Genomic DNA, 55,488 nt, shown 5'->3' with positions numbered 1-55,488 from the left:
GATTAGAAATTGGACCAACAAAATGATTTTGTAGTCCACTATGTTACAACCCTTAATGTCATCGACATCAATTTTAAATTAATTTTAAAATATTTATTAATTAATATTATAAAAACATCACTTTAAAAAAATACCACTGGTTTTAAAATTACTCTTTATTTAAATTATATACATTTCCTTTTCAATTTAGGTTAGATAGATATGCACAAAGTCAACTAGGTTAAATGTAACATGCTCTATTTTTCTACCTGTTTAGGTACAGTGGTTAGGACTAATACAATATACATATATATATATATATATATATATATATATATATTCAAAAATAGGAAATATTTCACTGAAATTTCAAAAACAATTAAAATAAAAAAATATGACTAACATTTTCGGGCTTGAGAGTTAAGCGGTTTGATATTTCTTTTAAATATTAAATGTAAATTTAATGAATATTATTATTAGAAGTTTATTTTCTATTTAAGAAGTTGATTCGATTTAACTTGATCTTAAATAAAATCGAGTTATATATAACTATCAAACACCGAAAACATTTGACAAAATATAGCATGTAGTTGGAGTGAAACATTAACTAGTAGTTAGGTTGTTGTCTAAAATAATCTAAATTATAACCAAAACATGAATCAATCAAATAAACTTTTTTGTAATCTATATATATTTATTCGAGTTATCTTATATTTTGGATTATGACTTTAAAGATAAGATGATACTATATTTTCTCTCTCTTCCACGAAAAGAGAATATTTCTCGAGTTTTTTTAAATACAGTATAAATTTTTTATGTATTTAAGGTTCAAGTTCGAGTTTGAGTTTAATGAAGTTAAGTTTAAGGTTTTTTTCTTTTCGAGGTTTTACGAGCTTCAGTTCATGATTTCGAGTACAAGTCGAACTTGAAAATTTTAGATTACAATCCTACCTAAAAAGCATAAAAAGATGGTTCCCAATAACCCAAAAAAATTAAGTTTTGATAGCATTAACACACCAAACAAATAGGATCTAACAATAAGCTGTAAGAAAATAATTTGTCCAGACATGACATGGATCGTTTACAGAAGGAATTAACAGCTGACTTTTGCTCTGTCCACTTTCCTACAGCAAAAGCATCCAGGGATTAATTAATTTTTAATTTAATCCTAAGTAATTTAGTCATCTAATTAAAGTCTTTAATTATAATATGAACACACAATCTGACATTCAGAGATAGACTTCCAACACTTTTGCTTATTTCTAGGTTCCAAAGATACATATGCACAAGGACTAATGCACATTGGTATTGAAATTATTAATTATATATTTTATTAAATTATTATTAGTTTACTAAATTGATTGTACGGTTTAATAGTATATTCGTCGTTTACATACAATTTTGAATTTATTTTATAGAGTGTGTTGATTAAAATTTGTTAAAAAATAAACATATTTAATTTACTTAAAGTTTCAAATATTTTTATATATTATATACTCCCTCTTTTTAATTTCAGTCTAGGTTCTTTACAATTAATGTACAAATCTTTTATCATTTCACCTATAATTATAATTAATTTTTAAAAAAAAATTATAGAAAATGTTTTTATTTATTTTTATGATGAAATATAGCATTATTTTTGGTAAAGTACATAAATAGTCTCCGAACTTTTAGGGCACTTACATTTTGGTCACCTAACTTTTGAAACTTGCAATACAATCATCAAACTTTTAGTTCGTTTTCATTTTGGTCCCTACTGTTATCTCCCGTTAGTTTTTGCTGACGTGAAACTTAACCCCGTTAACTTTTTTGATGTGCCATCTTTCTTCTTCTTATTTCTTTCTTTCTTTCTTTCTTTCTTCTTCTTCTTCAAAGCAATCATCTTCAACTTCAAACCCGATTCCAAAATCGACCCAACATGCAGGAGGGATGGGAAATAGCAATTACCAAGCTGCAAAGACGTCGAGGTTGGGTTTGAATCATGCCAGGGGCGAGATTGTTGAGGTTGAAAGAGATCGCATTGTTCGGTCAACTGCAAGGAAAGTTTGCCACAGCAAAGCTTGCACCGCTAAAGGTTCTCAAGACCATCATGTTCGTCTCTCGATGCACACCCACATCCAGTTCTACGATGTCCAAAACCAAATCAGCTACGATCGTCCTTGTAAAGCTATGGATTAGCTTTAAAAAACCCAAATTTGTAATTGACAAACTCGTTGAACTACCTCCTTAGAACCCAGAAACTTTGAAAATAACTACTTCAACCACAAAATTACCAAATAACCAAGAAGATCACACCAGGACCCTCTTATTCGAAATAAAATCAACACGGTCCAAAAAAGTGACCAGAACATAAATATGCAGCTAAAGTGGATGGATCTTAAGATAATTTACCCCTAAACTTTAACTATTTAAATGGTCCTTTTTGGCTCATTGTTAACCCTAACCAGGAAAAAAACTTTCCCTTCCCTCTACCTTATCTAGAAAGCAGTGGAGAGCACCACCGCCGACTACCTCTTTGGCCCCCATTGGTCGTCACACCACCACCGTCTCTAGCGGCTAAAGCTGAGTATACGGGCTACCCGCCCGTTTAGCCCGCGGGTTTTGACCGTGCGGGCTTAAACGGAGAAAAAGCCCGCAATCATAAACGATATTGAATTCTAAGGCCCGCGACCCGTACCATTTAACCCGTGGGCTAACGGGCTTACTTGCAACCCATTAAATAACAACAGTTTTAAATGCTTTAAATGCAATAAAAAATAATGTTCTAACTTGCTACACCTTTAAAAATGATCCAACAATAAGTCTCAAGATAAACAAGTAAATAAATAACACCATAGCACAATTAAGTCTCAATAAGTCTAAAATAAATAACATCATAACACCATTAAGTCTCAATAAGTCTAAAATAAATAACACCATAATACTAATAAGTCTCAATAAGTCTAAATAAAATTAACATCAATAATATTCAATGTTTTATGAATCCTTGGATGTAGTTGAATCTTCCATTTTTCCAATCACCGGAGACTTGTCCACTTCATCTACAATATAAGAAAAATCAAATTAAAACGTGAATTGGACTTCAGATTTCAATGCACATAAAACGTGAATTGGGCTATGGCTAAAATGCACATAAAACATGAATTGGCTAAACGTGAATTATCTTCCGTAAAACAAAAAATAAATTGAAAAAAATAATTAAATTAAGTGGGCTACCCGCGGAGCCCGCGGGTATACCCATTAAACTCACGGGTTTAACGATCTGGGCTAATAAGCCCGCAATTTAAACGCGTTTTATTTTTTGAGGCTCGAAGCCCGAACAGGCAGCGGGTTATACGGGTATCCCGCGGGCTTTAGCCCATATACCCGACTCTATTAGCAACCGTTCGGGCCCGAAACTTCCAGGCTGGTTCTCCTCAACGCTTTGATCATGAATCTATGAATCCATAAACTTTTTGGCTTCAACCTCACTGATATGTCTTCTCCACCATTGGATCGAGCCGAGGTTGGAGTATGTCGCTCTAGGGTGTACAACACGCCTCCTCGCCATTGGGATTCGCCAAGGGACATCACCACCACCAGCGAGGAGCTCCGGAAGAGGGGTAAGGTTTCATTTTTTTTCTCTCTTCTTTTTTGTTTTCTTTTTCTTTTTGTTCTTCTATATTTTCTTTTTTCTTTTTTGACTGATTTTGCTCCCTTTTTGTTGTGGTTGATGTCGTTTGGCGGGGGTTAGTGGTAGAGAGGTATGGCTCCCCGAAAAATTCGGGATTGATTGAAATTGCTTCGGATTTTTTATTTGATTTGATTGATTTTTTATGATTGATTAATTTCTCTCTATTTTTTTGTTTGGTGAAACAGGAGATTCGGTTAGGCTTAGGTGATCGACGACGTGGCTTCTCGGCTCGGCTCCTCAATGGTGAGCAGTGGTGAAGACGACAGGTTTTGCCGACAACGGCGGGAGCAGATCTTATAGAAAACCTAGTATTCTAAAAAACTTGGACTAGGGTTTTGTAAAGTCGGGCATGTTGTTGGGTCACTTGTTGGGCTTGTTTGTAATTGTAATAATAATAAATATATAATAATAATAATAATAAAATGTGTGATGAAAATGGTGATTACATTAGTACAAGCACTACAGCAAAACCGGCTTTTTGCGGCGTTTTTTTACATATAGCGGCGTTTTTAAGCGCCGCTAAAAACACATGCAGCGTTATGACAAACGTCGCAAAAAGCGCCGCTGAAAATAGCGTCGCTAAAGTTCGCGGCGTTTGTTAACAAAAAACGCCGCAATAGGTGACGATATATAGCGGCGTTTGTTGAAAAAACGCCGCCATAGGTGTTGCTATTTAGCGGCGTTTGTCTTAAAAACGCCGCAATAGGTGTTGTCATTTAGCGGCGTTTTTCCCCCAAACGCCGCAGTAGGTATCGTTGTTTAGCGGCGTTTTTCCCAAAAATGTCGCAATAGGTGTTGTTGTTTAGCGGCGTTTTTCAAACAAGCGCCGTAATAAGCGTTGAGATTTAGCGGCGTTTTTATCGAAAACGCCGCTACATGTTATGATATTTAGCGGCGTTTGTGGTAAAAAACGCCGCTAATAACTATGTATATAGTGGCGTTTTCTTCACAAAACGCCGCAAAAGAACCTAACTTCTGGTGATTTTTATTTACAAACGCCGCTATGGTTATCTGATTTCGCATATATCATTTTCTATTTTATATTACGTAAATTTAATATTCTATAGCATTATCTAATAACAATAAACTTAAAATTTAATTACGACACAAATTATGTAGAAAAATAAATCAAAATTTATAAAATAAAATTAAAATGTAACATGGTTCAACATTGGTCACTAGAATATCATTGAAAGCTCAACTGACAAAAAAAGAAGGAAAAGATGCATGTTCTGTTCTTGGAACTACCGCAAAATAGTCTCTGCCTCAGTCCGAACTTTTGTATCCACTGATTGGGCAGCCAGCAGAAATTTAGTGATCTCCATAGCCATTTTAACTAACCTGCAATTGGAAACAAAAAACACTATTCAACATTGATGAATAGGACACAAATACATCATTAGAGATTGCAGCCAGTTATAACTGAACAATATCAAACAGTCATATATAGTAATAATCATGGTTGGAGCCTTGGAGCAGAAGTTGAAGGAACGAACTTATCAAAACCACACAAGTTATCCGGAAAACATAAATCAACATTTACCAAGCTTAATATAGAGTAGAATATCATTGCCAATGATAGGTCAACAGTGACAAATATGCTAAAATAGTGAAATCATACTTAAATCCCTATACTTAAATAAGAATATTAAAATTTCACGTGCATGCAGTAACTTCTTTGTTCAATTTCTTAATCGATGTCCCTCTCAATGATATTGTCATATTATTTGATTTTGAAGTTCAACCTAAACGAATAAATAAAAGCATTACAATTTAATGTTTCTAGGGTCTATCTTACAATTACATAAACCCAAAAGTTCTTCAAATCCCCTTCGCACAATCACAGAAATCAAACACAACGGTTACTGAAAAGAATAAGAGAGAGAGGGACTCACATTAAGGGGGCCAATAATAGTCCCAGTCCATGACTGCATGTATATATCATCAGTATCATCCATTCCATAGCTAAAAGTTCCATCCCCAATTCCCTTTTCGCCCATCTCAAGCTCTTCCAGCAATCTAAAATTCCTGGGCACTGCACAAAACCATACATTTTAGTCCCGATGTCATAATTGTAACAAAGTCATGTATGAAGATTTTATGAAGACCGTCCTTAAAAAATTCAGTTCTAAAAAATATTTAAAACAAAAGTTTCTTCAATAGCAAAAAGTAAAATCCAAGACTAAATGAAATGGTTGGATGGTATGTCAAAGAATCCAAAACAGTCAACAAGATACCAGAAATAACTGAAGTAATCCCGATAGAATACAAGCTAAACCGCAAACATTTATTTCCAAATGTTCAGTTAAGACGGCTAGCACTCTGTAAACAGATGCATATGAATCCCACATCACAAGTACCGTTGATTAATCTCATCAAATTCCTTGAGAAGTGGATCAATGGTTTTGATGTATGAAACGACTAAAAGGAAAAAGTTACTTCAAAGCTTGTACAGTCCACGCATCATAGTCAATTGGCTATCTTAGCAAAGTTTCGAGCATTTTAACTATTATTTCTTCTTCGTTTTGAATATACTCGATCAGTATCAATATTCTTTACTTGAAACAAGGTACATAGACAAATGTTGTTAGATCTAATTAGTTTAAATATATTGCAATGGCTTTACAAAAAGTAAACATTCAAGGATCAAGAAGTAAACATTCAAGGATCAAGAAGGCTTTACAAAATCAGGGGAGAGTGGAAGTTTCTCAGTTTCACGTTGCAACATAGAAAAATGATGCTTCTGTATTAAAAGGAAATGATCATAGCAAAACCGCATAAAGGCTACAAGCCAACAAGTATTCGTAATATAATCATATAATGGTACTGTGAAAATTTAATTAAGAATACATGAGTCAGAAATAAAGAGAACAATTACAAGCATTTATACTGAAAAATACATTTATATGAGAGAAAGTGAACAAAACAAAACCAACAATTAAAGAACAATAAACATGGAAAAAGCATGAACTAACTCCGCATTGCAATAAAGACAATCATATTTAAAATGAAGAAAGCAGTAATTCTGGTTTCACCAGTACAGACCAAAATAACATCATAACATAATAACAACAAATGAGTGAAACATTCCAGTGAAGCACAAGAAGTTATATTTTGATCAAGATGGAAATGACCAAATCAAATAATACATACAAGGATGAATATGTTTAAGCATTTTTTATATCAATGAAGTTGTGAATCACCAACGAAAGTTAAATATACAGTGAACTCTGCTATGAAACTAGCACATAACAAAAATCTCTTCTTTCTCCTTTGCAACTTGCTTTTTTTAATTAAACATATAGATTAGTACCTGGGAACTTTTTACTTCCGATTTAAACTTTTTACAACAAAAAATTACACCGTAAAAGCAAACAACCTCGAAACTAGCTAGATCTAACCATTACCTCTCATCCCAACAAGAAACTTTGGCATAACAGTAGGAAACGACCCTGGGACAATTGAGTTAAGAACTAACAGGAACTAAAACGGACATGCACTACACCGCACCCCTAACAGACAGTACCAGTTATATCCCGAAAATGCAACAATAAACTAACAAAAGTGTAAAGATCACACAAATTGTGATTACCTGAAGAGGTCCCGCAGCTGCCAGACTGAACGAATTCTTGTTAAACTGAATCATGAACCCATCAAGAGCGATCTGTGTGTTATTCTCAAACAGCAAGCTGTAAAATATTTGATCATCCTGTCGTGTTAACTGTGCACTGATTTGCAAACCTTGTCCAGTTGATGCTGGTGACAAAATAGGCAAAGGGGGCTGCAATCATAAAGGTAAAGAAAATACAGTAAGTGCAACAATATAGGCATGCATGTTATCTATAAGATACATAACTAATAACATAAAAAGAAACCTAGACTGTTTTGGTGTAAGAAACTTGTTTTTTAAAATATTTATAACATTTGCAGCAAAATAAGACTTCTATCTGGAAAACGAATGCATTCCAGCATACTTACCCAGCAGATGTAGCATGCTGATCGGCGGGGACAATTTGATTGTTATCAAGACCAATCAGATCACCTAATAGATCAGGCACCTGAGGGGCAGGGGCAGGAGCTGGCTGGCTAGCAGCAGCATATGGGACGCTACTTGAACTGGTTGGTGGTGATGCACCACCATTGGCAGCATTTGAAAGTGTTTTAGAATACTTGGTATCACTTCCATCAGGGTAGTCATCATCTTCAGTTCTTGGAGTTACAGTCTTTGTTCGGGTTACAAAAGCATCAGGAGGTTTGTGATAGACAGAAGATAGCGTAGCTATGTTGGCAAGAAGCTCATCAAGAAGGGATGAATCTAATTGATTTGAATCATCACTGATCACAGGTTTCTCAGCTAACACAACATCCTTAGCAGCCTGACAGAACAAATAGAAAATCAAAAACATCCTCCATGCAATCTAGATGTAGTGTACCTTTAAATAAAGACGCATTCATGTCAGCAAAGACATCTACATTCAAATATCTATCGCGACCCAACTATTGAGACTAGCTACATTCCAAGAGAAGACGACCATACATGGACAGGAAAAACTGTTATATAAAAGACGCATGCTAATAATACCAACATGGTGAAAGGCATTCTAAACCTCAGCTTAATCATATAGTATGCCAATCCTCAGAGCAGTCCTTAGAACGGAGATGAAGGTAATTCGAGAAAAATAGTAATCTAGCCCTTCCCCTCCAAGGTAAGAAAGGAAATAAAGATCAAAATGATTCCTCGGACTTTTTAAACTAAAATCATTGAATAGTGAACTGCAATTGGTTAGAATAAAAACATACCTCAGGATCAGTTGATAGAAGACGCCAATAAATGTATGCACGGTCCTGTAAATCAGGATTGTCAGTTTCCACTGTAGCATTATTCAATACAACCTATAAAAAGTCCATAATAGAAGTTAGATAGGATATGGTGTCTCCAATATATTTACTTTATTTTCCTTAAACAATCAATCTTTCAGCAGTAGACAGACATAGATGCACAATCAAAAACACATACAATAATTTTCCAGATACATTACATCAACAATAAGCAGTTAGCATAACTTGTATAACCAGATAGTTATGGCATAACAGTCATATATCCAGTAGTTATTGCTCTTGGAAAAGTAAGATAAATACTATGCCTGAATTCCTTATGAAAATGATACAATTTGGCATTCCTCTAGATCTGTTTTCTCATATTTCAAAAAAATGATTCTTTTATTTTCTTTCTTCAGGACATATTTGTAGTTTTGTACACATTGTTGGAGCCTCGAGGATAATAAGAAAAAGAATAATAAATCAAGGCACAAAACGGAGTAAAAGAGAGAACAAATTGAACATGCACTACAAGAGGTAGGAAGATCTTTATGGAGACCCTTGAGCTCCTTCAAGACCCGCTTTACATAAATAACCTAAACCCTAAAACATCACAAAAATAATTTGGAAAAAATAAGGAAAATGAAATCCAAGGTAGAACGCCTTTGAAGATTTTAAAGCAAGCCCATAAATTTTTAAATTTAAAGAGAAACAAAACAAAGAAGTGAATGAGAAATTAGAGAGGGGAAAAAGAAGTATCCGATAGAAATCCCCCTTTCGTAGCTATTGTTGGGTAAACGGGGAAACCTTTGATGATAAAATATCCAAAACTAGCAGCGTTTGTATTTAAAACGCCACTACTTCACTAACTTATTGCGGCGTTTGTTTAAAAACGCCGCTAATGGACCGATTTCTTGCGGCGTTTTTTTAAAAACGCCGCTAATGTTACTATTTTGTGGCGTTTGTATTTAAAAACGCTGCTAATTCACTGATTTATTACGGCATTTGTAGAAAAACGCCGCTAAAGTACTACATCGTCGCGATATTTTTGCATAAACGCCGATAAAGAACCCTATTGCGGCGTTTATATAAAAACGCTACTAAAGTACTCTTTATTGCGACGTTTGTATAAAAACACTGCTAAAGTACTAATCTATCGCGGCGTTTGTTAGAAAAACGCCACTATAAACGATCCCTATTGCGGCGTTTGTATAAAAACGCCGCTAAAGTACTAATCTATAGCGGCGTTTGTTTAAGAAACACCGCTAAAGTATCGTTTTGTGGCGTTTGGATTATAAACACCGCTATATGCTTAAATTTTGTGGCATTTACTGTCCAATCGCCGCTAAAAACGCTGCTACATAACAGTTTTGCTGTAGTAAAGTTACAGTTTATTGATTTATTTCTAAAAATTAGTGATATATTGTCTCGGTTGTTGATGTGTCACGTGCTAAAAGCAGGCATGGAAGAGTCGACACAATGATTTTGGCATGGAGTTTGATAGCAAGGAATTCTGGGTGAATTGGGAAAGAATATCATTATTGCTGTAATTTTAGATCTTACTTTAAATTTAATTAACATATTATTTGTAATGAAATATTTATTAAATAAACAATTTGTTTTTTCAGTACATTAATTCTTTAAATAAACATAATCATTATTTATTTTCAAAAAAATACAATCAATATATTAGTAATTTTTTAAGGGAAGATAGTGTATGGACTTTATGCTACGACGGATGTATGTACTTTTTAGAGTAGATACATATTTATCTTAAAATTTAAATTTTTTATATTAATTACCTATTTTATTGATATTGTATTATTGTTCATCGTAAAATTTTATTTATATATATTTTATATTTTTAAATTCACATTGCTTTTATGAGTGCATAGACCAGGGTTAGGATTAAGTACCCTAGTGAAGGTCACCCCTTTCCCCATCCCCGAGGCCATTCCAGTCCAATAATGCCTCTACAAAAGCTTTGGAAAAGTACCTAAAAAGGGTTGACTTGGATGAAAATGAGAAATAGGAAATTATTTTGTCCTAAACTTTGACTTTTAACTATTGTATTGTATCATTATTGATGAAGTTTTGATTTAATAGTAATTTTAAGGAAGAGTTTGAAACTCTAAGTTGAAATTTTATTATATATAAATCAAATACGGATATTTTATTTAAACTTGTTCTGATTTAGATTTTATCATATGTACATTAAATTTAAATATATTAATATTTTAATCCAATTATATTCCGACTACAGTTTTGTTTGTGCATGATAATGATTGATTTTGAAAATGTTTATTTAAAGGTGTTATTATTTATAATTAAAACCGAAATTATATTTATAATAGTTAAAACACTTAAATGGGTGAGTAGAGTACGAACCAAGCGACCTCGGTAATAAAGGAAATGTTCTTATTCCTTGAGGTATTGGATTTTAGCATCATGAACGCTAGGAGTGTGAGCGTTCAATATTAAATGATTGAGAGTTATCTTTGAACAGATACTAACTTGCATTTATCCCAAATTAATAAAAAAACTTAATTATAAAAATAAGTGCTCAAACTATATCGCTTCTCCTAAATGTGTGGCCATTTTTTTAAATTATCAAGTTGCCTAACGTTACAAACATTATCATTTTAGGTGCCCGGAAAGTAATGAGTGTTAAAAATCTCGTTAAGTGACACGTATCATACTCTGATAATTTTTATTTTTTAAACAAAAAAATAAAAATTATTACATTTATAAAAAAACTATTTTTTCTAAAATTATAAAAAAAAGTCCCAAACCCCTAAAAATCCTAAAAGCCCTAGCCTTAAACTTACCTTCTCCCTAACCCTAACTTTAAAAAAAATCGAACACCTATTAAAAAAAAAAAGCAATATAATTTGACACTTGTTTTATAATTAAACCTAAAAAAGGTAGATGGAAACCATACACGTGTCATGATGGGTAGATTTCTTGATGTGAAACTCCAAACCCTAAAATAATGGGATTTTGAAACATAATTTGATGAAGATGTGAATGCTCAACCAACCTTATAATATGTTGTGGTTGATGTTTCCTAGTAAACAAATGCATGACTTTATGGATTTGGTTTGGTTGATTTATATAATAACTTTTAGAAATTTAGTTGTGGGTTTTAATGTGTTTTCTCTTTTATTATATTAAAAATATATTATTTTGGTGAATAGTGTTTAAAATTACTTGTTGAGATAAATTAAATTATTACTTATAGTGGTATTTGTATATGAGCACAATGGCTAATGGTTAATTTGATGACTTTTAGTATGTTAAAAAATAATTTAAAATGATGCTTCAAGTAACAACATTAGCAAAATCACATGCAAAAACTATACTTAAAGTTAATTTTTAGTGACTAAACTATGCTTAAAGTTAATTTTTAGTGTCTAAAGAATTTTTCGTTAAAAATAAGAAGCTAACATTTTATCCGTTATACTTTTAGGTGTTTACCGTTAAAAAAACCCATTAAGTGACATGTGTCACATTTAGATTTTAAAAAAATATTTTATTTTAAAATTTCAGAAAAATAGAAACGTGACACTTGTTACTTGACAGTTTTTTTAACGTTAGACACCTAAAAGTGAAACGGAGAAAAAGTTAAACACCTGTACTAACAAAAAATTCTTTAGGCACCAAAAATTAACTTTGAGTATAATTTGGACATTTAGTTTTGTATTAAGCATTTATTTTAGGCATAATACCAAAATTAACCCCCAACGTTGATCAAAATTGTCATTTTACCCCATATTATACTTTTGGAGCATTTTAGCTCCATCGTTTCATTTTAGGGTAACATTTGATATAATAATCACTTTGTCCCTTATTTTTTTTATATTTTAGCCTCTACGTTTCATTTTAGGTTAAAAAGACTCCTATTTAATAGTGTTAATAATGTGTTAACTAATTGTTTTCATCTATAGAGGGAGTTTTTTGCCCCAAAGTGAAACGTTGGGGCCAAAATGCTAAAAAAAATAGGGACCAAAATGGCCAGTTTAGTAAACCTTGGGGGCTATTTTATATTAAGCCTTTATTTTATAGGTTTCTTAGAAGGTATCTAGCTGATAGTACTATATTTGACATTTGTGGTAAATTGTGGCCACGTGGATAGTGGTGGGTCGAAACTCTACCCCCCAATGAATAACATAAACCAACCATTTTTCAAACTTTTGGGCGCCAATTTTCTTTGTTTGCTATTTGCCTTCGTTTTCACCATTATGTCTTTGCCTCTTTGGACCATATGCCACATTAATATCAATACAAACACTCGAGGACGAATCCGAGATTTAACCCAATAATTAACATGGTTATTTTTTATATAAAAAAAAACTTAATATTAAATTATATGATTTTTAAGAAAATGTTATTTATATTTTGGCTTAAAAAGGGTAAAACTTTAGTGATAAAATAAGTAAATAATTATAATTTATTTTCTTCATTATGGACTCACGGGGATGCCATGTTCTCTCTAAGTAAATGGTGTCAATTTAATACACACACAATATATATATATATATATATATATATATGAACTGACTTACCTCAACGGTTAAAAGAATCGTTGTTGTTTCTAGAGGTTACGGGTTTCAACACCAAGGGTTGTAATAGGGTGATTGAGTTGTCAAATGATTAAAAGTATTTAGAAATATATATATATATATATATTGAGTAGTCTAGGTGATTACAATGTATTATCTATTCAAAACTTTCTATAATGTATATGTATTATACGAAGAGTTGATTGCATTATGCATCCCAAACTGTGATTCTTGTTTTATATTAATCCCCAAACTTTTGCATGCCTTTGGGAGATATCATTAAAAAGTCCAAAAGATCATAGCCAAATTAGAACGAGAATCATAGTTGGAGGATGAATTTGGAATGTTTAAAATTTTGAGGACTAATTTTGAACGAGAGACGTAATTTAAAGATAAAATTAAAAATACTCAATCATTCATAGATCAATCTAAAACGAGGAGATAGAAAGGAGGGGAGTGCTCCCAATGGATCTAGAACTCATGACATAAAAAAATATAAAGAAAAAAAGATGAACAACTTGACTAACTGACCAAATATATTTATTCCTCATCTAATATTAATTAAATTGAGCTTAATCGAAGGCTTAATATAAATCATTTATCACTCTACTTGTGATTTGATAAATTCAGAAAATATATTCATATAAATGGTTTATCATTCCACTTATGATTTGATAAACTCTTAAATATACTCTCAATTTTAATAAACAAAAAGTATTTAATAAACAAAATTAAATTTCATTCTAATTATTTCTTTAGGTTACAATTTAATCAGATGTAATTAATTTTATAGGTTATCACAATTAAGAACTCATTGATTTTGAGACGTTGTCAGTCATTCTTTGTCTCATTCCAATAAATACAAAATTATTTTAGTTAAACAATTTTATCGACATTCAATTCTTAATATTTTTCGTATTTGTTATGAAATTAAGATAATAATAATAATAATAATAATAATAATAAATTACATATTTTGAACATGTAAATTTTATATTAAAAAATTTATACGAAAAATATCACAATCAAAAAGAGAAAATTCATGCCAACGAGTTTTGGTCCAAGTGGTTGAGATTAAGGAATTTAGTATTATAAGGTTAATTTCAAATCGTATTATCGTTACCCTTGGTGGACAATTTGTAAATTTTTACGTAAATTCCAATTGAGTCTTAAGTATACTCTAACCCTGGACTGGGAGAGTCATTCACGACCTAAACTTTTTTATATCAGGGAAAAAGGGAAAATTCATTATAAATCACAAAAAAAAATTCTTTCCAATTTTTCTTTCAGAATAATTCATCGTTAAACATATAACATCTTGAATTTTTCAAATCAAATGAGACAAAATTATAGCTACAGTCTAAATAGATTGTTCTTATTTTTTCTTGAAAAAAGTATTTTTTTTATAAATAATAATTATAAATTTATAAAAAAAATACTATTCAAGAAAAAGTTGGGAAATTATGTTTTTATGTAAATAATTAATTTTTTTATTAGGACTATGTATGGATGATTAACCGTTCATTTAGTCTAAATGGTTGGTTAACTGTTACAATATTATAAAAATTATATTAAGTTGTTTGTGTAAAAATATAATAAATTAAAAATATAATTATAAATTTAATTTATTAACGATTAACTGTTGGTTAATCATTTATCAAAATTCGTAATTGTAACCTTAAGCATTAACTATCATTTTTAGTGGTTTGTAAACTGAAATTGTTTAGTATTAATTAACTTGTTAAATGTAATGGTTATACCAATTAATGATTATGATTAACGGTTACGAGTTTTTTCAGTAACAGATTCGTAAGTTTAAGAATGGGGTCGACAAATTTAATTTTCTGTTTTTTTAAATAACAAGTATGCAAAATTTTTTATTTTATCATTTTTTCTAATTAATGCATTAAATTAAATTTAATCATTTTTCCAAAATAATGGGGATGCACTTTATCCCTACGAGGCTTAGTGCATCCGTCCCTAATTTTTTTTGAACACCCCTAATTTTTATTGAGCTTTCTATTCATCTACTATTATTAGAAAATAGTATTTAGTACTAATAAAACATAATAAATTGTAATTATTGGTCAATTAATATATACGTATGAGTACGCTAGGAAATAATTACCATGACACGTAACATACGTTAACATAGATATTGTATTAATGTCTAAGATTTTAATATAATTAATTATCATTGTGGTTAAGATTAATATAATTATTATTAATTATTCATTTGTGAAGTCTCGAATTTAATTACACAATAATCTTTATTTTTCTCTTATTAGAATAATATTTGTTTAATATTAATGTTTACACCAATAATATATAAAAATTACAAAACTGGTACACATAATTGATAGTCTATCTTTTTAGTCATTGTGAGTTTAGGGTTTTGATAATCATCAAATATGATGTTCAGTGCTCGCATCCATATCTGATATATGAAGACGGTTCGATGTAAGTTATGATATCCATAATTTTACGTTTATTTTTTTAATAAAAATAATAATGTATTATATCGAGTAAATAATTTATTGTTAAATAATTAACAAATTAAAAAATATACCCTCAATAAAATCAAAAGGAAAAAAAATTACGTTCAAGGAAAATGAGTTTCAAGATTTCGATGTGCACGAATTTGACTTGCAATTTCTACCGGAAAAAGAAAGTACCATCAAAGTTAGCAATCTACTATAATTGACTAGGTCCGATAGAAAATAATTTCATATAAGGTATTCATCGTATTATTTCTTGAATTAGGATTTTTTATTGATCTGAAGACACCGTGTATTCTTAGGGTATTCTCAATTTGCCTTAATATGTCAGACAGTCGTGGAGTTTTTTTCATTTACTTGAAGACGCTATGCAGTCGTAGAGTCTTCATATTTAGCTTGAAGACACGTGGAGAACCTGACGTCTTTAGGGTGGTACTGTTCAATTCACCCTAGATAGGAAAATAATCACCCTAAAATATTTAAAATTAATTCATTGTTTATTGATTTTGGTAGTATTTATTTAAATTAGTTGAAATTGCAATTTTTTTTTTAAATTTGATGCATATGTATTAAGGTGCATTTGGTTCATATTTATTAGAGTGCGTTTGGTTTACGGAATGTAAAATTATTTCTGGGAATAAGATTATCGAAATGTAACATCACTCTGGGAATGTTGTATTACCCTGTTTGCTTTACATAGCAGAAATATACGATTATAGTGTTTGGTTAAAGGAATATTAGATTACTTTGATGCATATTTTACCAAATTACCTTTAGATATAACATTCTAAATATGAACTTATTGAGTGATTCGAGATAATATGTGTAATTATGCAAATATGTGTACTTTTACACGTGCTATGTACGTTAATATTTTTGAATAAAATTTGTATATATTTTTTTCATTTTTTACTAATTATTCTTATTTTTTTTATTTTGATTTAGATCACATAAATTTTTAAATAAAATTATTTTAGTGTGATTTATTTAAATAAATATAAATTTGATATTATTGTAAAATATTATTACAAGATTATTAATTAGAATAATAAATGAATTTAGAATAAAACAAATTTAGATAAAATAAAAAAACATATAAAACTTAAATTATAATAAAATTTCCAACCTTAAAATCTCAAATTTACAATACGTCAACCTTACGCATTAAATCAAAACCCATATTTTTTCAAGTTCACGGGTAAAGTTCACATTTTTCTTTTATCATTCGTTTTCCCTCCAAAACAAATAGAAATAGGATATACGTTAAGAAATGGAAAGAGTAAAGAGAAAGGTTATAACTAGTAGAAAATTCAGTAAAAATCTAAAAAGAAGGAAGAGTGGAAGGAAGGAAGGAAGATGAAACCATTGTAGCATATTCTTTTTACTTTATAGTGTTAAAGTGAAAAATCTCAGTGTGTTTAGCAATGGAATTGTTAGGACGACTGTGGACAAAGTGGGTCTCCTCTCTTTGCCTTTAGCTCCCTCTCTCTCTCTCTCTCTCTCTCGATCTCTCTTTCGCTTTGCCCTGTAAATTCTAAATCTTGACAAATCTAAATTTTGGGTCTTTTTTTTCCTCCTTTGTTTTTATTATATTCCAAAATCACTGTCTCTATCCACGAGAAAATCCCTCTCCCGCCTTCCCCCCTTCTTCTTCTTTGTTCTGTTGCTTCTTCTCTCTTATTATCATCTGTTTGCTATCTTGGAAGTTAAAGCAGATCGAAAGAGAATAGGGAGGGAAAATTTTCAACAGTAGAGAGACAGAGAGAGTGAGGAGTTTCTTTCTTACTCTGGAAATGATGGATACCCCAGAAAAGACCCAGATCAGCTCTTCACTCTCTAAGTTTGAGGTACCAATTTTCTTCAACTATTTGATCTTTTTTATGGGGAGGCCCTCTTTCTAATTTTTATTTTTGGTTGCTTTCTTATGCACTGCATGCGTTTGGTTTTTGGTCTTAGTGAGAGAGTTGATCTTCATCTTGTTGGGTTTTGTTTCCTAAAAGTCCATTCTTTTAGTCCTTGGCCTCATTGGGGGTGTGAATTTGTTTACTTTTATGTGAATTAGATCTCTGGGTAGAATTCATTTTTCCCTGAAACTTGTTTTGCCTTATGATTTCTGGGTTTTGTTTCCTAAAGGTCCATTCTTTTAGTTCTTAGCCTCTTTGGTGCTGTGAATTTGTTTACTCTTATGTGAATTAGATCTCTGGGTAGAATTAATTTTTTTTCTCAAACTTGTTTTGCCTTCTGATTTCTGTCCCCCCCTCCTGGTTGTGGTGTTTCTTTGATAGGGGTTACAACATAGATATGTCACTTCCCCTGCTTTTGAATTCATCTTTGTTGTTCTTTTGGATGTTGGATAAGCATTTGATTTGGATCAAAAGATGTATTGAAAGAAATTTTTGGCCTTTTAACATTGTGTTTTCCCCAGGATTCTCCGGTCTTTAACTATATCAACAGCCTCTCCCCCATCAAGCCAGTCAAATCCGTGCATGTAACTCAGACATTCAACCCGCTTAGTTTCGCATCACTGCCCTCTATTTTCACTTCGCCTCATGTCAGCTCTCACAAGGAATCTAGGTTCCTGAAATGGTAATGACCTAGTATTATACATTCTTGATTTTGTTTAGTTTCATGCTTTATAATCTCTTTTTCTTTTTTTATTTGCATGTTGGTGTAGCTCTACAGATCCATCGAAACCCGAGTTGTTGTCTGCGGATGGGACTAAAGCTAGTAGGATCGAGGAGACGGGTGTGGATGTCCAAGAGAATTTCGATCCAGGAGTTCCCCTGGGTGAGGCTTCTTTTGAGTTGCCTAATGAACCATCAAGTATTGCAATTGAGCTGCCACAGACGTTAAAGTATGATTGTGGTAGCCCTGGCTGTGATCCAACACCTTGTATAATCGAGATGAATTGCGTCTCTCAATCAACCTGCACATCTCTCGCGATTGTTCCGTTCATTCAAGAGGCCTCTCAAAAAGGCTTATCAGATGTTGTGGATGTTCAAGAGTCCTCTGAAAAAGGTTTATCTGATGGCATGGGAGTAGCGGCCACTTTGCAGATCGAGCGAAAAAGGGAAACTATTGGATCTGAGTGGGAGAGTTTGATTCTTGAGACATCTGACCTATTGATTTTTAGTTCCCCCAATGATTCCGAGGCTTTTAGGGGTGTAATTCAGAAATCATTGGACCCCGGTGCTACATTTTGTTCTACTCTTATTTCACAGTTCCCACAACATGACATCAGTGATTATAAAGATCAAACCGAAGGAATCGGTGGGCTCTTTGAGGATAATAATGTGACAAACTTCGCGTCCGGTAGTTTGACCATGGAAAATCGCATGTCCGCCCCATATTCTATTGAGGTAAAAGATGCTGTATATTCGAAAGAGTTGCAGAAAAGTATAAAACTTTAAAATTGTTTGTTCTTTTATGAGTTTCAGTATGAAGAGTTTTTTTCATTCATGTTTAAGAGCCATGTAGACACATATGCACAGAAAATTATCATGAAAGTCAGCTCTTGATCTACTTTTACTGATGATGCTTTTATATGTTTGTGCGCAGCCTGGTTCTAATTTGCATCGCGGGTTCAGAAGGCGCTGTTTAGACTTTGAGATGCTGGCAGCACGGAGGAAGAGCTTAGATGGCGGTTCAAATACCAACTCTTCTGTAGATAACAAATTGGAGCCCAGTAAGGCTGGCGGTGATTCCTCAAGGTGCATTGTACCCGGAATTGGTTTGCACCTAAATGCTCTAGCGATAGTTTCAAGAGATAACAATAATTCGAAGCTTGAAACTTCATCGTCTGAGACACAAAAGCTAATTCTCCCTTGCACCACTACATCCAATCCACCTGCAGCAGATCACGAAACTGCTCATGAATCTATATTGGCTTCTGCCTCAACTGAAAGAGAAACCGATGATGTCGAAAATGGGATTCAACTTGCAGAAGATGCTTCTCAGGCATCTGCCTATTTAGTTAATGAAGAGTTCAATCAAAATAGTCCGAAAAAGAAGAGGTATGATAACTTGACAGAGTTGTTGATTGGTTTATTAGTTATTTCTATCTATTGTACATGTCTTAACGTTTGTTTTTCCATCATCGTCTTACGGATTTTCAGGCGGAGATTGGAACAAGCCGGAGAAAGTGAGGCCTGTAAACGATGCAACTGCAAGAAATCAAAGTGTCTGAAACTGTAAGTTCTTCTAGTTTTGCTTTAAATTACAGGACATGCTTCCTCATATTCCTGCTTACCACTGTGATCTACTAGGGTGTTATGATTTTTTTTTTGTTTATGTGCTCATTGGATATCGGAACCTTCTTTCTCAGCTACTGCGAATGCTTTGCCGCTGGTGTATACTGCATCGAGCCATGTTCTTGTCAAGACTGCTTTAATAAGCCTATTCATGAAGACACTGTACTTGCAACTCGCAAGCAGATCGAGTCTCGAAACCCACTTGCATTTGCTCCCAAAGTGATCAGAACTTCTGATCCAATACCCGAAGTTGGGGTACGGAATAACTATTCTCTATCAAGTTGGTCAACTGCAAACTGTTACATAGCCTAACACCCATTTATTCTCGCAGGATGACTTGATCACAACACCGGCTTCAGCTCGACATAAACGAGGATGCAACTGCAAGAAATCAAATTGCCTGAAGAAATATTGTGAATGCTTTCAGGTTTTTCCTCTCAGAAGAAAAAAAAACCTGTGTTGATGTTTTTCTTCATAAACTGATTTAGAAGTCGTTTTCTTGTCTTAAAGGGTGGCGTCGGATGTTCCATCAACTGCAGATGTGAAGGCTGTAAGAATGCATTTGGTCGGAAAGAAGGTAAGAATCTATCTGATGTTTCGTTCTCGACCGGTCTATGTTATTCAAGTTCTTATTCACTTGATTGCTTCTAAACACAGGATCTGATATTTTGGAAGCCGAAGAAGAAGAAACAGATCCTCCCAACAATAATGCAACGAACAAAAATTTCGAAGAAACCAACATCTTGAATAACGAAGAGCAAAATCCAGCTGCTCTCCCGACAACGCCATTACAGCTTTGCAGGTTTCTTCATTGAACTGTTTGAAGTTTTTTCCATGATGAAATCAATATATATTGTTGCTATAAAGTCGAAACATTATTTTTCTTCACAGACCTTTGGTTCAACTGCCATTTTCATCGAAGGGTAAACCACCACGGTCCTTTATCTCCATTGGATCGTCTTCCGCACTGTATACCGGGCACAGATACGGACAGTCTAATATTATCCGACCACCAAACATTATCGAAAAGCATTTCCAATCCGTTGCGGAAGACGAAACACTCGAGATTCTACGAGGCAATTCTTCTCCGGGGACCGGCATTAAAACTTCATCCCCCAACAGTAAGAGGATCTCTCCTCCTCAAAGTGAGTTCGGGTCGACCCCTGGTGGTGGTTGGAGTGGCCGGAAGTTGATATTGCAGTCAATACCCTCGTTTCCTTCTCTTACTCCCAAGCATTAAAATGGAAACCTTCCCGTTTCCATAAAATTAAAGATGAAAATTCTTTAAAATCTTTGTCATGTTCTCTTTCAGTCTGTATCTGTGTAATAAACTTGTTATCTCGCTTTCATAATGTTCAACTTTTCCTGTAAAATATGGTATCTTTGTATCTTCACTTCAATTTCCAAGCTCAGTTTTGTAAATTTCATTATTATTCTCAAGTTATCTAGCTTTTATCATCATCATCATCGTCGTAGCCATCATCGTCATAAGGGAAAGGGGTTGAGATTATTTAGAGATCGAATTCGATGTCAATTTGATTTTTGTTCGACCTTCGACTCTGAGAGCCATTTTTGCTTCACCCTACAACTTCAGAGTGATAACCCTCTTTTTAGAGCCTGAATCAATGGAGAAGCCATGCCATTTTCTCCAAGAAAAATCACATTAAAGTCTTGAGAATCTGATTATAATATCAAATTTAAACTTAATATTTGATTGAATAGTCATTTTGATGTATATTTTGCTTAAAATATTTTATCCTTGACGTTTCAGTTTTTGATCTAAATAACCCTTTTAGATAACAACCATCTGTTGGCTAATAGCCCGCAGAAAGCTGACATGGCAGAGTTAGGAGGGATGAAAGGCTGAAATGACAGAGTTAAAGGGGATGAAATGCTGAAATTTTGGTAGAATCATGTGGGCATGGAAATTAGGGACGTGCATGGAATCCGAATCTTAAGTGTTTCGAGTCGGCTTGATTGAGTCAGTTTTTTTTAAAAAAATTTCAGTTTCGGGTCAATTTTTTTAAAGGTAATATTCGGGTCAGGTCGCCTTCTGGTTTAGGGTTATAAATACCCGACCCGATCCAACCGAAATAATAATTTTTTTTCTTATATATGTAAGTATAATAAAAATAATACCCCTATATATTTTATTTTTTCCAATTAAATTCTTATTTTTATTGAATAAAAATAATAAATTTCCTATTAAACCCTAAAACCCTCAATATGCAGAGTGAAATATTTTTGATTAAAAATTAAAATATTAAAAAAGTTTAAATAATTATTTAATTAATTATTAGAGGTTAAATTTGACACTATACATTATACCTAAAAATCAAACCAACACATGTTTTAAACCTAAAACAACCTGGAATAATTCGCACGGAAATGTGTTTCTTAAGCTTCAAGAAATAAAGCATTTTTTAAGGGTTTCTTGAACTACTTATATAAACCTAAAATCCTAATTGTCATCCAATAATCATTAAACCCTATCTCGTCAGAAAGTTATTGCCATGCAGAAGATGAAAGCAATTGCCGATACGCAAGCTTCCGACTTCAAGAATTCCAAGCGAAGACTGGAGGCGGTGGATCGAGTCGGTGGTTCATCGAAGAAGAAACCCAAGGTGGTGGCGCACACTGCTTCGACTCCACGGTGTTCCACGGTGCGAAAAGAACAGACGAGAACCGAAGGTACGTAATTGTTTCAATAACGTTAATCGCCGATTTTAGACGTAATAATAATGTATTAATATATTTTTAACATTTTTTGTAAAACACTATCTAAAACATTATTTTTTTTTATCAAAAATATTAATTTCGCTATTTAATTTCTGTTAGAAAAAAAATAATATTTTAGGTAGTGCCTAATATTAATATTTTCAGTAGAAAAAAATAATATTTTAGACAATATTTTATCGAAAATATTAATATTTTTTGTATCACATTTCTTTAATAGTATATTAAGTTGGAGAGTTAACGGTCCCCGCAACTTGCAGATACATTCAAATTTCACCGATATTTCGATGTATAAAGATCTGAATTGAGATTTAATAAAATTGTCGTACTAAATGCTTAACTTGATCGCTTTAAATAAATAATTAAAATTAGCTTTAGCCTGAATTGTAAAAAAAATTAAAATAAAAAGCATAATAGGTCTCTATATTTTTTAAAAAAATTATTATGATATTCGTATTAATTTTTCTCTCAATATAGTCCTCTAATTCAAAAAATAAACTCAATGTGACCCTTTAACTAATTTTTTCACCGTTGACCGTTACAGTTTTGACATAACAATTCACAATAATGATGTGATAGTTCACTGTGCAGACATGACAGTTTAAGTTATAGATTAATGTGACACTTGATATGAAAAATGAGTTAAATTGATAATTATAACATAACAGATGGACTGTCACATCCACATCAGCACTTTAAATTGACATATCAATACTGTAACTGTTAAAGACGAAAAACATTAATCAAAATGTCACATTATGTTAATTTTCTGAGTTGAAATGCCACATTAATTTTTTTAAAAATACAAATATTTCCGATATAATTTTCTAAATAAAAAAACTGAATGTACCAAAATTTCTAGGCATGTCGTTTTAAGAACCGCTTCAAACAATCTGTATAGCCCCTCCATTCCAAAACCTACCCATTATCCATACTTGTCCTGTACACTGTACACACATATGCAGCCCCAAAGACATATATAGTACACCCCATCCTTTTGCTTTGTACACTACACCACAGGATTAGGGTATTCTCATATTCATCTTTGTGGCCACCAAATAACTAGGGATAGCAGCATGACCCGAACTCGATAGGAAAACCTGAAACTCGGCAGATATCAGGAATTTTTTTTTAGGATTTTTTCGGGTCGGGTTTGGGAACGGGGCAAGGTATCCCCGCCCCGCCCCGATTATATATATATATATATATATATATAATATTTTATATATTTTATATTAATTATATATATAATATTTTATATTTTTTATATTAATTATATATATATAATATTTTCGGGTTCGGGTTTGAGTATAATATTTTGGGTAGGATTCGGGGACGGGAAAAAAAATCCCCGACGGGGATCGGGTCGGAGATGGAGATTCATTTTGAGTTCGGGGACGAGGCGAGCAAAACCCACCCCGAACCCGCCCCGTTGCTATTCCTACAAATAACCACCCAAATTGTCAACAAGAAGTCTTCTTTTCTACCATTTTTGCTTATCCACCCTCAAAATTTACTTGTATTCTTAACTCAAAATAATAAAAAAGGATTACATTTTATCTGACACTTCTCATTGGTAAGGGTAATCAAAACTTGACTCAATTCAACTCGAAAGATTGGTTTAGTTTTCAATTTTGAGTTATTTGGGTCGAGTTATTTGAGTCAACTCAAATTATCAATGTGGTTTTCGAGTTCGAGTCGAGCTGAAATTTAGATATTTTGAGTTAGTATAAAAATCAAAAAATTGACCAAGTATTTTGACATTTTTACGATTTAGTCCATGGCTTCATTATTTCTTCAATTCCTCATTCTTTTTAAGTTTATTTTTTACCAAATTTGAAACACATGCTCCTAAACCATCTTAGAATACATATTTTCTTTTAATTACTCTTTTTGATAATAAGTTTACTATTTCTCAATTTAATCCCTCAATTTTTCATAATTTTCTTATTTATTTAATTCATCATTTATTTTAAATTCGTTTTTTTTTCAAAATTTGAACTGCGTGCTCACATACCACTATAAAATACCTATGGAATTTCAATTCTTATTTTTTTTCTCTAAAAAAGTACTCTATTCTTATTTTTTTCTAAAAAAGTACTCTATTCTTATTTAGTCTCTTAACCCCTTTATACCCTCATCAATATATTGCCCTCAAAAATACTTTCTTTAAAATATAATAATGTGAATATATTTTATAATTTTATATTGTATTTGATGTATTAAATAAGATTATAATGTAAAAGGAATATGAAATATATATCCTATAGGTTTAGAGAAAATCTAAAAATTAGAATCAATCATTACCAAATATTATAAATAATTATATTAAAATTAGTATAAAAACTCAAATAAATCGACCAAATCGAAAAAATTTCAAATTAAGTTCAAGTTGTAAAATATAACTTAAATTTTTTTTGACTCGACTCGACTTGATTAAATGCTTACCTAATGGTTTCTTTTTCATTTTAAGAAAACAAAAATAAGAATATTATCTCAAAGTAATTTTCTTATATTTTAATAAAAATATCTTAGAATAAAAAAAGAAAAGTTTGACTTTGACCATCTGAAAAGCGCAAGCTATATGCCATGATAACTCCGCCCTTTCCATTTTTAAAGGGGGAAATGACAACTCATTTTTTTTATATTATATGGATAAATTATATAGTTTTTCGCTGAATTTTATATTTTATTTTATTTTATTTATTATATTGTTTATTTTTTTTAAAAAAAAATCATTTACCTATACAGATCATTTTATTTATTTTGTCAATAATTCTTTAATGTTTAGATGAAGTGTCATTTTTTTATCTTTATTAATATAAAATAATTTAAAATATAAAAGTTAAATTATATCATTCCTAACTAAACTTTGCTCTCTCTTAATTTACTCACCTAATTATAAATAAGATGATTCGTTTGAGTGTATATTTAGTTTTTTTCAAAACGATGTTGTTTTGATGTTTGTGTTATGTTATAACAATGTTAAAAAATTAACGCTATAATGAACAAAATAATTTAATCTATACACTTTAATAAAATAAATTAGAAAAATTTAAAATACGATAAATAATATAAGAGAAATAATATAGTTTAGTAAAAATGGTGTAATTTACTCATATTATATTTGTTATTTTTATTAAAAATGGAGTATTATATGCTTGTAATTTCATGAGTAATTATTTAGACTGCGTCTAAACATTCAAGAAAGGGAAAGGGTTTGGTTGGTATAATCACAACGTTTGCTCAGTATATGCCACACGAAAGAAGGCAAAGACACCAAAAAAACCTCCATCAATGATTGCTTGCTTTTTATTACACAACAAAACCCTACTCCTTACCTCCAGACACGTGAACGTACCACGTATGTCCTAAGAAAAATCTGGAGCCTCCAATGAGAGGACGCCATCTCAGCAAATAAGAACTCTTTTATAGGTGACTTACTATACACTATCTTATTTAGTCTTAATTAATAATAATTTTTTAAATTTTTTAAGATAAATTTTTATTTCTTTTTTATGTATAAATAAATAGTGAATAATTATTATGCAAATCAATTTATTTTAATAATCAAAAGAATCATTATTATTTTTAAAAATTACTGATTCAAATATCAATTATTATACAAGATAATTTAATGTTAATTGACAAATAATGGAAGGCATCTATCCAAGGCTAAAGGGTTAAAGAAAAGGTTGCTGGATTTCTCCACCTCATCCTTTTGCTTTGTACACTACACCACAGGTTAAGGGTATTCTCAGATGTAACTTCGTGGCCATCAAATAACCACCCAAATCATCAACAAATTTGTTTCTTTTCTATCATACAATATTAGACATTTGGTAAGTCCCAACACAAGAGGCGGAGGCGGAGGCCGGCCTGTATATTAATATCATCACACCGGCGAATCTTCCTTTATATCCTTTGCTCTGTGCTCTTTTTAGATATTTCAGTCGTCGGTTCAAACTCCACTTGTTCCCCCAGCTGGTGTTTAGCATTTTTGGCGTTTTATAATCCAGCAGCTTTTTCTACTTGTTTGTCTCACAATCAGGGTTTAGGGTTTTGCACTTGCTCTGGGCTTTTTCTACTTGTTTAACCAAATTGCTGATACAAATTCTGGGAGTGTGGCAGGTACGGTGTTTTGGGGGTGTAGAATTAGATGAGTTCGTGTTTGAGCAGAGGGGGGAGGGCCTATGGCTTAGAGCTTGAGATAATAAAACCCACTTCCTCAGCTTCAAGCAGCAGTTGTCAGTCTTCGCCTTCTTGGAGCAGTGGCAATTCCCCGCTCGCAATCTCCACCAGAAAACCCCGAACTCCCCGCAAACGCCCCAACCAGACCTACAACGAGGCCGCCGCCCTCCTCTCCACCGCCTATCCGTGCCTCTTCTCCCCACGAAACTTCACCAAACCCCCTAAATTCACCAAGCCTCACCACCACTCTTTCTTCCATGATTCGTCCGAGCTGCTGTTGTTTCCTTTCCGGGCTATTCACGACTCCGGTTTCTTGCTCCACGATCACCCGAAACCCCTGGAGTCGAAAGTGGAGAGCGTTTGCAACAAGTTGTCATGGAGCAGCGATACCAGCAGTGGAGAAGTGAATTCCCATGGAGGAGGAGGAGGAGATTCCATGGAAAGGGAAATGGAATTCCGAGACGATTTCGATGCGGAATCGATTCTGGAAGAAGGCAGGGGCATCGATAGCATAATGGGGAAGCTTAGTGTGAAGCAGGATGAGGAATCGATGAGTAGAAGCAACCTAGTTGGTCGTTCATGGTATACGGCGTATACGGGGTTGAGGAAGGGAGTGAGGGCATTGAAGCATGTGGAGCAGCAAGCCAATTGGTGGAATTTCTCGACCGTGGATTTGCACCAAATCTCACCCAAAACCAACAACAACAACAGAGTCGAGAAGAAGAAGAAAAACAACCCAAATCCAGGGCTGAAGCTGAAATTGAATTACGAGGAGGTGGTGAATGCCTGGTCCGAGTCCGACGGTGGCTCCCCTTTTTCACACCAACCTCCCGGAAATGATGTCTATATGGATTTATTAAGTGAAGCGGAAGGAGGAGTGAGGGAGGCAAGCGTGCTCCGGTACAAGCAGAAACGGCACACGCGCCTCTTCTCTACCAAAATTAGGTACCAAGTCCGTAAACTTAATGCTGATCGACGCCCCAGAATCAAGGTCCCCTTTTTTACTCTTTCCCCCCCTTTATTACTAAAACATGATGCTAGTCTTCTTGTTGATATCATCATTTTTGCAGGGCCGGTTTGTAAGAAGGACAAATTCTTGTACCACGAGTGATGAAACGTGACAATTACGTACATGAAGAAGAAGAACACAGGTTTTTGCCTTGTAATGCTTCCACATTATTTCCAGTTCTTCTATTCCCCCAAAGAGCAAGGTTTTGTTGGATTGAATAGTATCCGGTTTTATGAATAAACATCATCATTTCCATTATTATTTATTAATGTTCAGTCATTGATTATATAAACTTCTCTCTATAGAGACAGTGTCTCTAGATCTTCAGAACAAATACCAATGCAGCTAACTCCAGATTATGGGTGGGATAATTACGCTCATACGATTTTAACTGGCGTGACGCATAAACTACGACCTTCCCATCCTGCATCAGAACACATCTCAGTCCCGAGTGAGAAGCATCGCTGCATACAAAAAAATTCTTTCTCCAGATAAATATAACATCCTTCCTTAACAACTTTGTCAGAGAAGTTGCAATGATGAAGAAACCTTTCACGAAACGACAATAATAATCAGTTAAGCCTAAGAAGCTACGAATCTCAGAGACGTTCTTGGATTGCTTCCAGTTCAAAACAATCTCTACTTTATGTATAGAGCTTTTATCACTACGACTACAAGATGACTAATTATGTGATATTTATAATTATTTATTTTATTAAATTAACAAAATAACTTTGAAATGGTCAAATAAAACGAGGGTAACGGAAAACAAACTCATGTTTTGAACAAACAACAAAATGGAAAACGATCAACATAACTTCCAAAAAGACCAAAAAGGATGAATTCATGTAGTCTTCATTGAAGCACCGACGACCTCTGGGGTAGGCTCGGCCATGGTGTCATCAGCCGGCCTCTCTAGTTTCACACCGACATCTTCCGAGTAATCACCGTGAACCTAAATGAAAACAACACATGCCCATGGGAATATTTCAATGGAAAAAGTTTGATATTTATCATGGAAAACATGCAAAATCAGATGAACATACCTCCATCAACTTCCCAAGATCAAACTTGGGAGCCTTCAAGATCTTGACTTTTCGAATGAACACATTTTGCAAAGGATAGATGCTTGATGTCGCCTTTTCGATTTCTTTTCCAATCATCTCGGGGATGAACTTCTGCACTAATGCCTTCAAATCACGCGATGTTGCCTGAGTGGTCATTATCTCAATCATCTTTCGGCGAATCTGAAAAACAAGAGCAACATCATCAAGGGATTTGGTCGACTCCGGAATCATTGAAGTTCCACCATCTCTAAGGCGTGTAAAAAGAGCAAACATTTGACATAATTTCAGGGTATTATTACCTGTCTAATCTGCCTGGATTGTGCATAGCATGTCCTTTTAACCTGGTTAGGACGTCTCTTGGTGAATCCAATGCAGAACATTCTCAGAGTATAATTATCGGTCGTCTTCACATCCACATGAGCTTCGATCAGTGTTTGCCATTTCCGCACCAAGGACCTCAGTTTATCGGTTGTAAAATTCATTCCCTGCGTATTTGTTAATTCATTACAACAAGCAACAATGAAGTTGGTCAAAACATTCTTTCCTTGAACATCTTCGGCTCTCAAACGAATCTTTCTGTATGAGTGATCTTCGTCACCACCTTGAAGATCAGCAAGTGAAATCTCAAACACACGGTGTTTGAGTCCTGAAGCAATCTGTCGACAAAATAGAAAGCTTCAAACCATGTAGAATTGTGGAAACCTAATTGTAAAACCGCACATTAAGCAAATGTACTAAGCATGTCTAAGTTCATCACGCTGTACATACAAGAACAATAAATATCATGAGGATCTTCCCACACCTATATGGCATCTCATAAGTAGAAACAACCCATGAAATTACATACACGCAAAATGACCAAAGTCGACTAAGGATGCAAGACAGAAAAACAAGAAGGAAACAATAAGTTTAAGCTTTTCAACAAAGGAATTCATCCGAAGATAATCGAAGATTAAGGAGTTTCCAGAAATACTAACAGCAGCAATTGTCGCATCCTCCCCGAAAATTAAAATTCGATACCAGACACAAGATTTCCCCACTCAATTAAGAATATATCATCGAGATTAAACAAAAATGCAACAATATAACCATGACTAGATCAAAAAAGAAATGCACCACTTTTACAGAGAGTAAAACAAACAACATTGAACTCCATTACCATCATTCTTATAAAGCTAAAACGAAGAGTATAAGCACTTGGCTAGAAGTTCACTGTAATCTGAATGAAACCCAGATTACCACAGGATTAGAACATAAAAAAAAACCATTTTCACATTGATAAAGAAATGAAATTTTTGAACAAAGAGAGACAAACCTTGGTACCCTGGGTACGGGTAACAAGAGTCTTGCCAACATTTCTGGAAGTGAAAACTGATGGAGCCTTGATATCATACCAATCATTCTTAGCAAATGGATCAGTTCTAAAGCAAAAAAAAAAAAACAACAATAACAACAAAAAGAAAACAAACAACATTAGAACTGGCAAATCATTTTCTAAAATGCCCAATCATTTTCTAAAATACCCTTATTTGGTTCGTCCATTTCCCATTTTCTTTTCTTTTTTAGATCTTTGAGTCTTTTATAAACTTGGGTTTTCTTGTAGCAGATGATGTGTGCAAAGAAGTGGAATGTGGAAGAGGAAAATGCCAGCCTCCTTTAAATGGAACACTTCCCTTTTATATCTGTGAATGTGATCCTGGTTGGAAGCAAACCTTTTTTGATAAAGATGATCATCAGCAGCTCAAGTTCCTCCCTTGCATTGATCTCAATTGTAAACAATTTAAATGATTTCGGATTCGGTTTTAGGGTTTAGGGTTAGTGTTCGATTTGATTTAGGATTCGGATTTTCATTTTCAGGTGCTGTGAATAGCGCTTGTTCAGATGCTCCCTCCCCGGTGCAAGAAAGGGAAACCAAAGGGAATCACTCCGTCTCTGATAGTAAGATGTGTACACCGTTTACATTTTGTGCTTGGTCGTTTGATGTCGTATTTGCTTAATGCTCAATGCGGCACTCTGTCACACAGTCTGCAGTTGGACCGATTGCGGAGGCAGATCGTGCGACAAGGCGTCGACCTTAACATACGACTGTCGATGTTCGGAGGGTTACTTCAATCTTCTTAACGTCTCGGCCTTCCCGTGTTACAAAGAATGTAAAGACATATTGGTTCTGATGTAGCCCTGATTGTTGCAGGCGTTGAGTTTGAACTTGGCCTGTTTTTTTCCAGGTGCAATGGGATTGGATTGTGCCGATCTCGGGATATCGATTACGAACATGTCGACTTACACACCGCCGACGCCGTCGATGTCTAGAAACGATGTCAACCAAGGTAAACTCGAAATACATACATCTATTGTCGAAACTTCCCATGGTGCATATTGTGCCAATATTAATGAATGAAATATTTTTTATTTTTTCCCCTCAGCTGGCTTGAAGCTGCTGGGAACTTGGCATTGGGTCATAATGTCGGTATTGTTTCTGGCCGTGGTTGCTTGATTTGGATAGATTCATTTGAAGAGAACATTTGAGAGTTACTATTCAATTTGTTTATGGATGTTAGAGTTAGATGTTATCTTTTCATATTTAAGTTAATTTAATGAGTATATTTTCATGTAAATTTAATAAATTTAATATAATATTAATATATTTTAATTTAGTTTAAAATGTTATTAGTATTAGAATTCTGCAGTAAAATGTGACGAAAATAGTATTAGAATAGATGATCCCTTGGAAATTCCTCGTGTTGCATCCTTCATTTTAAAAATTCTTTTGATAATATGGCTCACGAATCCTTATTTTACATCTAATGTAATTCTTAAATTGAAAAAAAAAATCAAATGTGACATTTTGATCAATAAAAAATATTGTTAAATGTTAATCAAGACTTTCTGTTCATGAAAGATAAAGCAAATTCTAGCTGGTGTTTCAGGCGCTTATTGAAACTCAAGACAATTGCCATTCATGTTTTATCTACAGGAGCTACTAAGACAATAGATTTCTGGAAATAACTACGGGTAAAAGGAGATAAAGTTTCATGGCACAAATTGTTATGGTTTCCTCTACACGTTCCCAAACATAGCATGATTACATGGATGTCGCTTCTAGATAGACTCCCAACTAAAGAGAGGCTTCTTAGAAAGAGAATCGTTACTGATGGCTCATGTATAATCTGCAAGGAGACTACGGAGACTAGGGACTACCTGTTCAGTGACTGTACTCTGGCAGGTTCCTTATGGAATAATATTCTGAATCTCTCCGGCTTAAGCACTCCTCCTTTACCATGGGTGAGCATGTTAGACTGGGTCTGTAGTGCTTGGAAAGGTAAGTCCCTTCTCACTACTATCTTGAAACTTGCTTGGTGCGCTTTAATCTATTCCATGTGGGAGGAAAGAAATAGAAGACTGTACCAAGAAAGCACAAGAAGTGTGAAAAGAAATTCTGAACTCTATTAAGGAGATTGTAGGTATTCAATTAAGAGGAAGGAATATAAATAGATTCGATAGTAATGTTACAACATCTATGTGACACTCTACAATAGAAAAAAAGTAATTGATTCTTTTAAATAAACTAAAATTTAATTATTATTATTTTTTAAAAATTAAATTAAAGTCTTTGATTTATCAAACCGACAATAATTAAATTAAATTGAATCAATCAATTTATTTTTATTTTGCATATTAACTGGAAATTGCTCTTCCCTATAAAAAATCATAAAAAAGATTGTTGATAGAACTTACAATTATTGTTCATCCATAATCATTGAAGCATTCTTCCCCCTCCCCCCCCCCCCCCCCCACCCAAAAACAACCATTGGGTTCACTTTTATAATAAAATAATTTAGTGCACTAATTCCACTATTTGACCACAACACACTTTACCCTAAAACAAATTGAATCTTTCTCATAATGTGACAATGATTTTATGATCACTGCAAAAATATCAAACTATGTCATGCAATATATCTACCAAGTTGTCTTATAAATATGAAGATTTGTTTTTGGTTGGTTATGTGTAATGTTCAAATTGGAAGACTATACTTTAATGAGAAAAATACATACTTGATGGTGGGGGGATGGGGATGGCCTATCTTAGCTACCATCCATTTCTTTAAGGGATCCTCTGAATTTGGATAAGAAAATGACTAATGGTTTATACTTTTATCCACAAATAAGCTCCAAACCCCATTTGGCCCCCATCATCTTCAATTAGGGATTTCATTTCTCTTTTTCCACCCTTCAATGTGGCCCAAAAGTAATTAATTGGATTGCTTAGTAAACTAAGTGCATAATCCGGACATTTTTCTATAACATTGAAACAATAAACTAATCACTTTAGATCGTATAAGTATCATAAATGGAAAATATTAAAAATCCAATCAAAAGACTTAAGCGATAAATAAATACGAACACATCTAACTGCATCGATAAAAGGACCACAAAAGGGGAGTAAGCTATTGAAAGACTACGAAGAATCGCAAATCAAGACCAAGTGTTATGAGAAACTATCCACGAACGTAAAATCTTCTATCCAAATTCAATCTGAAGGTCTAGAACAGAGAAGATCAATATGATTATGAATAAACGTCATTTTGATCAGTCGTAACGTCGTCAAATCTAACCTTGAAACAAACATGATATGAAAAGAAAAGTCAAAAGATCGAGAAAAAAGACAAAAAAAAAAGACGTGACACAAAGGCATAGAAAAATGTGCGGAAATGTATAATTATCGGTATATGTTTTTTATAATTATTCAGTATTTAATTTATTGATCGATTACTATTGATATTGTATTGTAAATATCTATTATGAGAATGACCCTCTTAATTTTACTCTCTTAATTTACAATAATCCATAATCTTACTTAAAAGACCTAGTATCTCATCTCGGTAAGACTAAATAATATTCAACAAATAATAAAATAATAAAATTGATAATGAATTTTTTAAAAAAATTCAATGATATGTGCTTGTAAGAGATATACATGAAATTAATATATTGTTTTATTTTTTGAAAAATGGAATTAATACTCTCTTGTGTAAATGTTAGATAAGATGTCTGAGAATGTGATGTTTGTTGTCCACTCACCAGCATTCAAATACAATCCCCTTGACCTTGATGTTATGTTGGGCCATAAAAAATTAAAAATTGGACCAACCTTTGCTGGCTGAAAATTTTCATTCTACATATCTTCAATTTACCCATGTCATCACTTTTTCTTAAAAAAATAATTAATTAGTTTTTTTTGAATTAATCATTGGTATCTTATATATTGGCTGACTAATCTAGATCGGGTATTGCAGAGGCGAGGGCGACCCTCCCAACCCAGTTTGCTCTATTCACAAACGCCAAGATTCGAACCTCTAACCTTACTTAAGAGATCTAGTGTCTCATCCCACTAGACCAACTGGTTCTTGGTAATTAATTAATTTTTAAATATAAATGATTAAATAGTAAAATATATATATATAAATTATTATATTTTTTATATTTTTATTACACTCATAAATATTTTATCTTTGTTATTACACGCAAAAAAATCACAAATAAATAATTAAAGACATGTGACGATAGATATTGGGAGAAAATAATTTCATCATTAATATATTAAATTATTACACATATTTTAAAAGCTGTAACTTTACATTAATCAAAACCCTTAATTGAGCATAGTTGGTGACCAAGGAAAGAGAGAGAATGGTGCCCTTAATCAAAGATTCCTTTGATATTGAAATGGAAATTAAGGGGAGCATATGGCATTTAGGCAAGTGGGGATCTTATTTAGGATAGAGCAATTGTATTGGTTTTTATTTGGGTATAGCACAGTAGTGGCCACTTGATTATGTTAAAATAATATTTTTGGTACATCAAACTTGTAAGTTTTATAAAATGGTCATTAAACTTATTAAACTATTATAGATGGTCTTTTTTATGGGTTAGCAAAACTTGACTCAACTCGAAAAATTAATTTTTTTTACTCGGAAAAACTCGACTCGGAATGAGTTCGAGTTGTAATTTCATAAACTCGACTCGATTCGAAAAAAATTCAAGTTCAAATCGAGTTGTAAAATACAACTCGAATTCAAATAACTCAAATTTTTTTTGTAACTAGTGGATGAATTTCCAGGTTTGTCCCTCAATTCTGTATGATACATGTATATCACATGATATATATATATATATATATATATATATATATATATATAAATACACAAGAATGATTATTACATATATGTATTGTATATGGTCATAAAAAACCATTTAAATTGAAATCAAATAATATCATAATATTATAACTATTTATAATCAAATTTAAACAGAAACTTGAAAACTCGACTCAACTCGAATTTTATAAACTCTACTTGACTAAAAAAATCTAAGTTAACTCCGAGTTATAAAATATGACTTGTCAACTCGAATAACTCGAAATTTTTTGACTCGATCGAACGTTCACCCTTAGTCCTTATAACACTATAAATAGTAATAAATTTTGATAAGTTTAATAATCATTTTGTAATAGTCCATTTAATGATCATTTTGTAACATTTTGTATAAATTTAATGACTATTTTATAATATTTAAAAGTTTGATGACAAAAAAATTATTTTAACATGGTTCAGTGAGCCTTTAGTATACTTTAGACTTTTTGTTTTCATAAGTTCCAAGAAAAATAGTAGGGTTTCTTGTCATCCACAAACAAAAGTGTTTTTTGGTACAAAAATCATGTAATTTTGTGAAGTAATTTTGAATTTTTTTTAAAAATAGGGGTTTAATATTTTTTTCAGTTATATTTTTAGGTGTCCATCGTTATATTTTTAATTTTTTAATAATAAAAATATTATCTTTAAAAAACTATAAAAAACTTAATTTATTTATAAAAAACCTAATTTTTTTACTGAAATTATAAAAAAACCCGTAAAAATTAAAATTTCTAATTTCAACCCATTACCAGCCATCGCTGGCCATCTCTTACCATCTCCGACCGTCATCGTCAAACGGTTGAGTTTTGATAGGAATTGCACGGTAGTTCGAATGATGCTGGCAATGTGACTTATGGACGTTGGGATTAGCTATAATCAATAAGAAAACGGTTGTGGCTTAAAATCTGACGAACCTTTGAACGTTTCTCCATGGAAAACGATGGAAAATTACAATCAAAGGCCAACGAGGTTTGATCGGGGGTCGACGATGATGCTATGAAAGTGACGGTGACTATCACAAGTGGTCGACGACTATGGAAGGAGAAGGGTGACATGGGAGGAGAGGAGGTAGGGAAGTAGGGCTATTTGGGTTTTTTTTTAATTAAAAAATATTTTTAATAATTTAAATAAATTCTCAAAATTACTAAAATGTGACACGTGTCATTTAACGAAGATTTTAAACACTGTTAATGAGCGAATATCTAAAAATGTAACGTTGAAAATATTAAACCCTATTTTTAACCAAAAAAAAATTCTTTGAACACTAAATTATTTTTCTTGACATAAATTGCGCACTTATTTTTATATTTACTCATATCTCAATGATCAAGGTCTATAAAGGACCACGTAGGAGTAGCAACATGAGTCTTAAATGATGAAAACGAGATACCTTTGCCCTACCCTCTCATTCATTCTTCCACTTTCATCTACCTTTTTTTTTAGAGAAAATCGCCTCAGTGACCAAAAAAAAGTTATAATATACGATTTTAACCAACTTTTTTTGGATTTGCCAAAATGACCAACAAAATCGCAACGCGAAATAAAAATCGCAACGCGATCCCCAGAATCGCAAATCAGTTTCCAAAATCGCAACGCGATTCTTGAAAATCGCGATGCGATAGTACAAATTCGCATTGCGATTTTCAATAATCGCAACGCGAATATGAAAATCGCAACGCGAACACATAAATCGCAACGCGTATCCGTAAATCGCAACGTGTATCCGTAAATCGCAACGCGTATGGGTAAATCGCAATGCGTATCCGTATATCGCAACGCGTATCCGTAAATCGCAACGATAATACATAAAATCGCAACGCGTATCCGTAAATCGCAACGTGTATCCGTAAATCGCAACGCGTATCCGTAAATCGCAATGCGTATCCGTAAATCGCAACGCGTATCCGTAAATCGCAACGATAATCCGTAAATCGCAACGCGTATCCGTAAATCGCAACGATAATCCGTAAATCGCAACGAGAATCTGTAAATCGCAACGATAATCCGTAAATCGCAACGAGAATCTGTAAATCACAACACTGAAATTTTGGGTATATAACACTGAAATCAAACTAAATCCCTAAATCGCAACTCATTCCATCTCCATCTATCACTCTCTCCGGCGACATCCGTTCCTATATCCAACGACATCCTTCCCAATCCGGCAACAGGTTTTAGTTTCGCAGCTCGTCTGTTTAGTAAATTAATTTACAACCATGAAATCATCTGATCATGTTTGGATAGATTTGTGTTTTGGAGGGTCATGGGATAATGTTCATGGTGTTTTACATATATGCCTTTACCCATGAATCTTCAACTAAAATTGTCTTTACAAAAGTTAACTTATGAAACTCTAATGCTACGTGTTTCAAATAAATTGAATTTAGAGCCCCTAAGTGGATTTAGGCTATCTTATCAGAGAAATGGTAAAGTTTATTTGTTAACCGACAATGAAGATGTTGAACGATTCATTGCTTACATTAGTGTTTCACAAGATGATGTTACATTGTATGTTGTTGAACCTAGAAGTAGTATTGTTGGGTCAGTAGCGGGTAGTAATCAACTAAGTTTTTCTCAAAACCCACAACCTTTCTCTAATCCAAATCCCAATCAACTTTCAGCACCAAATTCCGGTTTTCGTATTGACCAGTTAGACGATGATGAGCCAACAGAAAAAATTGTGAGTACTAGTCAGTATTCGAAATTTGGTCTTGGTCAATATCCGGACTTTGATATGGTCAATACACGGATTTTGATGATGTTTCAGAAGAAGAAACAGACCATGTGTGTAATGATTTTAATATTGGTCAATACCCGAATTTTGATGATGAAACACCCGTTGCCGAGGAAGATGTTGTTGATGATAATGAGGAGGAAGTTACGACTGTGAATGAACATGTTGAACATCCATTCTGTAATTCATATAATCCTGAAGAAGAAAGAAGAAGAAAAGTCCCCGAAGAAAAGAAAATGCCACGGGAGTATAACTGGAATATGCCAGAATTACTTCAGTTACCGGAAGAAGAGTTGGCAAAGAAAGCAGTTGATTGTTACACAAAAGTTATTCGTGTCAAGAAAGATGATTGTTTTGATACAAAGGAAGACTTGAAGATAGCTTTGTATACAAAATGTGTGGAAGATGGCTATCAACTAAAAGTTAACAAATCAAGCAAAGATCGTTTCGAACAAGGTGTATGATTGACAAAAACTGTACGTGGCGTATGATTGCAAAGAGAATAAAAGATTGCAAAATGTTTCAAGTTAGGACTTTTATTGATAAACATACATGTTCAAGAACCCTCGTTTTTCCTCACCATAGACAGGCAAACAAAAAGGTGTTGGGTGGTTTTCTGGCTGAGTTAATGTTTTTGAATGGCAGGGTATATCGGGGACATGAAATTATGACTGACATGAATGCTCGGTTCAAGATTAGTATATCATATTCTCAAGCTTGGAGAGCCAAATGTTATGCCTTGGAATTGTTGAGGGGGTCGCCAGAAGCATCGTTTGCCCAACTGCCGGCTTATTGTCACAATTTAAAGCTGAAAAATCCTGGGTCGGTAACTCATATCAAAACAGATAGAGATGGACGCTTTGAGTTGCTGTTTATCGCCATTGGTGCTACGGTTAGTAAATCATATAATTTTGTTGACTCATTTTTGTTAGTTACATGCATTTCACATTTAAATGATATATTTCTTGTGTATATATTTTGTAGATTCGTTCGTTTATTACTTGCATGCCCAGTTATTATAGTTGACGGAGCACATTTGAAAGGTCGATACCTGGAGTAAACTTATTAGCAGTAGCCATGGATGCTAACAATGGGATATTGCCAATAGCTTACGGGGTTGGCAAATCTGAAACCTCTGATTCATGGACATGGTTTATGGGGCATCTTAGGGATTGCATAGGTCCTATTAGCAATCTGACAATCATATCCGATAGGGCAAACTCAATTGACAACGCTGTTAGAAGGTGTTTCCCAGATGCTTTTCATGGACTTTGTGGTGTTCATTTGTATAGAAATCTAAAATCAAGGTCTGCTGGTATAAAAAAGCACAAATGGACATACTGGAAGGCTGTAAAAGCTTATCGGGAAGTGGATTTCAATAAGCATATAAATTGTTTAAGACGTGTTTTGCCTCAGTGTGCTCAAACACTAGAAGATGTCGGGTTTGAAAGATGGTCAAGAGTACATCAACTTGGAGCAAGATATGGTTTCATGACGTCTAATAGTGCAGAATCAATCAACGCTCTAAGTCGTCATTCCCGGAAATTACCCATTACTATGTTAATGGAGTTTTTTCGAGCCTCTATTCAACAGTGGTACTACAGAAAAGAAACCATGCAGGTATTATTTCTTTGAATTCGTAACTTATCATATTTATATATTTTACTAAGTATTGTTTATTTAAATTTACAGGAACATTGGAACATCGTGTTACACCATGGACTGAAAAAAAGATAACGAAACGTGTTGTGAAGTCAACGTCATGGAGAGTTGAACCATGTTCAAACACTTTGTTTCAAGTACTGGATAATAACTTAAATGGGCCAGTCGATCTAAATGCAAAGACGTGTAGTTGTATGAAATGGCAAACATCTGGTTATCCGTGTGGCCATGTTATAAAAGTTGCTCTTCATTTAAACCAAGATGATTCAAGCGCATACGCTATGGATTGCTACACTACAGAAGTTTATCGACAGACTTATGCCGAGATTGTCTACCCTATTCCACATCCTTCTGAGTGGGACATACCAGATGACTTACAAACAGTTTTGCCACCAGCCATGGACAGAAGGCTACCTGGCCGACCAAAAAGTCACGATCGTATACCGTCTAAGGGTGAAGAGAAGAAGAGATCGACATGTAGTCGGTGCAAGGAAAGTGGTCATACAAGGTTGACATGTGGATCACCAGTGCCATCAAAATCATCTTTTCCTCTACCAAAATATGGATCCTCATCAAAATCCAAAGCTCATATGGTGTCAAGCAAAAGGCAATCATCTTTAAAATCCCAATCACGATTGGCTTCACCTTTTGAGACTGTTAACTTAGGTGATTTTAAATGCAAACGTTGTATTATGTGGATTTTATGTGTGAACTTTTAACATTTTCAGTTGAATTAATGACTCAGGCCAACCATTTTGACTTAACCAACTCTTGTTATTCAGTTGTTATCACTATTAGGCATGCATTTGACTATCGCAACACGGAAAATACAATCGCAACGCGAAATGAAAATCCCAACATGAAAATCGCAATGCGGAAATGAAAATCGCAACGAGAGAATCGCAATGCGAAATGAAAATCGCAATGCGAAATGAAAATCGCAACGAGAGAATCGCAATGCGAAATGAAAATCGCAATGCGAAATGAAAATCGCAATGCGAAATGGAAATCGCAATGCGAAATGAAAATCGCAATGCGAAATGAAAATCGCAACGAAAGAATCGCAATGCGAAATGAAAATCGCAATGCGAAATGAAAATCGCAACGAGATAATCGCAATGCGAAATTATAAACGCATTGCGATTTTCATTTCCGCATTGCGATTTTCATTTCGCATTGCGATTCTCTCGTTGCGATTTTCATTTCGCATTGCGATAGTCATTTTTGCCTTCAACATAATGCAGATTGAAATCAACAAAATCAACCATTACATTTCAATCAATTAAACAAGCACAAATAAGAATTATGTTCGCATCAATTACACAAATCAACTTTTACAAATCATCTTTTACAAATCAATTAAACAATCAAAAAATAAGCAATAATTCTTATTTCCGATCATCTACTATTGAATCAACTTTTACAAATCAATTAAACAATCAAAAAACAATCAATTAAACTATTGAATCAACTTTTGCAGCTCGACATCATTTTCACGCAGTTCACTTCTGAGATTAACCTGCAGAAACCAAACATTTGTTCAGACAACACTTTCTACAAATTATTGAATTCTAGTTACTTAACCAAACATTTTCAAACCAAAAGTATATAAACTTACCAATTGTTTATGGACATTTTTATAACGCGGATGCAGGTAGGCAGCGTCTCGTATATATCGATTTAGCCATATAATGCCGAAACCACAAGCCTACTGCAGCTTTATCTCTATCGGTGGGAGGTAGATACTTGATGCTTCCCGTCGTCAAACGCTCCAACGCCAAGCATACGAGAGGACCACAATCTCCTCTGGCTCCGCTCGTTTGTTGTGGCGCGGTCTCGTCTCTAATAACTGTAATATTGAGCTTCTTTGGCTTCTTGTTTCCAGAACGAGTCCAATAATTGATCGCATCCAAGAATTTAGCCAAATGAGAGCTCCATCCCTTAATAACATCTCTTAAATCAGCCAATGATATGTAATTTATCATGCTGTCATACACTATTGTCTTAAGGGATGGGAGCTGAAGCTCGACGAGAATCCAATGTTTACGTTCCAAAACAGGGATAACACCTGCAATCATAAGTAATAATTCATTCATTTGCGCACTTATTTCATAAAACCTTTAAACTCAATCTAAAATAAATACTAACCTTATCGACCTCCCACCATGCAGGATAAAGTTTAGCTTGTCCATTGCCCAAATCAAATGATTCATCTCGTGCATTCTTCAAGTGAACGGCGTGAAAAGACGTCGGCATTATTGTATATCGTATATTTTTATTTTTCTTAAGTTTTCTTATTATTAGAAGACGTGTCACCCACGCATCGATATGCTGTTTTACAAAAAAAGACATATTAGTGACTTACATAAATTTAAAAAAAAATTAATCAAATTGAAATATAAGAAAAATATAAGACTTACCCCCCATCGAAATAGCCATTGTCTTCGACCCCTAATAATACGCCCCACCAAGGCCGTTCAAGCAACAAAAAGATATCATCGGTGAGCTTGCATATGTCAGTGAAACACCCCTTGCTCCGCTCATGTAGATAAAAATCAACTGCGGTCTTAGCCCAAAGGGTGTTATCCAAATTGTGTCCGGTAGTTGTTCCCTCTCCTCTTCAGATACCGGTATGGTACTGGCCGGTAACTCATACGAGAGCCAACTTGAATCCATCATGTCCGGCACGACAGAGGGTTTCTCAAGAAGCCTACATATGACGCCATGTGAATCGGGCTCTTGAATGGTGGGAGGGACCTCTTCAATGATGACAGTGGCCTCTTGAACGGTGGGAGGGGACTCTCGAGGAATGATATGGGGGGCCTCTTCAACGATAGGAGTGGACTCTTGAGGGATGACAGGCGAGTCGGGCTTCTTCTTGCGGTGTCTTCGCACTATTGGGTGTACGGAGACTTAATAGCACGTGCACGCTGTCTGATGCGTGAACTCCGTCGTGCAAGCATAACCCGACGTAAAGCATCCACTCTATCGGGCCGCTAAATAATTAAATACAAAAATCAGTAAATAAACAGACATGATATTTAAACAGTGAAAACAAAGACAAATATGTTTCAAACTTGCATTGTATTCACCCAAGTCATTATTCTATCATAGTTCACAAAATGCATCAGATAACAAAGAAAAATATGTTTCAAACTAATACCCTGAAGTTAGTATTTGTTTTGTCTATTGGTTGAAGTAAATTTATCCATTCAAGTTTCAATTTGCAGAAGAAGAAATAGTTTACTTTCGCAACACGAAACTTAAAATCGCAACGCGAAACCAAAATCGCAACGCGAAATGAAAATCGCAACGACAGAATCGCAATGCGAAATGAAAATCGCAACGAAAGAATCGCAACGCGAAATGAAAATCGCAATGCGATTTTGGTTTCGCGTTGCGATCTTGTCGTTGCGATTTTGGTTTCGCGTTGCGATTCTGTCGTTGCGATTTTCATTTCGCGTTGCGATTTTGGTTTCGCGTTGCGATTTTAAGTTTCGTGTTGCGAAAGTAAACTATTTCTTCTTCTGCAAATTGAAACTTGAATGGATAAATTTACTTTCAACCAAAAGACAAAACAAAGACAAATACTATTTCACAGTGTTAAAGAATACACAGTTTAGCAGAATTGGCAGCAACCGAACAAATTTACTTTCAACCAAAAGACAAAACAAAGACAAATATATTTCACAGTGTTAAAGAATACACAGTTTAGCAGAATTGGCAGCAACCGAACAAATTTACTTTCAACCAAAAGACAAAACAAAGACAAATATATTTCACAGTGTTAAAGAATACACAGTTTAGCAGAATTGGCAGCAACCGAACAAATTTACTTTCAACCAAAAGACAAAACAAAGACAAATACTATTTCACAGTGTTAAAGAATACACAGTTTAGCAGAATTGGCAGCAACCGAATAAATTTACTAAGCAATCTAAGTGAAATGGCTAATCTAAGTGAAATTACGAGTAAATTTATCATTAAGTTAAATATGGAAAATCTTAAACTTACCTCGTTGCGTAGAGTATGAACCTCATTCTGCAACGATACTATCATCTCACGTAGAGCGGCAACCTCACCACGTAAAGTTGACACCTCCACACGCCATGCACCATCGTTATCGCGTAGAGTACCGATCTCCTCACGCAAGGCATTGACCTCATCACGTAACTCCCTTGACTCATCCCGTTGAGGTGGAGGTGGAGAACAGGAGATAGGAGTCGTGGCATCTTTGCCGGTCGCCTATCATGAGGTGATGGTGGAGAAGAGGCTCGATGATGTGACGGGATAGGTGATGGCTCTCGTTCTAGAGGTGTATAGTTGTCACGATCGGGTGATGGCTCTAGGTGAGGTGATGGCTCTCGAATTGGAGGAAGTGGATGCTGCTCATCATCCGTGCCATCAAAAAAACTCTGACTAGCTTGCCACCAATCAGTGGCAAGCTCTTCCTCCGTGGGTGACAGTCTTTGTAATGGAATGTTGGCCTCCTAAAATATAAAAACTCAAACAAAGTTAAACGTCTACTATTAATAACTTGTTTATATTATATGAAAGTATTTGTGTTAACTTACATTATTTATTGTGGCATATGGTATTAAGTCTTCCCAATCCAACAGAGTTTTCCTCTTCCAGGAAATAGCCCTGGGAATATCATTTGACGTTTTTATTGCATATGTACGCATGCTGGGGAAAGCCTCGAATATCCAAATCTACAAACAATATAATAACAAAATTAGTAATTGTTAAATAATTAATTATAATTTTAGAAACATTATATAGAAATTCTTACCTTAAAGGCCCAAACAAAGCCTGACAAAGTGTATTTGGACCCATCGCCCCGCAAACTTTTGCGGTCATCAAAGGCAGACGACAACTTAGTCCAGGTAGCTTTCCATATATACGAACCCCACGGAAACAGATTCCATGCATTCAGGTCCTCTACCAATATTATTAGCTCCCGATGAATAGGTTGTCTGTCTGCCTGCCTCTGCCTAAAAAGCCAGCATACACAAGTAGTAGAAGGCATACTCGGACAACATCGACGTCTTCATCCGAGTGAAACCAGCTTTCTTATTAAATAATTTCTTCAGGTCGTCGACATGTAGGTTCGGCTTCTCCATTGACTCATCCGGAAAAACCCGGGATAACCATGATGGGCGGGCGATATGACGAGTGTACCGGCCTACATCATCGTGTCCGAATCGTAGACCAGTGATTAAGCAGAACTCCTTCCGCCCAAAGCAAGTATACGCTGGTGGAAAATGAAACCATATCTCTTCCTCACCACGTTGTATACTGTCGGGTAGATTTGATGTCATGGTCTGAAGCCACAAATGGTCAAATTAGCATCTCCACCCGGATGCTGTACTCTCAGCCATGGCCCGAAGCAGGTTTCCTCAAACAATTGTCTTTGAGCAGGTGAAAGCTTCTTTGCAATTGTAGTGGCCAGGCTGACTTTATTTCTCAAGGTCAATTGAGCCGAAAAAAATTTCTACAAAAACAATAAACATACCAAGTTAGATATACCAAAAACTACACTGTGAAGATATACCAAAAACAATAAACATAAAAAGTAGTAGTTTATTCTTGAAACTAAAATTTGCAACACTGTTTTGTCTTTTGGTTGAAATGAAAATCGCAACGAGAGAATCGCAACGCGAGATGACAATCGCAACGAGAGAATCGCAACGCGAAATGAAAATCGCAACGAGAGAATCGCAACGCGAAATGAAAATCGCAATGCGATTTTGGTTTCGCGTTGCGATTCTCTCGTTGCGATTTTCATTTCGCGTTGCGATTCTCTCGTTGCGACAGTCATTCTCTCGTTGCGATTTTCATTTATCTCGTTGCGACTCTTCTGCAAATTGAAACTTGAATGGATTGCATTACTTCAACCAAAAGACAGAACAAAGACAAAGACAAATACTAACTTGAAAATCGCAACGAGAGAATAGCAACGCGAAATGAAAATCGCAACGACAGAATCGTAACGCGAAATGAAATCTAAGTGAAATGGTTAATCTATTATTGAAATGACCAGTAAACTTATCATCAGTTTCAATATGAAAACCTACAATAATGCAAACATTTCAAAATAAAAATAATTAAAAAACTAACCCTCGGAGGTTGATTTTCCATTTCTGAATATTGTGAGGGATTTCTGACCGTGAATGGTTGTGAGGGATTTCGCCGGAGATGGGGACGGAAATCTTCGGAGATGGGGACGGATTTCTTCGCCGTAGAGAGTGAGAGATGGAGATGGGACTGAGTTGTGATTTTAGGTTTTAGGTTATGAGTTGCGATTACGGGATTTTGTCTTAATATTCTTTTTGTAATTTGAAAATAAAATACGCGTAGCGATTATAATGGCGCTTTAAATATCGCATTGCGATTTACGGATACGCGTTGCGATTTTATGTATTATCGTTGCGATTTACGGATACGCGTTGCGATATACGGATACGCATTGCGATTTACCCATACGCGTTGCGATTTACGGATACACGTTGCGATTTACGGATACGCATTGCGATTTATGTGTTCGCGTTGCGATTTTCATATTCGCGTTGCGATTATTGAAAATCGCAATGCGAATTTGTACTATCGCATCGCGATTTTCAAGAATCGCGTTGCGATTTTGGAAACTGATTTGCGATTCTGGGGATCGCGTTGCGATTTTTATTTCGCGTTGCGATTTTGTTGGTCATTTTGGCAAATCCAAAAAAAGTTGGTTAAAATCGTATATTATAACTTTTTTTTGGTCACTGAGGCGATTTTCTCTTTTTTTTATTACTCTATCGGTCCCCAGGTATTTAATACACAACAATTCCAAGAAAAAGTATTTATCTTGTACATTCAAGGTATCTTAATTTTATCTGATAATATATATAAATCTAACACACGGCTGCAATCATAAAAATAATCATGTTTAATGAAGTCTTAGGAGAAATAAATAAGCACAAGCAATCGTGTTCTTGTGCCTCACTGTCATTCCCCCTTGTTATTTTTCTTTTTTGGGTGGGGTGCTAAGGTTAATGATGAAGAAACTGGTGATGGTGGCTTCGGGAGTATAGAATGTTGCCTTGAGAATATGCTTATTCATGATTTGATTCTGATTAGGAGCGTAAATTAATATTGTGATCAATGAATTATTCGTAAATTGTTTGCATAATGATCGTTTATGAACAAAATTTTTCAATAAACGAATAAGCATGAACAAAGATATGTTTGGTTCATTTATGTTTATGAACAAACTCGTTTATCGAGTCAAAATAGATGTCAACGTTTTGGTACTTAAAAATGTCGGGTGCTCAGTATTTCGAATACCCAAAAATGTGAATATTCAGTTTTGAACACTCCTAGAAACAATCATCCCTTCAACTATTATGGGTGATAAAACTCGAATAGTTTAACGGATTTAAAATTATTTTACTAAAAATAATAAATAAATATGATATAAATTATCATAAACGAATTAACCTCTTATGTAATACCTTGTTTCAACAAGCTAAACACCTAAGATACGTAAGTTGTAAATTTAGTCCATATACTTTAACTTAATCAAATTTAATTTATATACTTAAATACAGTAATATATTCTAATCTAAAAGTTTACTTAAATATATTTATGATTATAGATTTGTCTTTACAGCTTAATTATAAAACTTTTTTACACGTTTTTCTCCAAAGAAATTATTGTAGTTGACACAAACCTCAATAAGCATACATTGAAATTATACATCCTTTTCCCTTGTCTTGAGTTTTTATTGGTAAAAGGAATGTTTTCATCACTTGTACAAAAGATTCCCTTTTCCCCCTTCAAATAATCCCACTTTCGCCCACTTATCTGACTCTAGGATAACACTCAAAATGTTTTTTTTAATCAACGGGATTTGGTAAGCAGTTTGATATCGTTTAAGCAAGGTCTCAGGTTCGAGTCCTTGTGTATGTAGAAAATCCATGCTGGAAGACTCACCCACCAAAGTTAGGTGTGCGACCCGAGTCGATCTAAATTAGTCGAGATGAAACTTTAAAACTGGAAGCCAACAAAAAAAAATGTTATTTTTGACACAAACACTTAGCTAATTGCACTATTTTGATGAAGTTTTGCTAGTGTGAATTGCTTTTTATAGTTAGTGATGAATCACTTATTTTACTTTTTAGAGTTATTAGCTTCGAGCAATCGTGTTTATATAGTATGTGTATTATCAATAACTAAAAAATATTATGAACAAATACTACATTGTAATCACCTTAAACTATTAAAAAAAATCTCAATATACAATTTAAATTGTCATCCCTAATTAAAACTAATGATCTAATAGTGTCAAGACCAAACAATTCTTCTGAAAGAAACTTTAGTCAACCAAAGACGAACACATTATTTTATGTTAGGGTGAACGAATTTACAAAATTATAGGGGAAGACAAACTTATAAAATTTGAGGAGAAATGAAAACAAATTTTCAATAAAAAAAATCTAAACTATATAGAAATTTAAACTTGCTTAGGGAAATTACCCATATACTTCCCTAGGTCGATGCCTGTTGGACTTTTGGTGTTTAAAAAAAATTTCGTTAAAAATAGGTAACTAATATTTTCTACGTTACACTTTTAAGTGTTTACCATTAAAAAAACACGTTAATAGACACGTGTCATGTTCATATCTTTTTTAAAATAATATTTTATTTAAAAAAACTCAAAAAACTATAAACGTAATACGTACATGTCACTTAATAATTTTTTTAATAATATGCACCTACAAGTGTAACAGAGAAAACATTAGGTGCCTATTTTTAACAAAAAAAAACTTTAAGTGCCAAAAAGAAATCTTGTGTATGGTTTAATTACTTATTTTTGTATTAAGCCTATTTTGGTAATATAGATGGAGTTATTTTGATTATGATTATAATTTTAATTTAACTACTAAAATTAACGGGAGAGTATAAGAACGATAAGGAATAAATACAACCGAAAATATTATAAAAAATATTTTTTTTTATTAGACACAACCTAAAATATTAAATTTTTCGTAACATATTTTGTTTAACCAAAAATATTAAAAAATTAATATTTTAAAATATGTCTAACAAAAATGTATAACATTTTTAATTACGTTCATCATTCTATTCTTTAACCTTAAATTACACGGACAAATTACACAAAATTAACAAGCAGGCGACGGCTTGGTGATTCGGTCAGGGATTTCTCTCTCTGTACGTGTCTGTCATGCGGTTAGAAAATGGACAGGATCAGCTGATCACCTGCTCCATGTCTGAAAATTGTTTCAATTACGTGGCAGACATCAGTTGGTTAATGGGAAGTAAATGAATTTAAGTGGGGCCTTGTTCAGTCTTGGATAGGTTGAAAATTTTAAGGAATGTGAGACCTCCCTTTGTCAACTAACTATAAATTTCCACTAGGAATAAAAAAATTGATGTGAAATTTAAGGGTAAATTACAGAAATTGTCATTCGATTATAGAATATTACTTTGTTAAACTATTTTACTATTAAAAGTTATAAAATGATCTTCTGACTATATTGTATTGCTTTGTTGCGTCATTCGACTATTAAATGTTACAAAATGGTCATCTAACTATTCATTATATTCCAAACTCGTTCTTTTTTGTTAAAAAATTGACAGTCATTTGAGTTTAACGTTAACATGATGACTGAAATATGATAGTTTTTGAGATTTAATGATCATATTTTATCATATCATAGTTAATAGGCTAAATATTTAATTCATAATGTAGTCAACTTTTTAACGAAAATGATGAGTTTGAAACATAATAAATAGTCATGTGACCATTTTGTAATTTTTCATAGTTAAGGGACTCAACAGAACAAAACTCTATAGTCAAAGGATCATTTTGTAAATTTTAATAGTTGAGGGACTTAATAAAGTAGTACCTTGTAATCGGGGGTCCATTTGTATACTTCACCCTTTAAGTTATGAGTTGAATGATTTAATATGTATTTTAAATCAAATTTTAGTACAACTGACAAACTTGACTTGAACCTAATAATCTGAATTGATTTACCTGTCCCAATACTCAATATTAACCTGAACTTGATGGTCATATTTGATCTGAAACTCGAATCATATCTGATCCAAATTTTAGCTGACCCAATATAGTCCTATATCCAATTTGACCTGAACCGAAAACAACCCAAATAAAAAACAACTCGAACCAAAAACAATTCGAACAAAAAATAATCTGAACTGAAAGTAATCCAAACCAAATTTAACCCAATCCAACTTAAAATCTATATATACTTGATTAAACTTATAACCGAATTAAGCCTAAATGATAAGATTAACAAACAAGAAGACATATTTTTTTTACAATAATATATAAATAATTCTATGTATACTTGATTAGACTTGTAACAAATTTGACCCGAATTGACCTGATCAAAAGGTTGACCCATTTTGAAAATCAAAAGATATGATACACTACAGCAAAACTGTTCTGTAGCGGCGTTTTTAGCGGTGTTTGGAGAGTAAACGCCACAAAATTTAAACATATACCGGCGTTTACAATCTAAACGCCACAAAATGAAACTTTAGAGACGTTTCTTTAACAAACGCCGTGATAAAATAGTACTTTAGCGGCGTTTTTAGACAAATGCCATAATAGGGTTCATCAATAGTGGCGTTTATTATAAAAACGCCGTAAAAACATGTGCTATAGTGGCGTTTTAAAAAACGCCGCCAAAGGATAAATATATGCTCCACTCTCACAACAGTAAAAACATGTGCTATAGTGGAGTTTTTTTTTAAAACGTCGCTAAATACTCATATTTTAGTGGAGTTTTTATATAAACGCCGCTAAATATTGTAATTTAGTGGGGTTTTTATAAAAACGTCGCTAAAGACTCGTACTTTAGTGGTTAGCGGCATTTTTTGTACAAACGCCGCTAAAAATGAGTTCATTAGTGGCGTTTTTATACAAACACCGCTAAAAACTAGTTATTTAGTGGCGTTTTTATACAAACGCCGCTAACGACTCGTACTTTAGTGGCGTTTGTGTTTACAAACGCTGCTAAAGACTTGTAATTCAGTGGCATTTTTATATAAACGCCGCTATAGACTCATACTTCAGTGGCGTTTTTATACAAACGTCGCTAAAGACTCGTACTTCAGTGGCATTTTTATACAAACGTCGCTAAAGACTTGTACTTTAGTGGCGTTTGTAAACACAAACGCCGCAAAACGCCGCAAGTTTACAAACAAGTTTTTTAATGCTTCGCGTGCAATGCACGTGATAAATTCCCTCCTTAGTTGTCTCTATTTTGCTCAGCTTCAAAGTTCCTCATTTCCATCTCTGCGAAACCCTAACCTTCCATCGGTTTTTCCTGCATCGGTCATTCTACTCTTCTCCGTTTTTCATAATTTATAGAGTTTTTTGGCTCCAATTTCGATCTTAGTAATCCGAGTGTTTTGTTCGAAGTCCGGTGAAGCGGGATCAATGGCTTCTTCGGTTCAAAATCTGGGTTCTATTTCGTACCTCACGCAACGAGAAAATGCTGAGGTTGATGAGACTCACCACAATTTTTTTTCCAGTGTAAGTTTATATCTTTTTTTCTAGTGTGCAATTTCAAAAAGAGTTTTTTCTTGTTGTAGGTTTATAAACCAAGTGAATATAATCGTGTTCTTGCTATTTGCGGTCCGGGAAACAATGAAGGTGATGGTCTGGTTGTTGCTCGTCATTTGTATCACTTTGGGTATAAGCTGTTACTATCAAACTCATTGATATTCTTTCTGGGTTCTTGATTACCGTCATTGGTTTTTATTTTTTTCCTCCATGAGTGCGGCGTTTAAGGATACATGGGTAATTTTGGGGATTGACTTATTAGTACCCTATAATTTGTTATTATTAGCATTCTTAAGCATAGTTGCTATAGTTTATTTTAGTTGCGAAATTGGGATTATTGATGTCATGCTCTAGAGCTGATTTGATTAACATTTACCTGTTAATGTCTTTGATCTTGTATTATTTTAGTTAGACTCATAATTCTTTTTCCCATCAAATTCATGATATTTCAGGTTTTATGATTGATTTTTCCTGTAGGATGGTCTCATACAATAAACAAGGATTTATAACCTTATAAGAGAGACTGATAACATGGCTCATAGCACCGCAACATGTGGTGAGAGGGCAACCATATGTTGATCGGTCCAGATTGGGCTATGAACATTTAGCTATGCGACATTATAAACATGGATCCAGGGTATATCATTCATTCAATTTGTGTCTGTTGACCTTTTTGCTATACTTTTCTAATTTTCGTTATCTAATGCATTCTATTACCTATTATTGTTATTTTTGAATTGTTGTTTGATTTACTCGGAAACACAAATATTTATACTCCAAAGCAGAAAAAACGTCGTCTCCAGCTTGTCGAAATATCAATGAATTCCTCACCTTACGATGTTGACTGGTAATTAGTTTTCAAATTTTCATTTTTATTAAAATATATTTGGAGTTTATTTTCTTTTGTTATGAAAAATATTGAATTTGTTGTGTTCAGGTGGAATTACATAATGGAGCAGAAAAGACATAAATGCCCTTCTTGGTGTTCAGAAATCGGATTCAGTTCCGGTTATCGACTACCCGAAGTTAGTCATATTGGTAATTTCCTCTTCTTTTCTTTTGTACCGGACATTTTGGCTCTGTTTGGTATAAAGAATGGAAAGGAGGGAGAATGGAGAATGTGTTAATCTAATGGTACTTTCGTTTAATTTCAAGTTGCCATTTTTTACCCTAAAAAAGGAGAGGAGCCAACTAGTTTAAAGGCTGCGTGGGAGCTATTGGAAATGTTTTATGCTAAAAATCCATCTCATTCATGGTTACCTGAACGCCTTGTTGATCAGTTAGCTGTAAATCCCTTTCTCTTTTTTAACTATATCCATTAAGTGTTACATTGTGTTGGTTTTAAAGATTTTTGTTTACTAATAACCAATTTGTGTCTTGGCAGGACTACAACAGCCTTTTCTCAGGAACATACCCAACAGTGCACGCAAAGCTTGTTGATTTTCAAAAAGAACTTGTAAACTTGCAGGTCCTGAAATAATTAACCTTCTATTTTCCTTATGAAGTTAACTTCTTTTGTATGGTACTAACACAGTTCTAGAGTTTAAGCTTGTGAGTTGTTTGACTGATTTGTAATCTTCTGTATTCATTTAAGATAGTGTTATTTAATCAGTTTATTGAATGTAGGTTGTGGAGAATAATCCCAAATACTGGGAAGTTATGTCATCAGCACTTGTTGTGGGTTGGCTAGATATCGTGGTATGTGTCTGAAAGACTAATGTGGTTTTATAGCTTAATAAAATTATGAAAGCATGTTAGGTTATTTTTTAGTGGAATTTTATGATTGGATGCAGTTTTATATTTTCACATGCAGGTTAAAATATTGCGCTTGCATAGATCTTATCAATTAGATCAACTCAGCAATCGCGAGGTTGGTAAGAGATTAATTATTATGCATTGCATCCAAAATATGTAGCTCTATTTACCTTTAGTTTCATTGAAACATTTTAATAGTTAAGAGGTTCGTGCAAGTCTTTGTTCAGTTATTTGACCAAAATGTGTTTTAACTTGGAAACGATTGTTGTTATTATGCTAGTTCTGTTTTTTGTTGTTTCAACTAAGTAGTTCCATATCTTGTTTGCATTTTCATCCGTCAAGCTTTTCACCTATTCACTTTTCTGAAGGTGTTCTGGTTTCAGTGTGCTCACCACCAGACTCATGAGGGTTTGAAAAGTATGTTACAAATAATGTTGGGTAATGCTAATAGTCTCTGCTTTGCAATATGCCATTGGATAGAATTGTATATTTCTCACTTGTTATACATCAGACCATTCACAGTGGTATGTATTTTCCTTGTATTACATATCTCGTTTATTTATTTTCTTCTGCTAGGGGTTAGAAAGCATGTACAGTTTGGCACAAAAAAGCATTCAATTGAAACCAATGGCCTATGCACATAAGTTGATGGGGCTTATAATTGAAATTCTTGGGGAAAATACTGAGGTAACAAATGGGGATAAAATATTAATTTACAATCTCCGTTAAATTCTCTTTTTGCTTCCTTGTCTTTAAGTTAGATTGTGCTTTTATCTGTTCTCAGGTTGTTTTAGTAGAATGCTTGAAAGGATTTGGTCCTTAGTAAGCTGTCATATTTCTATGTTTATATCTTTCTGTTTGTTAGGAATGCATTTTTGGAGCCTTTTTTGGGTGCTATTGATTTAAAATATGTTTGGTATGATAAGCTGTTAGAAGTTATCATGAAATTCAAGCTTGGATGTTTCTGCATAATTATTAAGATCTATCTCTATATTTTGCTTATCATCATGATGGTTGCACATGCCATAGAGTTGTTGACTGCTGGGACTGACCATGCAGAAATGTGTTGTTAACTTTTTTAACGTAAGATATAATGGATTTTCATATAAACTGATGATTTATTTGGATATGAAACTAGAGATCGGGTTTGCATTGCCATGGATGAGGCCTTTTCAAGTGGCATGCCAATTGGAGTAAGACCTCATGAAGCAAAATATATGTGCAAGAAATGACAGGACGATACTAGCTCTGCATCATTGTTTTCCCATATAAACTGGATTTATCTCTTTGAATTTAAGCGCCTCATTGTGACGAAGAGTAGTGAAGAATGTGTAAGATTAGAAGCAAAATATCTTAGATATTATTGTTTATTATAGTTAATAATGTTGAACTACATTATATTTTACGTTAATGTAAACTTTGATTTATTATTATGGATTTTAATTTTCTTGTTATGTATTTTAAGTTTGTTGGTATAGATGTCAAGTTTATTGGAAAATGTTACAGGTTAAATTTGGGTAATAAAAGAGTAGAAAACAACATTTGACAAATTAGTTTTAATTTGCAAAATCAATTTCTCTTAGCTATAGAGAGGTAATTAGCGGCGTTTGTATCTTAAAACGCCATTATAGATATAACCTTTTGTGGCGTTTGTTCTAAAAAACGCAGCTATATACCAGATCCTTTGCGGCGTTTGTGGGAAAAATGCCGCAAAATCTCAAGACATATTGCGGTGTTTGTGTAAAAAACGCTGCTAAATCTCAATACCTATTGCGGCGTTTGTGGAAAAAACGCCGCTAAATCTCAACACCTATTGTGGCGTTTGTTGAAAAAACGCCGCTAAATATCAACACCTATTGCGGCGTTTGTTGGACAAACGCCGCTATATATCGTTACCTGTTGCGGCGTTTTTTGTTACCAAACGCCACGAACTTTAGCGGCGCTATTTTCAGCGGCACTTTTTGCGGCGTTTTTCATAGCGCCGCATGTGTTTTTTGCGACGCTTAAAAATGCCGCTTTAGGTAAAAAAAACGCCGCAAATGTACAATTTTGCTGTAGTGATATTGTCCCAACTCAAAATCTAACCATATTAAATCGACCTAAAAGTTAACTGATATTATATTGATCCAAACCAAAAAACAATTGTTTCGATAATCATCGACCCGAAAACTGACCCAACTCGATACCCAACCCGACCCGATTTATCAAACTCCCGAACTAAATCCGAACCAGATAAGACCCGACTTGAATAAAATTAAACTGAATATAATCTATACCTGAAATGACCCGACCCAAAATGACTTGATCTAAACCCGATTCGAATGACATGTTTACCACATCTAAATTTTAGTATTATAAATAATTAAATAAAACTGTTACACATAATCGATTTGATTAAATAAGATTAACAACAAAAATCATTTAACTCATAACTTGAAATATTATTTAAAAACATCATCTAATAAAATCTCAATCAATATCTTTGGCATCATTTTTTATATATTTAAAATTGTTTTAAATAGTTTTAGATACCTTTATAAGAATTTGAGGGCAATTCATAACGGAGGTCTTTCACGGAAGTTGCTCTCAGCCTGACGTTGGGGGCAGCCTACTACCCTATCTCCCCCTTACTCCATTACGAGGGGTGTGCAAATTCGGGTACCTGGAACTTCCGAGTCGACGATTTCTCGGCCCGTGTCCCGACCCGGATGTTATGGGTACCCGGTAATCGGGTACCCGATACCCGATTTTTAATTT

General features: G+C 33.8%; 3 protein-coding genes across 5 annotated transcripts; 2 read left to right on the top strand and 1 right to left on the bottom strand.

Annotated features, from left to right (window-relative positions):
- The first annotated feature begins 14,731 nt into the window (after positions 1 to 14,731).
- LOC120114999 (protein tesmin/TSO1-like CXC 2) lies at positions 14,732 to 21,129 on the top strand. The gene is made up of 12 exons (XM_039135767.1): positions 14,732 to 14,736; positions 17,292 to 17,377; positions 17,956 to 18,116; positions 18,205 to 18,889; positions 19,089 to 19,543; positions 19,646 to 19,720; positions 19,855 to 20,035; positions 20,112 to 20,207; positions 20,291 to 20,357; positions 20,438 to 20,582; positions 20,672 to 21,021; positions 21,052 to 21,129. Exons 2-11 carry the CDS (start codon positions 17,324 to 17,326, stop codon positions 21,018 to 21,020), a joined length of 2,268 nt encoding a protein of 755 aa, XP_038991698.1. The 5' UTR covers positions 14,732 to 14,736; positions 17,292 to 17,323; the 3' UTR covers position 21,021; positions 21,052 to 21,129.
- Positions 21,130 to 26,364: 5,235 nt separating this feature from the next.
- On the top strand, positions 26,365 to 27,977 carry LOC120115024 (protein CHLOROPLAST IMPORT APPARATUS 2). 3 transcript variants are annotated; one of them, XM_039135797.1, is made up of 2 exons: positions 26,365 to 27,652; positions 27,766 to 27,977. In XM_039135797.1, the coding sequence occupies exons 1-2, from the start codon at positions 26,676 to 26,678 to the stop codon at positions 27,788 to 27,790; spliced, it is 1,002 nt and encodes a 333-aa protein (XP_038991728.1). In that variant the 5' UTR covers positions 26,365 to 26,675; the 3' UTR covers positions 27,791 to 27,977. The 3 variants fall into 3 exon arrangements, with proteins under 3 accessions (XP_038991728.1, XP_038991729.1, XP_038991727.1); XM_039135798.1 differs by having other exon boundaries at positions 26,366 to 27,652; positions 27,778 to 27,977; XM_039135796.1 differs by having other exon boundaries at positions 26,371 to 27,698; positions 27,778 to 27,977.
- A 449-nt stretch (positions 27,978 to 28,426) lies between these two features.
- LOC120115066 (40S ribosomal protein S3a-like) lies at positions 28,427 to 32,073 on the bottom strand. Its single transcript, XM_039135827.1, has 6 exons — positions 31,982 to 32,073; positions 30,099 to 30,204; positions 29,302 to 29,439; positions 29,083 to 29,268; positions 28,763 to 28,963; positions 28,427 to 28,671 (listed from the first exon to the last, which is right to left on the bottom strand). Exons 1-6 carry the CDS (start codon positions 32,071 to 32,073, stop codon positions 28,561 to 28,563), a joined length of 834 nt encoding a protein of 277 aa, XP_038991758.1. The 3' UTR covers positions 28,427 to 28,560.
- Positions 32,074 to 55,488: the final 23,415 nt, after the last annotated feature.

This window comes from Hibiscus syriacus, unplaced genomic scaffold, assembly GCF_006381635.1.
Source record: "Hibiscus syriacus cultivar Baekdansim isolate YM2019G1 unplaced genomic scaffold, ASM638163v2 tig00110257_pilon, whole genome shotgun sequence".
Lineage (NCBI taxonomy): Eukaryota > Viridiplantae > Streptophyta > Magnoliopsida > Malvales > Malvaceae > Hibiscus > Hibiscus syriacus.
This window is presented reverse-complemented; position numbering and strand designations above follow the sequence as displayed.

Bases quoted from the DNA above. Each gene is read 5' to 3' on its own strand.
- LOC120114999 (XM_039135767.1), top strand. From the start codon at position 17,324: ATGATGGATACCCCAGAAAAGACCCAGATCAGCTCTTCACTCTCTAAG. The intron at 17,378-17,955 runs GTACCAATTTTC...TGTTTTCCCCAG, and splicing joins CTTCACTCTCTAAGTTTGAG to GATTCTCCGGTCTTTAACTA. The intron at 18,117-18,204 runs GTAATGACCTAG...ATGTTGGTGTAG, and splicing joins GAATCTAGGTTCCTGAAATG to CTCTACAGATCCATCGAAAC.
- LOC120115024 (XM_039135796.1), top strand. From the start codon at position 26,676: ATGAGTTCGTGTTTGAGCAGAGGGGGGAGGGCCTATGGCTTAGAGCTT. The intron at 27,699-27,777 runs GTCCCCTTTTTT...TCATTTTTGCAG, and splicing joins ATCGACGCCCCAGAATCAAG to GGCCGGTTTGTAAGAAGGAC.
- LOC120115066 (XM_039135827.1), bottom strand. From the start codon at position 32,073: ATGCTCACCCATGGTAAAGGAGGAGTGCTTAAGCCGGAGAGATTCAGA. The intron at 29,269-29,301 runs GTTGCTTGTTGT...ACAAATACGCAG, and splicing joins ATGTTTTGACCAACTTCATT to GGAATGAATTTTACAACCGA. The intron at 28,672-28,762 runs GTATGTTCATCT...GTTTTCATTTAG, and splicing joins ATCTTGGGAAGTTGATGGAG to GTTCACGGTGATTACTCGGA.